Consider the following 70193-nt stretch of genomic DNA (forward strand, 5'->3'; position numbering starts at 1 on the left):
ATATATGTCAAAAGTTAAGCCTATTATGTCATTATGCAAATATTGAAAGAAGATAGGATAAACTTTTGATTTGCAAAGATTAAGTCTACGATATCATTATGCAAATATTGATGGAAAATAGAATGAATCTTTGAATATTCTGCAGTATTGATCTTTTCCTGATCCACTTCTATGTGAAAGTAATGTATGGCTCCGTAAGTTCTCTTATGTTGAGCATTTCAAATTAAATTAATCATAGGTTCTCTTGTGGTTAATTTAATTGAGTTTTATGGATACAAATTCATGTTTCATGTAATTTGTTAATGTCCAAGGAAATCCTTTTTTTTCTTGTGAAAGTAAGGTTGCTCTTGTTGTTCCTTTCGGGAATGACAGTTTATGGGGGAGAGTTCTTGATTGAACTTGTACTTAACTTTCAAATCTTTGTGGGGAGTACAGCTGTGGAATATTGTAAGAGCTTTCTTGTATCTTTATAAACTCCTTGATGAATACACTAAGTTTCGACTATCTGAAATCATCGAAACAAAGTTGATATGTTTTCTTTTAGTCATGAAGTATCTCTATGATAATTTCATTATGATCCCACAAGTTTACGTACCTTTGCCAATTTATATTGACAAAAAGGGGGATAATTAATGTGTAGATCACACTACAAATACATATGGTTTGCGGATCATTATGTAAGGGGGAGTGGTTTTCATTGTGAGATGAAGTATTGACTAAGGGGGAGTGATGCATATCACCGTAGTATTATTGTCAAAGTTGTGATACAATTGGACTTTGATGCTGTGTAATAATACTATGACACTGTATGACAATAATTGAGAACAATTGTTTTCTTATTGTTATGGCTACGGATCTTCGACAACTATGATCCTGAGTTGAACACGTTCAGAATCACTGGGGTACTTGGAAGTGACAAGGATTTTGAGTAATGTTGAAGAACCAAGGAAATCAAGCATTTGGATGAGAAGCTACAAGGTTTATTTATTTTGTAATCCATATGTATCGATAGTTTTGTCACTAAAATTGACAAAGGGGGAGATCGTTAGAGCATTGCTCGGTCGAACTTGCAATCTTTGCTATCTCAAGCTTGTTGTCAAGTTTAGTTTCCAAAACTATAGGTCTTGATTTCTAGTCTACTTATAGGTATTTCTCGGATTAGGATAGAATGTGTAGTTGAGCATTATACTTCATGGCGTTCATCGATTGAAGACGAAGAACTACTAAGGGGATCTTGTGGAACTTCATCAACAAAAGATATGTGGAGACTTAAACTCATCTATCACTCACAAGTCTATTTCTATTCTATCTCCTATTTGAGACAAAAGTCGTATAGCTATATAGACTTCGATTATACATATTTGATATTTCGAGCTGAGTTTAACTCGCTTACATATTTCTCGAAGCATGTGTTGGTAAGCTTTCACTTTAAACAAGTTCATCTTATATTCTTGACGAAAGTCAAAAGATGATCATGTGAAAATCTCCTGGTAACATCTTACATGATTTATGTGAGACAGTCATTTGATATAGACTCCGAATGTTTTGTATTGGTCATTTGAAAATTTCTTTAAAGCTAATAGTTTTTGTGAGACAGCTATTCCCATCTTCCAAGATCGTTTCAATGATTAAGATGAAGTTTAGAACGATTAACCATTGACTGAATATAGCACAGTATCCATACTTTTATGCTAACTGTTGCAAGTTATTCAATGTCCGGGAACCATAGTATACATACCCATATGTGTACTGGTTGGTTAGTTGAAAGTCCGGGAACTTGGTATGCATACCCGTATGCGTACCGGCGTAAAGTTCAAGTCTGGGAATTCAACTGAGTTTGGAGGTATGCGTACCCGTTCGCATACTGGCGCACCCAAAGTATGTATAGCCACTTAGGTATGCGTACCCGTTTGCATACTTGAGTGGGTTAAGTTCTAAAATCGGTTTGTTCATGAACTAATACATTTATATATTATGGAACACAATCTTTTGCAAACCATGGATATAATGTTCATGCATTGATTTATGTGAATCAAAATCGATTTTGCTTCAATTGTGTCTTGCATACTTCTATGAGAATATAAACAATTGAACAACTCCATAACTAGTTTCATTTGAGTCATTTGAACTATTTGTTATTAAGATGAACAAGGTTGATATGAAAGTGTTCATATGGCTAACTTCGGTTAACTCTTGTTGACCCAACTATGTGCACACATTCAGGTACGGTTACCCGTATATAAATGAAGTCACATTTCATTTGTGTATAACAAGCTAAGTTCGATCTAATGGTTGAAAGATATTGGCTTGCCTCTAATCAGGTTTTCATCTGACAGTGAATATCGGATGCTTTGTTACCAAGGTAACATTGATTGCAAATGTTGATTTGAAAACTAGATAAGGGAGAACTCTAGCAACTTGGAAACATAAACCCCACACCTCCTGTGTGATACTAGTTGCGACTAGAGTCGAATCTCCTTTAACCTAGGTTTTTCCTAGAACCATTATAACTTAAAGACTTCATTGGGATTCTAAAGACAGACCCAACTATTTTTATGCAGTTGCGTGTTATGATCTTACTTTGTTCTATCGTGTTGAGTAATATATATCTTCTCTAAGATTTTCTTGAGATTTAATCTCCGATAGGTGAGATAAACAGTAGTCACAAACATCTTCGTCTCATCGTTTGTGATTCCATAATATCTTGTTTCGCTTTCCATCCGATTAAGATTATTGTGAGGTAATTGATTTTATTAGGCTGTTTTTCTGGAATATAAGTCTAGTGTATCAATTGGTTCATGTTCACCTTGATTTATCAAAAGATGAAACAAAACTCGTAGGTATTTCTGTGGGAGAAAGATTTATCTATTCAATAGGCTTTTCTGTGTGAGGCAGATTTGTTTGTCAAGTCTTCGACTTTGGGTCGTAGCAACTCTTAGTTGTGGGTGAGATCATCTAAGGGAATCAAGTACGCAGAATCCGGCGTGGTTCAAGAGGCGTAAGGAACGCAACTTTACCTTAATCAGTGTGAGATTGGTTAGGGCTCAACTACATTCCAGTGCGAAGCTAATTGGTATTAGGCTAGAGTCTGTAGCGGATTAATACAGTGTGGTGTTTCAATTTGGACTGGGTTCCGGAGTTTTTCTGCATTTTTGCGGTTTCCTCGTTAACAAAATTTCTGGTGTGTTTGTTATTTTTCTTCCCCGCATTATATTTTTATGTAATTGAAATATCACAGGTTGTGCATAGTTCAATCAAATAGATAAGTCAACCTTTGGTTGTTGATATAAATTGATTGACACTTGGATATTGGTCTTTGGTACAATCCAAGTTATTTCTCATATTAATTCGGCTCACAGATTTCTATATGTTCGATTGCAGATTGATTTGAGAAATTGAGATATAACTCTTGGATGTATTTTCCTCGATTGAGTCTGACCGTCTAGTTGATTCTATTGGAAATATATTGGAGTTTGTCCATACAAATTGCCAAAACAAAATATTGGGTGTGGTTGTTAGACCCCCGGTTTTTCATGCTATACACAATATACTACCAACTTTGTATAATTGAGACCAAGAAAACTCCCGGAGCTACTTAGTTTCATCAGTATCCATGTGCCTTCGACTTCTAGAGTCACGCACACGAATAACAAGTCCTTTGGATCGTATTCTAAATAGCAAAGGAAGACTCTGTTTCGTAACCACTCTAATCAATCTTGCTAAAAGATTTAGATAAGTTTTTGACAAAATGCTCTTCCATTTAATCTAATAAGCTCTTTTGTCTGGTTAGATCAATCTAACTTTAACTACCGAAATAGTCAAGTATGGATTCGCGCTGAATCAATATAGATTTCAAAGAGATATATAGAGAATGCCGATCTCATGCAACTAATCAATCGAATAAATCTGAATCTAGTTGGATCCCAGCCGATCAAGGTTTGTGCACACAATTCACTAGATACGAAAACCAATAATAAATCTTATTCGTCTTCAAATCTTCTTTAATCTGCAATGACCTGCACAACACCATTTGAATCTCTTGTGATCAGTCACACACAGATCGAAGTCTATTAACAATGGATTATCACAATATTTCTACAAAAAGTTCTAAATATCCCGTCGATACTCTGATCTAGTTTGAGTGAATCTTATATTAGAAGAGAAGATTCTCAAGCATAAACAAACTAGGTGCAATCAAAGTTTCAACAACCGTTAGTCAATCAAATCAATCGAAAACTAATAACACTGCAATTATCTAGTTTCCCACCAACGGTACTCGTAGAGCTTCTTGATCCCACAGAAGTCTTTAAACGAGTGGTCGTAAGAGATTTCACCTAATTAAGATACTTTTCCTCTCTGAATAGACGGCTCCACCAGAAACAACAAGAAATGAAGTTTGTCTGTCTCTTAGGATAGTTTGCTGGAAATGCAAACTTAGGTATTTATAGACCGAGGATGTTTGGAAATCAAGGAATTTCCAAAACCGAAAATATTCTTAAGATATGCAATGAATGAAAAAATCGGTTTTCCTAATTCCAGTAAATGCTTCTCCAATATTTCCGAAATCTCTCAATATAAAATCTCCAATTAGTAAATGCACATTACTAATTTTTATTTTCTAGAGCTATACATTAATTGCTGGTAATTAATGCATATAAAATCAAAAACCTTAATTATAAGATTCTTAATTTATTTCGGCACAAGATCACCTTGAGTACTAAGGAATATCTTTTAACAATAAATGATAAAAGTTACTGCTCGTGTTCAAAGTATGTTGACATCTTTTCAATGCAAATCCTTATTTCATATTTAGAATTGGTTCACCTATTTTCCAAGACTACTATGTGATTGATAAAATACCAAATCACATACATGGGTTCAATCGGTTCTATCAATTACTAGGATCGGTTATACCTAATTATGGAAATACTTGTGATCAGTCACACCAGTCACTAGGATTTGTTACACCATTTACAAGGATCGGTTCCATCTACACATGGCATTACTTGTGATCGGTCACACCAGTTACCAGGACCGGTTACACAAATTACAAGGATCGATTACACACATACTCATGATCGGTCACACCAATTACTAGGGATCAGTCACACCAATTATAAGGATCGATCATACCATCACATGGTGATTACTTAGGATCGGCTACACCAATTAAAAAAAGCCGGTCATACCAAATCATAAGTCAGGCATTGTGATTAGTTATACCAAGATACATAATCTAAGTTAAGATCGGTTCTACCATCTCACACATATTGGTCATCCAAAAATTTGCAATGAATAACTGGACCAATAAGCCTAATAATTTCCCTGTCGATTCACGAAACAAGTTTATGAATGTACTTCCTTTAAAAAAATGTAAAACATTGTTTGTTAGGATGAAATCTTCACCATAACTCATTCACATAATCATAAACAATATATACAAGATTATGTCGATGTCATATCTACGAAGTTCAAAAGATAAGCATTATACTTCATAGTCTATTTCCTAATAATATGATCATACTATTATGATCATGTCACATCACTAGAGTATTATACAATATGTACAGTATATATAGCTTCGTAATCATGTTTTCAATATACACGACTTGAAAGATATATTAGGAATGAAACAAGTTCAAGTCAGTATTACTAACCTCAAGTGGAAGGATGATGTTGTCGTTGTAGTTCGCTAATTCTTCACATTCTTCAGGTTTTCGGAGTAATACTTTTATGCGTCAACTTTCCTAGACTTTCTAGTCTAACCTAAACGAAGTTGACTCTAGCTAGTATTTAATGAACCCTGTTATAGGGGCGGCTGATTCCATTAGAGGGGCGGCATTGAATAAGACAAAAATGGTCATTAGATGGTAATTCAAAGGAACCCTTATAAAAAAACTGAAAATGACTAATTGAACCTTACATAGTTTAGTGTTGATAATCTAGTTTAGTTTTGATAATCAAATTTCACTTATATTTACTCTAAAAAAAATCAAAATCATATTTTTAGAGTAAAAAAAAAGTTTAGAGGAGAAGAAAAAAAAAACTTTTGTGATATTTGTGAAATCCTAGATTTTGATTCACTCAACCAAAATGAGTGATTCCAGTGGCAAATTTGAGATAGGTGAATCTCTAAATTAGTTCCCATTAGCTTTTTGTCGTTCAAAATTATCTAAAGTACATAAAAAAATCGAAACTTTTAAAATTTCAGAAGAACTTACGGTTGGAATTTAGCTCGTTACCAACCGTAACTCGCAATTACGGTTCCAAAAGTATCAAATACCAACCGTAACTGGTTCAATTTGGGGAAAACCCAACAGTTACGGTTGGTAGAATGACAACATATAGCAACCGTAACAAATTACGGTTGGTAACTAATGAATCGAGATCAACCGTAACTAACCTACGATTGGTAAGGTTATTTGAGTTACAAGTCGTAACTCAAATACGGTTGATAGCAGTGATGCAATTACAAACCGTAAAAAGAAAATGAAACATCCAGGACAAATTAAGGTTCGTAACTTAAGTAACAAGACCAACCGTAAGTAATTTACGGTTGCAAAAAAAAATCGTAACTGAACATTTTATCTCAAAATCAAGAACTTACGGTTGGTATTTGAGTTAAATGAACCGTAACATCAACCAAATCTATAGTTACGGTTCCAATTGGAGTTATTACCAACCGTAACTCACATGCAACACAAAAATTTCAATTTTGATCCAAAATCCTAATTTTGATACAAAACTAACTTAAATCAAACACAATAAACTAAACCCTAACTGGGTTTTTCGAAATATAGTTTTCAACCAACGATTATCAATTTTTCAAATTGCCAAGAAGAGAAGAAGAAAAAAATCCAAAAAACTGTTTTGATTTTTCAGATTTCATTAGGTTAAAAATAGGGGAGGAAAATCCAGTCTTTTCAACCAAAAAAGCAAGGGTGAATTAGTCCATTTAAGGTGAAAAGGGTAATCTTGTCAATTTACACCCCCTAACCAACTAGAAGGTCATTGGAATCACACTTGCCTCCCCTCTAATGGAACATCCCGCCCCTATAACAGGGTTGTATTTAATCAAGTGATTCTGGATGAGTTTTGATACTAAAATATGACAACAAAACTTGAAATACCAACGCTTGGTGAGTTCAACCGAGCTATGCTCTAACATATGTCTACTGTTTTTGGGAATGTACTTATAAATGTGTGTATCATTTCCTCACATAAAAAGACACAAATTATACTATTGATAAGACCTTTTGGAAACATTTTTGGAAAATTGATTGCATATCCAGAATTAAGTTTTTTTGTTGGAAATTAGTTTCAAATGTCCTATCTCTAGGAAGAAAAATGTATTAGTATAGCAAAAATGACTACCTTGTTGCAGTCTTTGTGATGACATGCAATTAGAAGATGCAAATAATTTGTTTTTGAATTTTGGATTTGCTAAAACTATCTGGTACGTTCTTCCCTTTGTGAATATCATGAATCTGCATAATAAAAATAAATAATGTCGTTAGGATTTGGTTCAATAATTTTTTGACTGATGACACACTACACCAAATTCAAAGATTAGTAACTAGATTTTGCAATAGCTTTGTCCTTGTTGCGAGTTTCTGTTGCACATATTTTGTAACAATTCACCTTTGTTATAGAACTCGCAGTTGTCTTTTTTCTTACAATTCGCAACAGATTGGAGTTTTACGCGTGCGAATCGTGAGTTTGGCTGCCGACAATTTTAGCTGACTCACATCCCATTCAGACACTTGAAGAAGATGACTCAGTTCTCTATGTATTTTTAGGATTGCTTCTGATCTCTTGTTTACTTCTTGTGTACAGCGAAGAATGGGAATTTGCGTGTTAGAGAAGGCGTCATTCTAGGAAACAAAGCAATATTCCCTCACCTGATCGTAAGGATGTCCTGAATATTTTTACCATGTTTCACTTATGTCATTGATTTTTTTTTCCATCTAACATGTACGCTCAATGTTGTGCAGTACATGCAATCTGAAATGTTTTTCTTGCTCCTGCATTTGGCCAGAGACTTTTATTTGAGCAAATGTGAAGAACTTATCACTATTATTGACCTTCTTTCGAGACTGGTGTCCCTTAACACTGTAACATCTTTTACGTTAAGTTGATTGGTACATTACTAGATGTCATCAAATTTCTAGGCTGAAATCTCAGTTTCTTACTGGTTTGCACTTATTCAAAATTGTATTGGTCTGACTGGATCATGTATTCATTATTTCTGTTGAATGGGAATTCTAGAATATGATTCTTGTGTTTATTTTGTCTTTCGTGAAATGAAAATAAATGATAACTATTCAATTAATAGAAACGATTATGTTATTAATTGATTCGTTTCTCATCTATTGGAGGATGTAGTGGTTAAACATAACATAGTAAGTAGTAATGAATGGAAGCACTGCATCAGGCAAGGACAAACCAAATTAATTAAGCGTATGTGTTTATCTTAAAGTGTGTTAATGAAGCGTGGTTCCCTGTTGTTGTATCAGGCACAAATCACATTGAAGTGTATGTTTTAGTTTCTCTGCTTTTGAGGTTGAATTTTTGTAATTATATCTATTGTTTTAATCTAGACTGCTTTCTCTTTAATTATGGTTTGCATGTTATGCTGTAGATTTCTTATATGTATTATGTAATAAATCTGGAGATTTTTCTCATCAAACTTATAATACTCTTATTCTTACAGGCTGTATCTATTGCTTTGGTGAACATTGGTGGTTCATTACAAATTGAAGCAGCACTTATAAGAACGGGCTTGTCAAAAAGAGCATGAGGTATGCATGTATATCACATGTTTTTTTTTTTCATTTATTTTATCTTTATTTTGTTTGTGCTGTGATTATATTTTGGTATCTTGTGTTTGATTCTATTTAACACTGCAGGGTTGATGTGGTCAAGATATTTTGCACTTCGTCAGAAATTTTCCTTCTCATTAGCAGTGCAACAACGATGTTCATAAGTGTTTCTATCCTAACGAAGTTGTTAAAGTGGTAATATATCCATTATCCCGTTGCTTCATTTTCTTGAATCAGCTGTAACGTCATTTTTTCTTCTGTTCTTCATGTTTCTGCAGACACCATTAAGCTTCATGTTGTTTATTAGTAGTACTGAATTTTATGTATATTTTTTGGTAAACAATGGGATATTTTATTTAGTTAAATGATAATAATTTAGTGGAAAGGGACCAAGACAAACCTTTAATGAGGTTTAGAAGCTCAGTGCCTTAGTTCCCAAACCACCCTTCTCACTCGTTTAGCCACAACATATAATATGTATACCAATCCTACCTCCTTAAATCCTTCAGGACATATGCTTCGAAGAAGATTTTTATATCATCTCTATGTAAAATTTAACCCTTTATTCATAGGATAATCCTGCCTCCTTAAATCCTTCACGCCATTCTTCTGGTTCTTTTAATCAACAAAGGTCGCAAACTTTGGTTCAAGGAATAAGACTTATACATAAATGTGTTTCCACAACAATGCTTATGTCCACCATTGGTTATGTAATCCAAACTCTCATTTCAATCATTGAAACATTCTTAGAGGACGTTATATAATTGTTACACCATTTCTCGTCAAAGAAATTTTCAAGATGATTGAAACATATCATGACTTTCGTCACATGGTAAAGATAAACTTGATCGAAGCGAAAAGCTTACCAACACATATTTCGAGATATAAATAGGCGAGGTATACTCGGATCGAAATACCAAATGTGTATAATCCAAGTCTATATATATAGCATACGACTTCTTGTCTCAAAGAGTAGGAGATAGAGTAGATAGACTTTTGAGTGAAAGATAAGTTCAAGTCTTCACATATCTTTTTGTCGAGAAGTTCCACCGGTTCCTTGAGTAGTTCTTCTACTTGTATGATGAATCACCATGAAGTTCTTGAGCTCAACTACATTTTCTATCCTAGTCCGAGACTTAGCTACAATAGACTAGAAATCAAGATTTATAGTTTTGATCACTTACATTGACAAACATGCTTGAGATAGCAACGCATGCGAGTTCGACCGAGCAATGCTCTAACAATCTCCCCCTTTGTCAATTTTAGTGACAAAACTATCAATACATATGGAATACAAAAAAGATAAAGAAACTTTAGTAGCTCCTATTCCACATGTCTAATCTTCAACATTCCTCGAAATCTTCGTCACTTCCAAGTACTCCAATGATCCCAAAGGTTGTAAGTTTAGTATCACCGTTGTTGACGATCCGTAGCTATAACAATGAGAAAACATCGGTCTCGATCATTGTTATACAGTGTCATAGTATTATTACACAGTGTCAAAGTCCAATTGTATCACAACTTCAACAATAATACTATGGTGATATGTATCACTCCCCCTTAGTCAATACTCCATCTCACATGGAAACCACTCCCCCTTACACAATGATCCGAAAACCATATGTATTTGTAATGTGAACTACATATTAATTCTCCCCCTTTTTGTCAATAAAATTGGTAAAGGTACAAGAACGGGATCATAATGAAATTTCCGAAAGAGACATTTCATGACTAAAAGAAGAAAAATACATACCAACTAATTTAGATGCAATCATAAAGCCGAAGCTAAATGCATTCATCAAGGAGTTTAAAGATACAAGATAACCTCTCTAAAATTCCACAGCAGCACACCCCTCAAGATATGACCATTAAGCACAAGTTCAAAAGAACTCTCCCCCATTTGATATCATTCCCTAAAGAACAACAAGAGCGACCTTAATTTCGAAAGAAATGAAGGATTTTTATTGGAAACATAAAAACCATGAGAATGATTTCCCATATCCAAAAACTCAATTAAATTAATCACAAGTAAACCCATGATTAATTTAATCGGAATACGCAATCAAATTAAACACAAAAAGCGATCAATTCAATTGATTGTGCTCAACATAAGAGAACTTATGGAGACAAGAAAATACTCCACTAGATTAATTACAAGAGAACCTATAATTAATCTAATTGGAATACACAACCAAACTAATTACAAAAGTAATCAATTTAATTGTCATTTGTTTTGCTCGACATAAGAATACTTATGGAGCAATAACTAAATAATCAAACTAGATGAATAATTTAGTTCAATATGCTCGACATAACATATCTCATGGAACAACAACTAAGCTAAGAAAATCAATTTGGTTGTATAATGCTCAACATAAGATACATTACGGAGCCTCAAAGAAATACACAAAATATGGATCAGGGATGATCAATACTGCGGAATACACAAGGATTCATTCTATCTTCAATCACTATTTGCATAATGACAATTAATAGACATAATCCTTGAAAACAAAAGATTTTAACCTATCTTCCATCAAGATAATTGACAATATAGGCCTAACTTTTGTATTTGTCAAAATTCCATTCATTCTTTTACCAGTACGTGAATACCGATCACGGGCGACTTTACTTTTGACAAAGTATGGGACGAACATAGTTCACGGACTAAACACCAATATCCCATAACAATTTTCAATATAACAAATCATAAAGATTAATACTGCAAAACATCATCTTCCAGTTAGTTTTTAGAATTTAAACAAATAAATCTAAAAACATGAAGATGAAAACGTTGGACAAAACTATGTGTAAGCACAATATTTGCTATTCCAAACTCTAGTAATCCTTATCAAAACAAGACTAAATTCTCATAAGAAGTTTCCTAGGCATCAAGACAAACTCGTAATGCACATATAAGATGATTTGTCCTTAAAGAGTAGAATCAATCTTTTTTCTCCCGGATTTATACCAAGAATAGCTACCAAAGGTGTATAAAAATATTTTCAAAGAAGAACATACAAAGTCATTAACGACCATGCACCATAGTTTATATAAAATGATTGTGAACATTCAAGAATCCCATAATAATGCGTACTACTTCCTATTCTTGAACTTCCTTCTTTGTGATTCACCAACAACATTCTTGTAAAAGCTACAAATGAGCTTAGAATAGTACTACTCCACGAATCCAAGTGCCCAAGTCCAAGAGAAGTGGAATAAGTGCAATGAAACGGAGCAAAACACTCAAAAACAAGAGACGGGACAAATACCAATCTTAACTTTAATAATTATCACCTCCATTTTGAAGATACTTCAAAGAGGAAGAGAATGCAAAAAGAACAAGGTCATTTCGAGTTCGGACGAAGAAGATACGGCCAAAACATGTTTATCGAATATCGACGTCAAGTATGCATACGGGTTTGCAATCGAATTTTCAAGTCCGCGAACTTAAACCCCTGGATTTTGATTTTAAAAGATGTTATGCATACCTGGTAGGTGTACCATGAATTCCAAACATCCCGAACTACTATTTTCAAACCTAAACATTTAAGAACCTTAAACACAGATCAAGTTAGGTAGAAAAGAACGATAAGAAAGATACGTGAATCATTATAAGTTCTCTAAACAAATACAAGCACAAATATTGCTCAATTTTATAGACATACCTTTTTAGATGAATCCAATTGAATTCTACAGCCTTACCGAACATAATCTGTTCGCCCCAATTTTCGTGCTTCCCTCGCCGTATACAAAGCAGGGCATTCCTTGGTGAGTATGCACTTACAACACAATCAAGTTGTGTTGGGGTGAACAAGACACCTTTGGATTATCATGAAAGGGATCACTTTTAGATCCTTTCACATCGAATTCCATTTTTCCAAAAAACTTGTTAAGTTCCAATATCATGGATATTTCCTTCTCCACAGTCATGGAATTTTATGGAAGATCATTCCTTTTCACACTCAAAGCATCATTAGCTTTCTTTGGTACCCACTTCTGAGTGCGTTTAGGAACAACTGGAACCTTCTTCCCATTACTCTCTTCAAGTTTTCTTGGAAGAGAATTGGATTGACTATTCTTTTGCAACTTAGTCTTTCTCCAATTGGGAGCATCGGATCTTGTCTTAGTCTTTACGAAGTTATCCTTTTGATAACCATTACGATTGTGAAAAGGCTTCGTATAACGTTTATAGGCAAATATAGGTTTATCACAACAACGATTTCTTTGCCTAAAGGTTGGAAAGTTACAACCTGTAATGTTAAGGGGATTAGCCTTAGCATATGATTTTGGTTTCACAACTTCTTGTGATGCCCAAACAAGAACATAATGAAGTTTCTTATTCCTTATACGAAAACGACATCTCCTTTCCAGGTGACCTTTATTTCCGCAATAGTGGCAAACATAAGGAATGTTCTTACCTCGATCTGTATGTGCTGACTTTGGAGGTTGATATTCTTTGCTCTTTCGAACCTTAATTTCCGGTGAAGGTATTTCACTTTTTCCATCAGTGGAAACCTTTTGTTGAGAAGAATCACTAGCCTTGATAAATTTTACCTCTTTTCTAATAATTAGAGCATCTATTCCCTTATAGCCCAATCCTCGTGTATCACGATGATTTTTACTTTCTCCTAGCATAGTGTTTAATTTGCTTGAACTAGTATTGAACTTTTTCAAGTCATCTTCAAACATCTTGATTTTATCAAGAGAAGCAGCTAAATCATCTTCAAGGCGTTTTTCTCGAGCGAGACAAGCACTTTCTCTGTCATCAAAACTAATTTGTTGAGAGTTAAACCTTGCTTCAGATTCTGCAAGTTTTTCTTCCAACAAAAAGTACTTTTGATAAATATTATCACATTCAAGTGACTTCATATGCAGGTTTTCCTCAGAATCCTTGAGGATCGATTCGTTATAACGATTCGAAAAATAAACACCTGCGTAACATCTTCTCAATTTCTTGTTTTCTCGACAGAGAGGAGTCAGAAGAGGTGAGACATGAGAATTTGTAATCTTCTGCATCTTCCACGAATCCAAAAACTTAACATACTCTGAGACTTCCTCGTCAACATCTCTATCAATATCCGAATCACGTTCATCAGAAAGTTCATCCAACTGTTCTTCTTGGAGAGTTTCCCAATCAACAGTTTTTACATCAAGAGAATGTTTAGATATTGACTTAGATGTGATAGTTCTCTCAGGTAAATCCAATCTTTTAGAATCATCTGGTAATTTCTGAACTGGTACGTTATTAGAGATAGACTCGTCCATAATCAGATCACTACAAACACAGACTTATAAGGTCTTTAACGTATTTGCATGCTCTGACACCAATTGAAAAAGAGGGGGTCTAACAACACCACCTAATATTTCTCTTAGCAATCTGTATGGACTAACTCCGAAATACTTTCTAGAGAATCAACTAGACAATCAGATTCAATCTAGGTAAAAGTATCTCAAGGAGTTAATATCTCTCTCTTGTTTTGATTTACTCGAGCTAATAGAAATCAGTGAGTCTTTAATCAAACACAAGGAATAAATTGGATGGTACCAAAGACCAATATCCAAGGATCAATCAATATCAATCAACAACCGAAGGTCGGATTTCCAATTGATTGATTCAAACGCACAACCTGTATTATTTTAATTATAAAGATGAAACAATATAATGTGGAAATATAAATAACACAGACACCAGAAATTTTGTTAACGAGGAAACCGCAAATGCAGAAAAACCTCGGGACCTAGTCCAGATTGAACACACACTGTATTAAGCCGCTACAGACACTAGCCTACTCCAAGATAACTTCGGATTGGACTGTAGTTAAACCCAAATCAGTCTCCCACTAATACAAGGTACAATTGTACTCCCTACGCCTCTAATCTCAGCAGGATACTGCGCACTTGATTCCCTTAGCTGATCTCACCCACAACTAAAAGTTGCTACGACCCAAAACTACGATAAAAGTAGTATCGGTCTGGCTTCACAATGCCAATGAAGTCTTTAAGTCGTTAACCTGGTTTTAGAAGAAGAAAACCAAAAGTTAAAGGAGAATCGACTCTAGTATGCAAACTAGTATCACACTTGAGGTGTGGGGATTAGTTTTTCACAATACTAGATTTGTCCTTTATATAGTCTTTCAAATCAGGGTTTGCAATCAATGTTAGCTTAGTAACAAAGCATAATATTCACCGTTAGATGAAAACCTGATTTAGATTCAAGCTAATATATTTCAACCGTTAGATCGAAAACTTAGCTTGTTATATACACTTGACAATGCACGCTTCTAGGTTTGTTAACCGTACCCAAACATATGCACTTGTTGGTTCAACAATAGTTAACCAAATGGTTAGCCATATGAGCATTTCATATCAACCATGTTCTTCTTCACCATAACTAGTTCAAATGACTTCAATATGAACTAGTTAGAGAGTTGTTTAATTGAAAGGAAATCTCATGTACTACACAAGAAACAATTGAAGCAAAGATGATTTGATTCACTTGAATCGGTTCATGAACTTTTATAGCCACGGTTTGAAAACTGCATTCCTTAGTTTTTTTAAGTTTAAGTTCAGAAATCATCTTCAGATATATTACTTTCTCAAGTTCGCAGACTAGGTTCGTGAACTTAAGTTACCGGGCATAGTTTACAAACTCCAGCAGAAATTCTCGGGAATGAGAACTTCGCCGGTTCGCGGACTGGGTTCGCGGACTTAGCTTCACGCACATAGTTTCCCAACTCCAGCAGAAATTCTCGGGTTTGAGAACTTCGGCAGTTCACAGACTGAGTTCGCGGACTTGGCTCACGCCATTCTTCCGGTTCTCTTGATCAACAAAGTTCGCAAATTTTGGTTCAAGGAATATGATTTATACATAAATGTGTTTCCACAACAATGCTTATGTAATCTAAACTCTCATTTCAATCATTGAAACATTCTTAGAGGACGTTATATAGTTGTTACACCATTTCTCGTCAAAGCAATTTTCAAGATGATTGAAACATATCATGACTTTCGTCACATGGTAAAGATAAACTTGATCGAAGCGAAAAGCTTACCAACACATATTTCGAGATACAGATAGGTGAGGTATACTCGGCTCGAAATACCAAATGTGTATAATCCAAGTCTCTATATATAGTATACGACTTCGTGTCTCAAATAGTAGGAGATAGAGTAGATATACTTTTGAGTGACAGATAAGTTCAAGTCTTCACATACCTTTTCTCCGAGAAGTTCCACCGGTTCCTTGAGTAGTTATTCTACTTGTATGATGAGTCGCCATGAAGTCCTTGAGCTCAACTACACTTTCTATCCTAGTTCGAGACTTAGTTATAATATACTAAAAATCAAGACTTATAGTTTTGATCACTAACATTGACAAACATGCTTGAGATAGCAACGCATACGAGTTCGACCGAGCAATGCTCTAACAGCTTGGTTGAACCCACCAAGCATTGGTATGTCAAGTTTGGTTATCATATTTTAGTGATCCAAAGCTTATTTAAGAGTCGCTTGATTATGTACTAGAGTCAACTTCGTATAGGTTAGCTTGAAAGTATTAGGATATGAGACATTACAAGTATTGCGAAGACTTGAAGAAGTGAAGAAGTAAGGAGATACATCGAAAACATCATCCTTCCACTTGAGGTTAATGATATTTGACTTGAACCGTTTCATTCCCTAAACATATCTTTCAAGTCGTGCATATTGAAAACAAAACTACGAAACATGCATGATTATACTCTAGTTAGACATAATATTAAGGAATACAATACAAGGTTTATTGCTTAACCATTAAACTTTGTAGATAAGACATCGACATAATCGTTTGAATGCTATTGTGATTATGTATGGGTATGAGGTGAAGATTTCATCCTAGGAAACAATTCATGAACTTGTTTTGTGAATCGAAATAGAAACCGCCAGGAAATATTGGTATTGTTATTCATTGCATATCTTTTGAACTACCAATATGTGTGATTAGTATAGCCGCTCATGACTTGTTTATGTTCTTGGTAAAACTATTCACAAAGGCTTGACTTTTTTATTGATATGACTTTTATTAGTGAAACCGATCTTAAGTAATCATCTGAAATGGTATGATCGATTTTGTGTTATTGATATGACCAACTCTGGGTAGAGGGGAACCGATCCTAGTAAGAGGTGAAACCTATCACAAAGGGGAATCGATCCTTGTATGAAGTGCAACAAGTTCTTAGCAGAAAGGGGAACCGATCCTATGGACATGTGCAACATGTTTTTAGGAAAATGGGAACCGATCCTATGGACATGTGAAGCAAGTACAAGTTAGATACCATATATATGCGGGGAACCGATCCTAGTACCTAGTCAACTGAATTTTGGAAAGCTAGCGTGACTATGCACAGTACTCACATGGAGGTAGAACCGAAACTTGTTTTGGTAGAACCGTGAAACCCATGATTTGTGATTGAGTATTCTTGATCAATCACATAGTTCTTGAAAGTCAGATGAACCAATTCTAAACTTGTTTGGAAGTGTGGAAAATCGGTTTCAAGATTGTAAGTATGAAAGAGGATTTACAAAGTAAGGATGTCGACATACTTTGAACATGTGCAGTAACACCTTATCTATAATTTTCAAAGTTATTCCTTAATAGCTAAAGGAAGAAAATCCCAGATCGAATAAAATAAATTGAGAATATTTTATTTAAGGTTTTTAATTTTATTTTTAGGAAAATGAAAATTAGTAATGTGCATTTATTAGTTGGAGATTTTCCAAGAGATTTTCGGTCATTAATTTGGACAGAGCATTTCCAGGAATTATGGAAACCGAATCTGGGATATATTGCATATCTTGAGAATATTTTCGGTTTTGGAAATTCCTTGGTGTCCAAACTTCGTTGGTCTATAAATACGAAAGTTTTCATTTCTAGCAAACTAATCCTTCGTACAACAAGAACTATCTCAGTTGTGCTGGTACTGGTGAATCCGCCTATTCGGAGAGGAGAGTAACCTAATTGCGAAATCTCTTACGGCCGCTCAGTTTAAAGTCATCTTTGTGATTGAGAAGATCTATTAGTACCGTTAGTGGGAAACTAGATAATTGCGGTTTATATTTTGTTTTCGATTGATTTGATTGATTAACGGTGGTTGAACTTTAATTGCACCTAGTTTGTTTATGCTTGAGAATCTTCTATTATGATATAAGATTCACTCAAACTAGATCGAAGTTTCGACGGGGATCTTTAGACTGTTTTTAGATCTAAAGACGTCTTGTGATAATCCATTGTTAACAGACTCCGTTCTGTGCGTGATTGATCACAAGATATTCAAGTTGATTGTGTGCAGGTGTTTATTGAAGATCTAAGAAGATTTGAAGACAAAGAAGACTTTGAAGATTTCTGATTTGGGATTCATAATCTTTGATGTGCACAATACTTGTTTCGGTAAAAGAGGATCCAACTATAATCGGTTTATCCTTGTGGTAGATTATATTGATTAGTTGTATAGATCGACATCAATACAATTCTTTGTGATTGAAAGTATTGATTGCAAAATCTTCACAATTACTTTGGTAGTTGATAATAAGATATATCTAAGAACCCGACGAAGGAGTTTATTGAGATAAACCGAAGATCCTTTGTCGAACTCATATCACTTGGTTGAAAAGAGTTGATACCAAACAGATTTGTTGTTCCTTTACTATTTGGAATACGAACCAAAGGAATTGTTCCAAGTACGTGACTTATTACAGGTAGGAGGCGTGGGAATACAGACGGAACTAGGTGAACTATAGGTTTAGTTGCTTGGTCTCAACTATACGAAGTTGGTTTGATTTTGTATAACGGCTTAATCTTGAGAGTATTTAATTTTGGAAAGGGGAAATTAGGCTCAGGCCCAACCCATGGATAACCCATAATATGAGGCCCTTAATTAAAAAAAGTTTAAATCTAGGCCCCGAGTTTTTAAAAGACCTTGATACCCTTATGCATATTGTCAAGCCCATAATTAAATAAAATTTAAATCTAGGCCCAAAATTATTAAATCTAGGCCCGAAATTATTAAAATACAGTGCGAAGGTGTAAACAGAAGTTACACATGCATATGGCATGTGTAACCAGAAGTTACACATCCTTATGATATGTGTAATGCAAAGTTACACTTGTATATATATGCAAATAAATAGACATAAAAAAAAACACAAAAAAAAAGTTATTACTTTAATATTCATTTACAATAATTTCTTAGCATGTGTAACTAGAAGTTACACACGCATCTGTTTAGTGTAATTGAGAGTTACATATGTGTCTATCTAGTGTAACTGAGAGTTACACATGCATCTGACTTGTGTATTCAGCGTCAACTCCAGTTCCAGCGAGACCATTACCACGTTTAAGCAATTATATTTTATGAAGTTATCTGAAACCTGAAATATAACAACAAGCAATCAATATTTATACGATTAAAATGAACAGTACATACAACAATGTATATTTCAGTTTCACAAGCATCTGACTAGTGTAGCTAGTAGTTACACATGCATCTGAATTGTGTAACTGAGAGTTACACATGCATATAACATGTGCAACTAGGAGATACACATGCATCTGGCTTGTGTAACTTTCAGTTACACATGCATATAACTAGTGTAACTAAGAGTTACACATACATATTGATATGTGTACCCAAAATCAGTATGTGTAAGTAAAAGTTACACACCTAAGTAGAAACTACACATCTAATTTGCATGTGTAACTGGTATCTACACATCTAATTAGCATGTGTAACTAATAGTTACACATGCATCTCACTTGTGTAACTAAGAGTTACACATGTATCTAATCAGTCTAATAATCAGTATTATCCTACCATTCTGTAATCTGGAGATAATGCATCATTATTATACATTGTTTGAGGCATGTAATTGAGATTTAAAATGTGGTTTTCAAGAATTATCATCTCATATGAAGGACAAATGATTAAGTCAACAGGGTTGAGCTTTTACCTCTGAGGTGGCAACGACACACTATTCCCAGATATATGAATCCCATGCTTCTTATGAAACAATTCATCACCCTGAAAATTGCAGCACAATAGTCAGTACCAGACAATACAAGATCCCTAAAATTTTCAAAGTGAAAACCAAAACCAAAGTGACAATACAGGGTTTATCAGTTGACTTCTACTTCTCAGCACTGCTTTCTTTCATATATGTCAACACATATGATCCTGGTGATAAGGATGAATCAGAGCTTTCTAATTTCTCAGAAAAGTACAACAATTGAGCAATCAAACTCTTTTGTGATTCAAGAGTGTTTTCTGTTGTTTCATCTATAGCCACTTGGATAAACAAACTAACCAATGAAGCAGTTCTCATTCAATTTATCAATTCTGATATCACCAGTGTAATTTATCGACAATTACACGCATCTGTTTAGTGTAATTGAGAGTTACATGTGTCTATCTAGTGTAACTGAGAGTTACACATGCATCTGACTTGTGTATTCAGCGTCAACTCCAGTTCCAGCGAGACCATTACCACGTTTAAGCAATTATATTTTATGAAGTTATCTGAAACCTGAAATATAACAACAAGCAATCAATATTTATACGATTAAAATGTACAGTACATACAACAATGTATATTTCAGTTTCACAAGCATCTGACTAGTGTAGCTAGCAGTTACACATGCATCTGAATTGTGTAACTGAGAGTTACACATGCATATAACATGTGTAACTAGGAGATACACATGCATCTAGCTTGTGTAACTTTCAGTTACACATGCATATAACTAGTGTAACTAAGAGTTACACTTGCATATGGAATATGCCATTTAAAGTGGAACGTTATTCCTACTAACCTTGTTTTTCAGATTGACCAAGACTCGCAGATGGTTCTCAGTACCACCGGAAACAAGGTCATATCCCAATGCGTTCAAGGTCTTCAAGAGTTAACATGTCATAACATAAGAAAATAAACGTTAAGAGAGAGCATGGTACGTATTAGTTTTTAATTTTAAAGGAATATAACCATGTAAAAGCCTTACTTCCACAAACTGTGAGCAATTTTTGAGAACATGTTCTTGATATTAGTTCAACCTAATCGACCATCAATTGATCTAAAAAAAGGCTAGTGTCTTGTCAGTGCGCACAAAAAACGTCGAGACCTGCATAGACATCAATTGATCCAAAAAAGGCTACAACTATTCAGAAATTATTGTCATAAAAATATTAAGATGCCATAGTCTAAACATTCCAAAAAAAAACATGTGTATTCAGCTGGTATACATACAAAATGCATGTGTAATTGGGAGTTATATATGCATATGGCATGTGTAATTGTGAGTTACACATGCACCCGTAATACACAAACTACTTAAAAAGTGAAAACAAATAACACTTTTCTGATCAATTAAAGGAGATTAATCAGTTTGTCTTACTACAACATATGGGACATAAGTATCCAAAGTATTGATATCAGGAAGAATATGTATTAGCAGTTTAACACGGATATCAGTAAATGGAGAGATCTGTTTTGTGCAAGGCGTATGACATAAATGATAGAGAATAAATCGCGTTTTCGGTACAAGCAACAGAAGTAGGGAAACTTACTGTTTTCAGTGTACCCTTCCTATGAAGGAACCTTCCATCCTGAGAAAGGAACCAGGAAAGGAGCTTTAAGATACATAGCTCAAATAACACTGTTTTGCCGCTTCCAGTTGGCGCCAAAATGACCATGTTCATGTCAGAGAAGTAACAACCAGAAAAGCGCTCACTCTGCAACGAATTGAAATACCTGCATCCGCAAGAATAAGATAAACTATTATAACACCTTACTAGTTCAGATCAAGCAAACAACCGAAGCTGAAAAAGTATATAACAACGGCGTATCCTCACCTCAGGAGTGGCTACAGAATTATAGACTCAACAAAGTAAATTTGACACTCAGCAATTCCGCCGACCACCTAATCTGCCACTTATACCTATACCTCCAACATTCACACCTTAGCTCCAACTCCAACACCACCACCGGCTCCAAAGCATGCACCTATACCACCACCGGAACTTATTAACCATAGAAGATCCTTCATACAAATAATTTCACTAACATAAAGATAAAAAAAAATATTACTCAAGACGAACACGCTAACTGAAACAGTTGGGTTTCATGGTGCTTAGCAGGTACACATGTAATGGCTTGTGTAAACGGCAGTTACACATGCATATGACTTGTGTAATCTCCGGTTACACATCCATATGTCTTGTGTAATATCCCGTTACACATCCATATGCTTGTGTAATATCCAGTTACACATGCATATGCTTGTGTACTCAGAGCATATAAATTATCTACATGAGCGCTAGAAGCAGTGATATGACATAGAGCTACTCAATAAATAAGATAAAATGACACTTACAACATATGATGTATCTCAGCTGCAGCTTTCTCCTTCTCACCTGCAACATTACATCCAAGCCACAAATAGCACAACCACATCTCCATCTATAACTCACAGTAACATATTCATTCAAATCCAATGCTAGCCTGCATTTTTGCCTTACTCACCATCATATCTTCACTCCCTTCTTCTGTAAATTTCATTTACAACCAACCATATCACCACCACTAATTTACAATAAATAATACTAGGATAACAAATTCGATTTCATTGACAGAGATACATCAAACTATATAGAATTAGAAGTAAAGTACACAAGATTAAGCAATTCAATCAAAGTTTATAAAATTCATAACAAATACATGGGTAATAGAGATGATGATTCGCTGATTTCGAATATGAACACCAATATTCAGTCAAGTCTTAAGATAAACAGATCGATTGATATTCAGTAAGGAAACCTAGAAAAAAAATTGTAACATCTTTCAATATTTTCATCTTAAAAAGCTAAAACGATTAAACTGTAACAGATCTGAACTTTGATCATGAGTTCATAGATAAAATTCAGTGAAATCATAACTTCGAAGATTTCGAGAGAAAAAATTCAAAATTAATAACATATAACTTCAATTGAATTAAGAGATAATGAAAAATGAAGCTTATCTGCACGTCGATTTGATTTCGTAGATGAATCTTCAGATGCAGGATTAAAAAAATCATCTTCATCTTCCATATGATCTATCTTTTGATCATATGCAATCGATCTTTGACATAAGTGAAATAACAGAGGCATAGACGAAGAAGATGTGATAGATCGTCGTTGTTGCAGTCGAAGATTTGGATGAAGACGAAGAAGATTTGATGCAGTCGAAAATGAATCTCAGGAACCCTAGAAACCATTGTTCTACAACAGAGAGAGATAAAGATGAAAGAGAAAGAGAATAGAGAAATGAAAAGAAGCTTCTGGGATTCCCTTGTATAAATACTAAAGGGAAATGTTGCCATTATTAAAGTTCGGAATAATTAATTATGGGCCTGATCTAAAGATAATTTGATTTTTCGGGCCTAGTAATATCATTTTATGAAAGTGTGGAGTTGAGGGTGGAGGATCCATTTTGTGGGGCTTCTATATGTTTGAACCCATATAGTAGGGGGTTCTAGTATTTTTCACTTTTGGAAAAGGTCCCGGGGTTTTTATGCATTTGCGGTTTCCTCGTTAACAAAAATTTATTGTGTCATTTACTTTTATTTTCCGCAATTATAATTGTTGTTATTATAATTTAAAGTACATTATACAAACGTTAATTCCTATTTACTTGATAAGTAACCATATTGTGTTTGGTTAAGTCCGAACCTTTTTATCAAGTAAACATACTTCGTTGTTGTATTGTCTCAATCTCGTATCCATAGACGATCAAAAGAAGTGCGAACCGATTTGTTGTATTGTCTCGACTCAGTCCATAGACAATCGCTTTCGGAGAAAGAACTTATAGGTGGAAAAGTTTTAGATTGGGGTATATTTAAGTACCCTCGTCTTTTCAAGATGGTTCCCGTAGTTGGAACGAATGTGAGAGTTCTTTTTTCTTTAAATCACTTGTGAGAACCTTAGTGTGATACTGAATCTATAAATATATCCACATGACAATCCTTCATATGTTTTTTGTGATGTACTTCATACTTTTTTTTGTATATGTAGTTCATCATGGATACTATGGTGAATTAACTTAAAGAATATTTTCTTGATACTTTGGATTAATTTGATTTCCAAATGACTTGATTTTTTTATAGGGAACTTTAATATTGACATGGTTTTGGTTTTGACCAGTAAAGACCATTATTTTGTTTGATGTTGCGAAAAATTCGCAACGACATATTGCAGTTGCGAAATTCCAGTTCGCAACTGCTTACTGTTGTTGCGACCTTCTAATTTTGTGATTGTCTGAAACAGTTGCGACATATCAATGTTGCAACAGTCTTAACTGTTGCGATGGAAAATTTGCGACCTCTTAGGAGCCATAGAGAAAATTTGCAACATCGATTTTCGCAATAGTTCGAGACTGTCGCAACCCCGCTTGCACCTAATCACTAAAATGGTATAGTAACAATCTGAAAAAGCATATTCCAAAAGTTACTTACATTGTTTGGACTATTTGGAATTATATAAATGATATTTTTTCCAGACATGCTAAACTTGAGCCTTTGAATCCGATCAATAATACTTGTCAATAAACCAACTCAATACAACTCGATACAACTATAAGACTACCAGGATTTAGATGATTTGAATGCACTGTCAAATTCGATGTCTCTTATAAAGATTTTGATAACTCGATGTGTTTTGTTATTTCCCTTAATAACTAAACAAGAAGCACTTGTGAATTCGAAGCCGAGTCAGGATGGGCAGTCAACCCATTAGATGTAGAAGCAAAGGCATTCCAGCAAGCTCTCCTATGGAGCGAGGATTTGAAAATCACTTTATGATGTATTCTAAATGTCCACATGAATCTAATATCAGTGGTTAATGGATATATATCTTCTCAAACTTGTTGGAGAGTGTAAACCAGTGTTAAGAATGCCTAGAATTGTTTATTTTCCTTCGTAATGTAATGTTTGTTTTCAGTTTAAGAATAAAAATTTGTTGTTTTCTCGGGAAAATTTAGTGAATGAGAGTATAATATTTAGAGTCATAAGTTATACTACCGAGATAGCTGAGATATAGCCGATAATATCAGTTTCGATGTTATCCGAGATGCCAATATTGTTGATATTTCACCGTTATTCGTCGATATTCACCAATATTTCATCGAAATATCGTATTTCGGCCCTGACCGATATTCACTGATATCCAATATGGATTACATTGCTCTTGATAGGGCTGCCAACGTGTACCCGATTACCCGGAACCGAACCAGACCAGGTGTATCAGATCCGGGTCCAGGTCCCAAGATTAGACCCATTAGTAAAATCACTACCCGACGGGTAGACCCATTAAGAACCATTGAGCTTTCGGGTCCTAACGGGTATTACCCGTCGGGTAAGAGGTACCCAAATATTTGCTTTTTACTTGTTAACTTTACTCTGAGAGTATTTCGTATAGTTTCGCTTAAAATTTTTTCATTCGTCCTTTATTTTCTTACATTTAACCCTTATTATAACATTGACATAGATATAATAATAATTTCATATGAAGAATTATTAGATTCAAACTAACATAACAGATTAACAAAAATTATAGTTGATTTTAGAGGATCCGATAAATACCTGGACCCGACGAGTATTTAAGGATGTTATCGGGTCTCCGAGTCCATTAATTTAGGAACCGTATCCAAAACCATTAGGACTCGGAACCGACTAAAGTTACCGGTTTCGGTTTTGAGCCGATAGGACCGGTTCGCACCCTCTTGCTTCGTATATTAGGCGTTTTTTTTTTATCAAAAAAAAGGATGGTAAAATTGATTTTTATTTTGCAGTGCCCAACGAGCTCATTCGTTTACATCTCTTGTATTACTTACACCTTCATTACACCAAGGGGTCTTCTATAAAAGTTGCAGTGATCTCTTCATTTCCCAGCTTTACTTTTTTCCATTTTCCGCAGACAAGAAAAAAAAGAACACCCGATTTTCTCAAACCCTAGAATTTCATTATTCGAGTAGTATTTCAAGATTCTATTGTGGAGATTACACTAGAGAATATAAACTGAGTGCCGACTTAATCGGGTGTTGATTCCAAATCAGTATGCAAAAATTGGAGAAATCTAGTTTCTTCTCGTCATCCATCATTATTCAATATGCACTTTACATCATCATCAGCTTAATCATCATGATTCTGGTAAGTTGGGTTTCATTGCTAAAACTAAGCATGAAAATTTCACTACTATTTTGATTATAATGAGAATCATGATCAGTCCACAACACGTATTCAGAGAATCACAAGATTTAATTTCACCCTTTCGTTTAAGAATTGTTGGTTTAATCTGTCTTTCGTTTAAGTTTGATTCTACATTCATCCCATGGCAATGGAGACGCGCATTTTTTCCGGTGGAGCACTTTATTGGCTGAATGAAGAATTAAAAACGGTCACTACTTTCGATTTGGCTGAGGAGAAGTTTTGTCCACATCTTTCACCACCTCCTTTGTGGCCAGACAGTGATTGGGATTTTAGCACAATAGGAACTATGGATGGATTTTTGTTCTTTTCTGTGTTTCTAGATGACGAAGAAGACATGTGGCTATTAAAAAAGAAGAATGATGATCATGACATGAAAGAACAGCCAGAGGAACATCAATCAATGGTCTGGAGTAGACAGTTTAGGATCGGTACAAGCGAATTATTGGCCGTTACAAAGACTAAGGGTGTTTTAACTTACAATGGTAACTATCTCAGCATTTGCGACACAAAAGCTTTAACCTCAAAAAGCCTTGTGGATTTTGAGGAACAGATTGCTCTAGTAATTCCTCACAGGAACACCTTAGTTTCTTTAAAAGAGTTAGGGGAAGAAGATAATGGAGTCGATTGAAAATGAGGAAATAGAAAGCCATGTTCAGCCTTCAGTTGTTGGAGGATGAGATCCCTGCATACATACTTATCAACTGGTCAGGTAATCTTCGTTGAGTTTCATTTTGAATTTGGATAAACTAGCATTTGTTACATTTGTGTGAAACTGGTCAGTATCAAAACTACTGTTATTTTTTCTTTAAATCATGTATCGAATTTTGTCTTAGTGCTTTTTACTTTCTTGTTTTTGTTAGATCTGCATGTTATTAATGATTAGTGACTTGAACTTACTTCAATGGGAGAATGTGATGTTACTTTAGTGATTTTTTTCGTTTATGGGAGTCGAGATAAGCAAATGCATGCACAATTGCGGAAAACAGGTGCTTTCTCAGTAGTATAAGGGGACCTATTTCTCTCTTACTTCTTACCATTATCTGGTGCATAATTTTAAGGATGCAAATTTGTAGTTTTTCATATTTTTGTCTAATGTTTATGAACAAAGTAACCCCATCCTGCATATTCAATGGATTTATGATTCTCAACTCTTCTAACACTTGTATCACTAAAGTTTGTTACCATTCATCTGTCAAATTTCACAAGAACATTAGAATAAACTTGGCAGAGTTCTGTGTGATGAGTAAAGGTACCTTGCATACTACTACCGGGATTTAAAACAATGATTTCTTTTGCAGGCTTTAACATAAGTATCTTACACTTTTCATGCCTACTTCTACCATAGTATGAATTCTCCAATAGTTGAACTTTGATTCAGTCAGCCACCACTTAGCTCAGTTGCATTTGCTATATTTCTTCCACAAATACTAGCTTATTTGATCTTATTTACCAATTGTCATTTAGTGACTGCACAAGATTTTGTTCCCTGTATGAATTTTGGTGTTTGCATTTTTGGCAGGGTTTTAAACCCCTTTAATACAAACACTTTTGCAAGTGTGGTCTTTTCCCATTTATGTTGAAAACCAGTTTCAAAAGGTTTTGAGAATTTTGCAGTATAATTAATCATCTGGTAAAATTTTCAACACTAAATTAAACCTAAGGAAAATAAGTACCATGGTAGATTATTGAAGGGTTCGCTTGGACAGTCATTAAAAGAGGAACCTGCTCCTATGATGACTCCTTGAGCAAATAAACTACCACGGTAGATTTTCTATGGTACTCAGACTGAGTATTAGCATACCGTACTGCTTCCAACAACTCTTATTATATTGATGTCTCATACCTTATCTTTTGAAAACCATTTTATTTCCTCCATCTTTAATGGAGAGAGAAATTCGAGTGAAAGGTCAATGTCGTTGTAAAACCATCTACTGTGTTATTTGGCTCTTGAAAAGATTGTTTAGTTCACTTTGTTAATTTGTCCAGATGAGTTCAGTTGTTAGTTTCGATTCTTAAGCTCCTCCTAACAAATACTTACTACCGATTTGCTATTAGTATCTTTGTAGCATAATTGGTCGAGAAGTGCTAGTTGTTGCACAGGTGAATTTGGTTTGCACACTTTGCTAGGCTGCAAGGAAACAGAATTTGTCTTTGTTCTAGCAAAATTGCGGGGAGTTGCTATGTTTTCAGCATGTATCAAAAGGACGTCTTTATGTGACCAGAGTATGTATATCTTCTGGCTCTGAGTCTCGTGGCACTGGCATAAGCATTCAGAAGTGGAGACATTTACATTCATTGAGAGGTAGGGAAAGTCACAGCTTATAGTAACCCTTGTGCCTAACTTGTCATAGTTCATGATATCAAATACAATGTATAAGTACAGTCGTGGGTTTTTCATAATAGGAATTTAGATTAACATTGTTTACAAGGAAGAACCAGCAAAAAGCTGGAACCAGTTTTTCTTTTTTTTAGAGTACTTTTTTTAAATATTCGCAGTGACAATGGAGCATATATAGTATGCTGTGCCAGAGTATGAGCTACTTCGTTAGCCTTTTGTTGAGATCGAACTGAACTGATTGAGCATATATTGGATGTCTTGAATCGTACGTCTTCACTACCACAACCAAAATAATTGGTTAGTGTTCAAACAATGCTACTTGTCTGCAAGGTTATTTTGGGTCAATGTGGCTAGAACTTAAAAAAGGTTTAGTTCCTGAATTCACTGCCGCTTACTTCTTTGTCCTAGTTCTTTGAGAAATACTGCCGATTTGCTTTATGTCTGATATGTATGGTAATTGCGTACAAAAGCCACAAGTGTTCTTAATGCAGCATTAAAACTTTTTCCTTACCCACAGATTCTATTTTGGTCATCTAGCAGATAAAATTATATCTATGATCTGCTAAGAAGTAGCCTAAATTCTGACAAAATAGATTTAGGATATTTCTTGAAAAGGTTGCAGCATTTGTATAACTTTGCTTTATTCTGCTCTTACAATAGTGATTATTGACTAGGCAGATAATTAGTCGATACGGTTTAGTATTTGCAATATAGCTTGAGGTATATTGCTCTTCCAACAAAGATCATTGAGTAAAATTTGAAAAAATGTTTGAAAATTTAAAATCTTCCTAAACTGGTTTGAAGTGCGGTGACTAAACTGTTTTGAGGTCTGGTGAATCCCTAATGTGATAAATGAAGAGTCATTGTGCTTCAAAAACATGGAAACTGATAATTGAATCTCAAAACTGCACTTTCGTGTGAAATCCTGATTCTTTATAGTGCAAATTTATGATGTTCGGCTACTTTGAAGATCAAAGAACAAAACTAGCTTATTGCACCAAAAGGTCCCAAGCTCGTAGTTCCCATTGTAGAGCTGACAATATATATTTTTTCCCTGAGACCTGTCAGTGAACTTGATTCTGCTGAGGTAAAGCTTCAGAAAGCTTATAAAAGTTGAAGTTGGCGAAATCTGGCAGACTGTGCAATTGTGGTGGTGGAGCTTAGGTATGCAATCAGCATCACTATTTCATAATCTATTTTTTTTTTCAGATGGTAATATATATTTTTTCCCTGAGACCTGTCAGTGAACTTGATTCTGCTGAGGTAAAGCTTCAGAAAGCTTATAAAAGTTGAAGTTGGCGAAATCTGGCAGACTGTGCAATTGTGGTGGTGGAGCTTAGGTATGCAATCAGCATCACTATTTCATAATCTATTTTTTTTTTCAGATGGTAATTTTGCATTTTAGGATTTTTGATGCTAATCTTATTTGGTTTTCTCTAAATGTTATAGGTGGAAAGTTGGACTTTGGTGCTCTCAACCGGAGTTCGGCCCTTCAACATTGAAAAACCAGAAACAGTTGTTTCACGATGGGTACTGGCTAGGACAAGAGATGCCAAGGTACTCACTTGACTAACCATACATAGTTGCAAAGGGTTCGCTTTCTGATTTTGGGACCAATTTTTTGACAAAAAAAGTCCCCATTTGAACACTTTTGGTTGTATTTTCTTTTCCTTTTAGTGGAGGGCTCGGTTGTTGAAATAGTGGTTGTATGTTTACATTCTTGAAATGTTGAAATAGTGTTTTCCATTTCTATTAAATAGTGATGCTCATTGCATACTCTCCTTCATTGAATGTTGCAGCTTACATTCTTGCCCTTTTGCAAGTCATGCTTTTGTTCCTTTTCGATATAATCCAAAGTTAAAATCAGTTCTGGTCAAAGAATCACATATGATATGACGGTCTTATTATGCACGTGGGCAAAGGTTTATCCGAGGTTAAATGTAGAAAAATTATCCTTGCAACACTGGCTTGAAGCTGTAATTTCAGGGAACAAAAATTAGCCTTGCAACATTGGCTTGAACAAAGAGCAGTCAACCATTCTTCTACTGGTAGATACGAGTATTTCTTTCAAAGCTGTCACCTAAAAGCTAGCTTTAGTTGTCTTTTGTTTCTCCTCATGATTTCTTCTTTACAGATTTTGAAGGTCCGATGCTGGAGATGGCACACAAGTAAGCATGAATGATGCCCAATGAACAATAATTCGCAACGTAATGACATCAAATACCTTGGATCGGTAAGTCTCCTTGAAATTCATAGATTTTTCTTCTTCATAACTCTCAAGTGGGAACAAAAAAATTAAAGATTGAAGCCGTGTGAGTCATTTTTCTTTCAGATATCGCTCTCTGCAGATAGAGAAGGAATCTTATGAAGTAGTTGTCGTAATTGGGAAGCTTGTTTATAGACAAAGTGGGATGTGTTGACACTGTTGAGGGTTATACGTGGATATTCATTCTCAGCGTGTCAAGATCATTGTACATAGGGTAGCCGAAGGAGAGCAATGATACCCAACTTGTACAGCTAAGGAAGCGCATAGAGGAGGTTGTTCAAGAACTGGTAATGGGCCCAAAGCAGACCCCAAATATCAGGAGAGCACTTCTGCAGGACATTGGGAACCTATCTTGCTTCTTTCGTCAGTGATAGAGTAATGACTTTTTGATACCCATCCTCCAAGCTTTTCTAAGTGGCATAGATGATCAGTTTCAGGCAGTCTCCTATGGGAAAATTGTGTTTGTATGTTTCTTCGTCGGTCAAAGAAGTGTGGAAGAGTACCTATTACCGTATATTAAACAGGCTTTAAGTGATGCAACAGAGGCTGTGATTGCTGTGCCGAAGCAGTTTTTTGCGTAAAAGGATATTGCTTGAGATGATAGAACGTGCTTTTCCATTTCTATGTTATCCCAGTCGGTGGGTAAGAAGGTTAGCTGTAACTTCCGTTGCAGCTAGCAGTAATTGCTTAGGTGCAGTCAACTCATATGTTTATCTAGCACCAGTCATACATACTCTCCTTCGTCGGCAACTAGCGTCTTTAGCTTCAGAAAAGTCTCCCATATCATGTCCCAAGCCACCAGTGTACCAAGTCCTGGAAAATGCTTGGAGTTCAGATATGTTAGAACATCAAAGAAAGATATGGTACAAATCATTGTCACAATCAAAACAATGGCAAACTGCAGAACTGAACAACAGTTAGGCGGAGGAATTGAATCCAGGGAGGAAGTGACCTGGTATGCAACCTGATTTACAGGCTCAGAAACCTATCAGCAGCTCTACGCAGCAACTAGGGTTTCCTGCTTCGATGATAACACTAGTAGAGGATACTTTTGAGAGTTCTAAATGGATATTTGTTCTCAGCACGTCAAGGTCATTGTGCGTGAGGCAGAAGAAGAAAGCTGTGATTCAACACACTAGTTTTCTTGCTGGTGACATCACAACGGCTGCTGGAGAATTGATTGCGCACAATGGTGTCCCCGAGGTGCATAATAGATAGATAGGCTCAGCAACGGTTAGTCTGGTGCCACTTCCATGATCCTTCTTTACCAATGCACCGGCTTTGTTAGTTACTTTTTTTTACTTGGTGAATTTATTGTTATCACCCAGCACTAAGTTTAGGTTTGAAATTTGAATTCTTCACAACTAGGCCTAACTAGGCCTGGTCAACAATATGCATCACAGGAATTCCCCTTTAATATGTGAAAACTATATTAAAGCTGTAGACATCACTTGTTGGTGCATAAAATCCCTGGCATAGCAAAAAAAAAGCAAAGGGACGGACGATTGGTCCGATTTTTTTTCTTTTTCTTTTGCAGCTTCTCTGTTAGAAATAGAATGGACAGAATTCATACATATACACTAGCAGAATGGTCGCCCCAACTTGTAAAAAATATCAATGAAAATCAATGTAATTGTTTGAGTTTGCACCTTGGCTTGTATTTAGAAAACGTCTCCCTTATGATGGACATCAATAGTCTTGTATTTAAATATAACTACCGTAGTATTAAATAACAGTGTATATCCATTATCCACACAAAAAAAAACTGTTTGTTATATTGTAACGATATTTTTTATTCTAAATAAACGGCGCTTGTCTACGGACCGAAAAAACAAACCAGGTAAAAACTGCCTCTCACAGTTTTTTTTTTTTTTATTTGTGGGTCACAGTGGGCCCCGCTTCTCGGAAGACGTGTATAGGATGATTTGTGAGGGCAATTTTTTTTGTGTAGTTTTTCTCTCGGTCTGCCGAAACTTTTTGCTAAACAGCGTTTCTCTACAGACCATGAAAACAAACCAGGTAAAAACCGACTCTCAAAGTAATTTTTTTTATTTGTGGGTCCCAGTGGACCCCACCCTTCGGGAGAGGTGTAGGGGTGGTTTGTGAGGGGGGTTTTATTTTATTTTTTTGTGTAGTTTTTCTCTCGGTCTGCCGAGAATTTTTTTGCTAAACATCCCTTCTTTACAAACCGGGTAAAAACAGCCTCTCATAATTTTTTTTTTTTATTTGTGGATCCCAGTGAACCCCGTACCTCGGTAGCCGTTCGGTTAAGCTATAAAAACCAAAGCGGCCTTTGCAATTCGGTCAATGTGGGACTAAGTTTAGTGTTCCCAAGTCCAACAGTTCAAACCTTTCTTATGCTTCTCGGCGTTATCGCCATCTAAAAAATAAAATAACATTTGATCTTTTGCCTTTTTCCTTTCCTTAAAATTAACTGTTCCTCCCATTCTATCAGTTTGCCTCTGCTGTGTCACCCCACATTTCTATTGCTTACACGAAGAACAACACTGTGATTCTGAAGCTGATTCGAGCTTCTAAGAACAATTACTCAATTTGTACAATATAAACCTATCAATCACATTATAATTCCTCCTCAATTTAGTTACTTCACATCCCAGATTTCTGTTTATCCAGTTTGTTGAAACTATCTTTCTACTGGTAAGCAAATTAGAGTTTTAATTAATGTGTATGATATGTTCGATATAATGTATTGTAATCGGAATGGTTTTCATTAAGTTCCCCAAAAATATTCTTAGTACCTCACTGTTAGAAATTGGGTGAATTTCTTTGCCAGTTCTTGTTTGAAGAAATGCCTAAAAGATTATTTAGTCAATGAGCCTACATGGTTGGTTCTGTGTTTGGAAATGAAACAGTAGAATTAAATGAAATATGGATTATATAGTCATTGGGAAGGGTACAATGTCAGTACTTAATCCACCTTATCTTTTTTGCTACTTATACAGCTTCAAGGAGTGATATGGATAGTGTCCGACAACTAAAAGTTCAACGATATGAGGATTTCGTTGATCGTCGCTTGAAGCCAGATCTTGTGCGAGCTATTGCTGAACGGTATACCGCCATTCTCACTTGGGAATCTGCACCTCTCTTTTTCGGGATCTGAAGTAAGATTTGGTGCAGGGTGTTACTAATAAACTGAGTGCCAGTGATTTGTGGCAGTAGAAGCTAAATGTATGTTACCTATTGCAGGGATAAATTCTTCGAATCACAGAAGGTTTTGTATCCTTTTGACCTATTCATTCAATTTTCTTGTATGTGCTTACAGTAGTTTGCTTTCCCTCTTTAGAAGAGGAAGTCATCACCTTCACTAAATTCGTCTCTTTTTTCCTTTTTCCTATTCATTTTCCATATTGTGTTATTCTTCCTCAGTCTTATCTAAGTTGTCTTCCGGCCTCCAAGAGTAGCTATTTGGTTGTTTCCATTTATGATTTCTGGCTTAGTGAAGAGTCAGAGATGAATAAATTACCTAATTATTAATCTTTCTACTTCCTGGTCCATTGTCTTTCAAGCCACCTGGGACATTTGTTTGGTATTTATGTGCACACAGAAGAAAAAAATTCATCAAGCACAGCAGGATAGAAGTTTGATAATATGGACCAATGCAAGTTGCTTTTCTGTTAATTCTTGACTCCAGATTTCATTTTCCAGCTCAGACTTACGGAAGAGGGTAGAGACTTTGGAGAAAAATGCAGTTACGAGCCTGCGTACGTTGGTCAATCTTGATTCCGAGGTGTACACGCAAGCTGATGTGTAAGTTTTGACGTACCCCTCTTTTTAAGCATGCTGCAGTTTATTTTCATATAATAAATGGCGTGATGACAGAAAATTTAGTTGATCATTTTGTCTGTTAACCATTACAACCTGTATCTGCAAATATATATCATCTGGTCCAATTTGAAGCACTTCAGAATATTACCTCATTCATATATGTCTGCACTCTATACTTCGTGGTTGATTAGGGATGTTTATTGCAGATTGTTGCACTAAAAAAAAAACATTTCTGTATTGCATGTTTGACAGCTTTAACAGAAAGGACCATATGAGTTTTACTGGTCATAAGTTACACTCTATGTTATTGAATGATATGTTTTTCTTTCAGTCTCATGCTTAAAGGAATGTATGCTTAATTTCGCGCCACGTGGAGTTGTTGTGTCAGTCTGTCACTTGTTGTTGATGCTTCTGATTGATGGTATAACTTGAATTTGCTCAAATAATTTTGGTTATTGTTTGCCTTGTCTTGTGCAAACTAACAGGCTGGATACTAGACATATATTTGTGGATGTTGGTCTTGGATTTCACGTAGAGTTCACCTGGCCTGAAGCCCTGGAGTTCATATCACTAAAGGAAGCAAGATTAGCCAAGTATGTACTTCTGTTGTTATTATATATTTATTTTGATTCTCTCGGCTTGGTGTTGCATGGATTATCCAACAAATGGAAGTAGATATAAACAGACAATAATAATTGATTCTCCACTCTTGATGACACAAAGTACACCACCATCTCAGAGTTTTCATTTGTGCTAGGGTAGCATTTTTAGACACTCTGCTGATTATATATGCTAAAAAAAAGATAAATAGACTGATTTCTCAAATTTCCAATGTCATCTTTGAGAACCTAATGGTGTTTTTTTTAGAAATAACTCCTATTGCGGAGTATCCTAAGCTAGACTATGTGTACTCTAGTCTAGATTATGATGTTTGGGGATCTGGTAAAGCATTACTCTAGTCTAGATTATATGATGTTCGGGGATCTGGTAAAGCATTAATGAAAGCTAGACTTGGGTTGTTCCTTCAACCACTTTCTCTTCCCCAGTGACCTGACAGTCCTAATTTCAACACTACAGTAGTATGTCAATTTGACATAAAAGAGGTGATAGTACTCGTATACCACCTCCTACAGAATTATTACCCTCCCCTGAGTCAAAAAATGAGAATAATGAATGTTAAGACATCCGATGGGAGTAGCATGTTTTTGACCTTTATCGGTATTACTTCTGCTTTACTCTCAGCTTAATTTTACTACAAGAACAGAGATCTCATTTTTACTTTGTTGTCAGACATTTCATTTTACTGATTACAAAAAATTTAAACAACACGCCCTGAGGCCTAGGCATGTATGATGAGAACACCATCACCACTCTCTAAAGACCCACTGCTTAGATAGGCATGTATGATGGAAAGTCCCTAATAAACACCTGAAATCAAAAAGGAGAAAGTTCACATAAACCGCACATTGTTGGTTCGAATAATACAAACTAGTCTAAATAGATGTTAATAAAGTCCAACGAGAATGTAAAAAATATTTTTACCTTCAGTAATGACACCACATTTTGCCAAGATTCTGAGCTGATAGATGAATGAAGCGGAGTGGATGCATCATGGAAGACCAAAATTGGCTGCAAAGACAATAAAGGAAGATTCAGTTATCCCCTTGCTTACTTTAAAAAACCAGAAACTGCAGAAGTAATAGGACGTTCTAAGTTAGTATCGTTTTCACATAACAGATATGTACGTAGAGGAGGTGTACTATGCTGACGTAGACAAGTTAGTTGAAGGGCAGAAACTTATAAAGCACCATTAGGCAGCGTTTCAACTCACCAACGGTAGGAAATTTGAGCTTTTAGTAATGTCAAAATAGCTTTTATATCGTTCGGTTGCATATTGAGGATTTAGCTTAAAATAGATCTAAATCAGAATTAAAAATAAACATATGTCGTGATCAAGCAGTTCACATCTAATCAGGATAAAATTTAGGTTACCATTTGGATATCACTTGAGTATTTGCTAAACAGAAAGCTACACCCATTCATGAAGAGAAGGTAAAATGCTACTCACATGGGCACCATACTCCGGAAGAACTTTAACAGTACCGTGTTCGCCATAGGCGGCAGCACATTGTAACGGTTTTCATTCGTAACATCCATATTAATACCTTTTGAAAGTAACAAGGGTATGGTATGACATATTTATGTCCTGCATCAGGAAAAACAGCATGACCTCATAATGCTACTCTAAAATATCTGAATAACACATCTGAAAAGTTATCAGATCTGCTGGAGCGCAACCCACCTTTCTGAGCGGCCTGATGCAAAGGACTACAATTTGAATCATCTGGTATGTCAGGATTGGCGGCCATTTTAAGAAAATATTCCTTAGCAACCAAGCGCCTTTGCTTCCCAGGATAGGGGAGTTTCACCTGCGAAACAGTGTATAATTAATTACATACACTCGTGCTTACTGATTTTTAAGAATATCAACACGAACATGGAACTTTAAAAATCATCATATGGAGCCATTTACTCAGATTTACTCAGTTTTGTGGTTATCAACTTTAAATTTATTTTGCACTAAAGCTTCAGAAGCCATAATCAACAAAACTGGTCAGATGGCACACACTCAAGTGGACTGTTCATACCACCAATGTACATTAACCCACTTACTATCCAATCTAAAAATAATCTCAAGAAAAACAAAGATAGAATAAAACAAAACAAACATTGTTGAAGACCATTTTAAAACAAAGATAGAATAAAACAAAACAAACATTGTAATAGCCATTCTAGAAAACCGCTAAACATGACAAATACATCAGCTGAAAAACCTGAAAATTTCTTTGAACTACCCTATTCCATTCCTAAATCATGATTTGACAGATGTACATTTCAAGTATGAATGTAAATATTCCCTGCATTTCCCAAATGATCCAAATTGCACAGCATTTAATCATTCAATACTTATATATGGAAGGTGTACGTGTTATTACATCACCTTCAATTTAACAGCTGTCGATTAAATTATAATTCATTTACTCACTCAAGTTTATAATGCTTATGGTTAGGTTAAAGAAAAGATAGTCTCCGAGTACCATTTTACTGCCAGCCAGTACTCCTTCCTACGGAATGCACTTGTGCTCCTTTGTTTTGCCTCAAGAAAGTCTCCTTCGTTTTGTGAATCATCTGTAAATGTAATGAAGATGAAGATTTAATACAATAGGTTTGCTTGAAAAGCTTTTGTAAAATACACATTTATCAGATCCATTGCATGAAAGCATGAAACTGATGCACGAGAACAGAAACAAATGAAACGATAGTTGATTTATAGTAGGCCACTCCAGTGAAAAGATAGTGAATACATTTTGGTCGCAAACTATTCAAAACCTCATATGAAATATATGTATTATGTTTACCTTTTTGCGAAGGCTTTGTTATTCCATTTATGCTCCAGCCAACAAATGATCGAACGCAAGAAGTCCCCGAAAAAAAAAATCTCGACACCTCTAACCGTGAACAGCTGCGACTTTTATGGGCTTAGTCCATGCTGTGACAAAAAAAGGTTAACTTTCATAAGCAAGACGACCATAAGTGACATCAATGTATCATTTATAGAGTACCACCGCTTCTTTACATGATAAAAAGCGCGATAATGAACTAAACAGAGGATCGAGAAAGTTACATTATAGCGCAAAAACGCAGTAATCAAGACAACCATCTGATCGTTTGTCACAAATTGGGCCCGTCGAGCTACATAAAGTCAAATGAGACACTCATCAAGTGCCACTATAAAAACTTTTATCCACCATTTCATGTCAGATTTCAGCAGATGATGTCCATTAAATGAATAAAGACCAAAAGTATAAATAGCTCACTAGATTTGTAACATTTGGAACTGCACCAGCTTCAACCAGAAGCTTAATGATCTGTGTTGCCCCCCTTCCTATATGTGTAATGATGCAGGGGCAGCGCATTATTTAACCTTTGGAACTGCACCAGCTTCAACCAGTTTCTTCATGATTTCCATTACCCTCACTTCAGCTGCAAGAAGCAGAACGTTACCCCATTAGGTCCACCTTTCAGATCAGCAACTGCCTACAGAGATAAAAATAATTTAAAAGTTAAAAGTCGAATTGGATAAATTTCCAAACCCAAAAATGGTATTATATTAAACATACTATTAAGGCACCAGAAAACCACAAGCAGACACCAAACAATCATTAGATATGCATGTATGATGAAAATACCATCACCACTTGTACACACTCCCTAAAGATCCACTCAAAATAATTGGATCCAGGATAAACATGGAAAGTTCCTAATTTGCATCAAAAATCAAGAAAAGGAAACTCAGTCTGAATCATACAAGCTAGTCTAAAAAAACGTAAAGGCCAACTAAGAATGTAGAAAATTATGTCTACCCTCGGTAATTGCGGAGCTCATTACCAAGATAGGGAATCAATAGATGCCTGAAGTGATCATGGATGACCAAATTAGGCTGCAGCAAAAACACAGAAGGTAGATTCAGTGATCTCCTTGCCTAGAGAAAAAAAGGAGAAACTGTGAAGCAAAATGAATGATTCTATTTTAATATTGCTTTCATGTGACAAGAATCTACGTAGAGAGGAAGTCCATTATGGTCACACTAGCATCCTAACAAATAAGCTGAAAGGCAGTGTTAGTCGTATATAACTGATATATATATATATATATAAGTTGAACAATTCAAATGCGGAAACGTGTTTTTAATTCATACCTTGTTATCGTTCCAAATGCGGATGAATTAGAACCGATGGATCACTTGCGTTTCACGTTCTTGAACCTTCAAACTCGGCGGTGAGTAGATGCCACAAAAATGAGCACAAACTATATTTCCACAAACTAAATACCTTGTAGAAACTCAATTTTCTCTCCAAAGGACACTAAGGGATTTGGGTAATTCTTCACAACTAATGTTTGAATACTAGAAGACTTTCTCACTAACTTGAATGCTCACTTAGAACTCTCTACCTTAATCTCCATACTTGGTTTATCTCTTGCTAAACTCACTACTATTGAGTTATAGTGTTTTCTTCTACTTCTTATTATGTTTCAACAAATGAAACTAGAAGGCCATTTATACTTGAACTCCAAGTATCCTCTCTTGGCAAGTGTCAAGGAAGAACCAAACACTTGGAACAAGTTCTAACACTCTTTTAACATGGAGTAAACACATGGAGTAAGTGATTAAACACTTGTCAGCATCATGCAAATACATGGTGGAAAAAAAAACACATGTTTCACCATGGCTTGGTTAGTTGGAGAAGGATTTTTCCTTTGACAAAATCAAGCATATGACTTTATTTAACCACCTAAGAGCAACCACAGTCATGAGACGGACCAAATACCAAAAGCCAGACTAAAAGCCAAAAAAATTTGGTATTCTGGGTGTTCAAGCGCAATGGGGGACGACCAAAATTTGGTGAAGCATAACTTATACGAACGCTTGGTGCAGACGGAACTTATACTCACGTTTCTTGACCGAGCGTTCTTTAAAATATGTGTCTGAATGAAACGGAGTTATTACGTGCGCCTGATTGAGGCGTAGGTATAGTTCACGCCTAACATGGGACGGCGATGGGAAGTGCGTCTACTGGGACGGAGAAGTTATGTGCGTCTGATACATACGGAGATAGAAAGTGCGTATGACTCGGGCGGACATAGAAGGTGCGTCTGGGTAGGGCGGATATGTAAGGTGCGTATGTGTTGGGCGGACATAGAAAGTGCGTCTAGTTCAGGCGTAGATGGATTGTGCGTCTGTGTCGGGCGTTTATTATAAATCCTTCTGAGTGGGGCGCTTATAGAAGAAGCGTCTGAGTGGGGCGTTTATAGAAGCAGCGTCTGAGTGGAGCGTGCATAGAATATCCGTCTGAGTGGGGCGTTTTTAGAAAGACCGTCTGGATATATACGTTATTATCTCTTCTCCTCCTCTTTTTACATAACCTATGTTTAAAGAAGAAAAAAAAAACGACGACGAAACCTAAGTAAAAATCTAGGGCAAATTTTCTTCCTAAATCTCATGTGATGGCCATTAATCTATGTTCTTGTGAAAGAAACGAGTAATCTAATTCGTTAATTGGGTGCGGGGAAATTTGATTGAAGATTAAAGGTATGGTTTTTATTCCTAAGTAATTAGGTTAATTATGCGTAATTTTCTTGATTTGTTTTTGGGTGGAATTTGATTTCTTTAAGCATAACAGATGTTGATTTGTTCATTTTCTGCTGATTTGCTAACTCAGTTGTTGCAAATCTGTTAAAATGGAGGGTATCGTTGTACTGCTGAAAAAACAATCACTAACTTGTATTTATATCGTGCTCAGATGTTGAGCAGAATAACGTCGAGATTTGCACAAGGAAAAAAGATGAATAATAAGAAACGCAAAGGTAAAGGTCCAATGGAGCCTGAAATAGACCCTAATGTTGGAGATTTGGAGGTTCCAGATACCGGGTTCGATGAAGATAGCGAAGATGAAACAACACTGTCAGTGGTATCCCTAGACAACTACAATTGCCTGGAAGATAGTGACAAACACGCTTCTACAGATATTACATATTCAAGCGATCCAAAATTCAGGTACCAACATCGTGGTTCACTCTTCTCGGTCATTGTTTATTATAAGGAGATAACAAAACATAGTCCAAAAATTAAATACATTATCGACAAGGAAGGATGGGGACGTTTATTAGCCATGGAAATAGGAGAAGCATCACACCCAGTGATTGATTATCTTGTTGAGCGTTGGTGGGATACAACGCATACTTTTCACTTCCCTTTTGGTGAAATGGGATTCACGCCGCTTGATTGGGTAATGTTGACAGGATTGAGTATTGGAATTGGGGATGAGGTTCCGTATAACCCAGGCAAGTACAAATTTGATTATGTCCGTGAGCATATTTTTCCAGAAATAGAAGAACCCTTTGATTATGAAGATCCCCCAATTTCTGGAAAAAAAAACCCCGCCACAGTGGATTTCAGATGCAATCACAATTAAATTTTTGACTACATATTTCAAAGAAGATATCTTGGTTGCAGCTAATTTGGATGACAAACTTGCAGAAAAAGTGGCGAGGGCCTTTTTTATGTATGTTTTGGGAAATTTTTTCTTTTCCAATGCAAAGAACTACATTGATGCGGCTTGGTTAGCTGCTTTTGAGGATCTAAATGCAGTTGATATGTATGACTGGGGTGGTCCTGCTTTTGCGAAATTGTATGTGGCACTCAACGCCTCTGGTAGGGGACAGAAGTCATTAAGTGGGCCGTTCCAAATATTAGAGGTAAATTATTATTTATTTTTATTTCATTTAAATGTATATTTTTTGGCAGTTGATTTATTTGGTTGGTTATGATGGAGTAGTTTTGGGGATATGAATATCTGGGCATATGTAGACCGTGCGACCCAACTAGTGAAGAAAAATGGCCAAGAACTTCCCGGTGGAAAGCAAAGAAAAAGACTATTGATATTGTTCACTGTAGGAATGCGCTTAATCAGTTGACTGCGGACATCGTGACATGGAAACCGTGGGAATCCGCCATTTGTGTTCTTGACTCTGATGTTGGTCGCAAGGCTTTGGAGCTTTCAAACAAAAGGGTTATATTTACTTGGATTGGCAAGGTCAGTTATATGGTTCTATATTATAGAAGACCTATATAAGTAGGAAGTAGAGAGGTCATACATAAGTGTCTGACCTTGTGTCTGACATAAGTGTCTGACCTTGTGTCTGACCTATATGAACACAACACGAGTTATTGGTTCTACTTCCGAATTAGTACTTTGTTTTTATATGAACATTATTACTTCAAAGTTATCATTTTATCCTAAGTTGAAGAACTTATTTTCTCTGATTACTGGTAATTTTACAGAATATGTGGTACCTAGGAGAACGATCTTGGAGGAAAAATCATCCTACTTTTGGAATTCCTAGAAATCCACCATTTAAAATTGGCGAGGTCAGTCATGAGAAAGAAAAACATGTGAAAGAAGCTGGATGGGTAGATGCAAATATGTTTGTGAAAGCTGTTTCATATAATATGTATCTTCGATATTGGCGACATGTAACTAACTTCCATCAATTCGTGACCAAAGTCGATTGGGTAGTTGAACTACATGGGATTGATGGTAACCGTGTTAAACACCTTACTCAACGACCTGCTCAGCATGTACCTATTCCACCACCACAACAATTATCATACGTAAGTACATCCCGTCATTATATTAAAATATATGGTAATCTCATTTCTTCGTTAATTTTTTTTAAATCGACAACCTGAAGCTTATAATCTGGTTCAAGAACATGCCGATTTTAATCGTGCGTTTCGCGAGTTTATATTATATGAAACAGAAGACGGGATGATACTTTTAAAGGCAAAAGATGAAGTAATACGAGGACTTTTATCTCGTAACAAATACCTAGAGGATCAGATGCAATCCCGTATGCAACAAACACCGCGTCCTCCTATTGGATTCGGCAGTTTTTCTGAAACTATCCCACCAGCGGTGTGGACTCCAGTGAGTCAAGCATCAACAATGTCGTCTGTTAACCCCCTTCCGAGAATGACGTTTATCCCACCAAGGAAAACGCCATCGCATACTCCTACAGATTAAGCGCAAACTTTGTTTAATGAATTAGATGCATACTCCTACAGATGACGTTTCTAACTTTGTCACTTTCAATCTGCAATATCTGTTTGGGTACTTTTTAGCCTCCACTTTGGGTACTTTTTAGCATGTTGATTAAATTTGGGTACTTTTTAGCCTCCACTTTGGGTACTTTGCGATATCTGTGCCTCCGTTTTCAGTGAATCTACAATATCTATTCTTATCTCTATATAGAGTCACTTTTTAGCCTCCATTTTCATTATGACTTGTTGATTTCTTTTCAGCCTCCGTTTGGGTACTTGTAGTTTAATTAGTGTTATTTCTTTTTAAGCCTCCATTTTCAATCTGACCTATTATCAGTGTCGCTTCTTTTTAGCTTTAGTCTTAGTTTTTACAGTGTCAATTCTTTTCACTCGCATTTTCAATCTGCAATGCCATAAGTGTCTATCATCTGTCTATAAAACCAATACTACATATCTCGGTGAATACAAACCAACACTGCAAATATTCTTCTTCTTCGAACTCTCCCAATCACTTCTCAAACTATACATTCCAATGGAATACTGTGACAATAACGCTGAATCTTCTTCTTCTTCTTCGGACTCCGAATTTTCTTCTACTACTTCTTCTGCGATCTCTGATAACAGTTTTTACTCATCAGATGAAGATGCGGTTGCATTGACCCGAAATAACCTAGCAGTTAGTTTGGGAACTGCCATTACAAGTATGACATGGTCTCATACTCGTATAAAAATACCAAGAAATCGTGAAGCCGGAGATATACTTCTATGGAATGACTACTTTTCTGACAACCCCACCTACCCAGCTAACATATTTCGTAGGAGATTCAGAATGCGGCGAGAATTTTTCAACCGAATATTGGCAGATGTGGTGTCTAGATATCCTTACTTTGCTCAAAAAAGAGATGCTTGTGGCATTCTTGGATTATCCCCTCATCAGAAAGTAACTGCAGCAATCCGAATGTTAGCTTATGGATGTGCAGCAGATGCAATAGATGAGTATTTACGCATTGGAGAAACCACCGTTTTAGAAGCAACCCGTCGGTTTTGTAAGACGATTGTGGTACTGTATGGGAAAGAATATTTACGCTCACCAACTGCGGGTGATGTTGAACTGTTGCTGAAAGAAAACAAAGACAGGGGATTTCCTGGGATGCTGGGGAGCGTGGATTGTATGCATTGGAAATGGGATAGATGTTCGTCAGCAGAATCAGGGGTATACACCGCGTATAAAGGGAGTGAAAGTATTGTGCTAGAAGCAGTGGTGTCACATGATCTCTGGTTTTGGCATGCGTTTTTTGGTATGCCCGGCTCCTGCAATGATATTAATGTAATGAATCGTTCTTATATTTTTCCAAAACTTATCAACGGGAAAACACCGCCGGTGAACTTTGAAATAAACGGGCATGCATATGATATGGGATATTATCTCGGTTATGGCATTTATCCACAGATTGCTACTATTGTGATGGCCATTAAACAACCAGATACACCGGAAAAATATAAATTTTCATCGATGCAAGAGGGTGCACGGAAAGATGTAAAGCGTGGATTTGGTGTACTGCAACAACAATTTTCCATTGTCAAACAACCTGCACGAATGTGGAACCCGGATGTGCTTGCCTATATAATGAAAACGGTTATTATTTTACATAATATGATAGTGTAGGATGAGCGTCTTCCCGGCGATTGGCCACATGAATATGACTCACGCAACAGGTCGGCACCGGTGAATATATCGAGGGTAGGTACTGAGGAACTTTCCAGAATGAGAGATGCACATCGGCGTCATGCTATACACAATAAAGAAACACATTTTCGCTTGCGTCAAGATTTAATCGAACACATATGGTCAAATTTTAGAGATAATTATTAAGTTGGGATGGAAATATATTGTATCGTATTTCTTAATTTGAAAATATGTTGTAACGTTGCTTACTAATGTACTATTTATCATATAAATATTAAAATTCACTAAAATTCACTAGTTTTTTTTATTAATGGTAAATATTAAGGTTCAACTAATCCGGTAATGCTTTAAGATTGGTTTCTTTTGCGTTGTAGTATTTCCATCTTTCGAAGTTCGAAGTACTCTCTTGTTACAGGGTCCAATGCAGAGACATCCTTCAACATTATGGCTCAGTCATCGTCCGCTTCTTTCTTTAAATCGAGTTTTTCTTGCCTAGCTTGTTTCGCCGCAAACTTTGCCGCAGACTTAGCTTGTATTGCTTCAAACTCAGCTTGTCTCTGTCCCATCTTCATTAGTGATTGTGCTTTGTAATGAGCATTGAAACTTTGTTGCTCCTTAATTATATCCTCTAGCATTTCCTCCTGGGCATTGGATTTTGCTCTCCCTGTTTTCTTTAGTTGTTTCGATGCTTTCTTCCCCAACTGACGCTTACGTGTGTTCTCTATATCTCCAATATCTAGATCATCACTGGACTCGCCTGGAATTGTTTCCTCAATATTAGCATTTTCCTCACCACTCTGAGAATCTTCCATTTGTTGGGCTGAATCAAACACAAACGTCGACCGTCCTGAATATTTGATACTATCTTTTAGAATTTCGTAGCACTCTTCGTGCTTAAATTTTTTGTTACCATTACTTTCTTTGAATCTCTTTCTTATCTCTTCAACCTGTTATTGTTTTGAATACTCATCAGTTCATTTACATGTATATAATAATTAAGGGTGCAAAAATTGACGATTACTTACCTTCAAGACTTCATTCCAGCCACTATGATATTCACCATCAACTTCCAACACTTTTGCAGAATAAAGTGAAACCTCTCTACTTATTCCCTGAAATCGACTCTGGATAGAAGTCCAAGTACGTTTCGGTTTACAAGGCAGGGCTTCTTCAAGCTTAGCTTTGATCCGACTCCATAATAATCTTTCTGGTTGATCGGTTCCGGTAGCAGAATCTTGAGATATGGCTAAATAGATTCTACATATCATTGTATCTTCTTCTGTTGTAAAATTGGGACCGCGTGGTGCCATACTTCTATATTTCTTGAAATAGAAATGATAAATGATAAGATAATAATGGATGCAGAAATAAGTTAGTACTATCAAATGCTATATATAGATATACGAAAGAGCCGTTGCAATGTATCAAACGGTCGGAAAATCAGTTCCAAAATATAACCGTTGGCGCACGTCTGGGTGTACGCCTGGTAACAGACGCTCGTAATACATGCGCCCAAATCAGGCGTAAATTAAAGTTGCGTCTGCTAACAAACGCTCACAATACGTGCGCCCATTCCAGACGCTCATAATACATGCGCATCACACAGACGCTCATAATACATGCGCCTCACACAGGCGCACGTAATACATGCGCCCAAATCAGGCGTTTTTAATAACTGCGCCCCATTGGGACGTACATTCTAATTACGCCTGCTATGGGGCGTATGTTTTATCTCCGTATGGCCCGGCGGTGTTTATAAATACGCCTAATTCAAACGCTCTGTATACATCCGCCCCAATATCATACGTTCTTTATACATACGCCCGATGTGAAGCGCCCACTATACTTCCATCTCGATTCATACGCTCGTAATAACCCCGTCCCACTATTGATCATTTTAGTCTGGGTTGGCGACCACATTTGGTCACAAACCCTAATTCTCTGGACTAATTATGGCTTTACTCCTCACCACTGCGGCACTTTCTGGGACCAAATTTGGGTTTAGTACCCAAATTTGGTCGTGACTGTGGTTGCTCTAAGACGGACTTTGGGCATGCACACACACAATGGGTGCCCAATTTCTAACATCTCCCACTCACACATATTGTGTGTAGCACCAACATGCTTCCCAATCATAGTCCTAAGAGAAAAACGTTAATATTGGTAAATAGTTTTTGCGACCGCCGAGATACCTTCATTTTGGGAGCTCCATACTAGAACCTCATTACGAGTCAGCATGGAGACATCAACCCTTCACAACGAATGTTCTTATCTCATTACCTCAGATAATTTGACTACACCTGACACAATACTCTTAATCCCTCTAGTAAGCAGTATTGCGCCCATGTACATTTTTATCAATTGTACTCATGATTTTCGAAAAATGAAAAACGTTGGCCAGCTATGAGTCACAATTCATGGTGTATCATCAAAGTTTCTTCCAAGAAATTCATATCGTTCCAATTCAAGTTAACAACTTTCCTAGACATGTATCATCATACGGGAAGTTGCATCGTATTAAAAAACATGCTAAAGTAGCATCATTAAGTATCCTCTTCATGACATAAACTCAAGTCAAAGGGGTAAATGAATTGGATAATAATCCAGTGGATCACACAACAATGAAGCAGGGAATCACTCATCGCTCTCACAATCGGTCGACTTAGCACATACATCACAAAGTGTATGCTATGGAGTTTCTCCCGCTCAAATGGGCATGTCCATCATAAAAAGCATACGCCATACAGATCTTAGTCTAGTCGCTATTTAAGCGCCTAACTTAACTTTCTGTTCCAACAGTCATTCACATAGTAACTGTTCAGAAAACCACATCTGGCTGTATAACAGGCTTCATTAAATGATGGTTACATTTAATGATCGATCTCTTTGTGAGATCTCATCTTAAACTTATTAAGGTGACTTCTAGTTGTAAAGAAAAGTTTTCCATTAAAAGCACGTGGTTTTCCTGAAAAACATATATTCCGGAAAATGTATCTTCTTTGTCTCATCTTGCTCGCTATACTAAGCGCCAAGGCGAATCACCTGTGTGAGTCGGACGATTCTTGCCTGCTGATAATTTTAATATCCGTGTACACATCAAAAGTATATGATTTCTATGAAAACATATTCATTTAAGAAAACATTAATACTTATAATAATAATAATGTCATTATCACATGTTCTACATATCAAATCCTGTTTAATCTCATGTTCTCTACGTGAGATTGAAAAGCAATTCTCGTAATGGGCTTGGTCAAAGGGTCAACCAACATTCTATTTGTGGAGATATGTCTAAGAACAACCTTTCTTCGTGCAACCATATCGCGTATAAAGTGGAATCTCCTACCAATGTGTTAGGTTTTTCCATGGTATTTGGGATATTTCACATATGCTAGAGCTGATGTGTTATCACTGTGAAGCAACACCGCTTCTTTTGCGTGTTCCGAGACACCAAGTCTCTTAAGAAATCTCCTTAACCAGACAGCTTCTTGGGCGGCTGCCGTAAGTGCAACATACTCTGCTTCCATCGTAGACAGAGCAACACACTTTTGTTTCTGACTACACCAAGTGATTGCACCACCTCCAAGTTTAAAAACGTATATTGAAGTGGATTTAAACTCATCTTTATCGTTGCTCCAATCGGCATCGCTAAATCCTCTGAGTCTAATGTCTTCACCATGGTAACAAAGAGGGAGATTAGCAGTCCCTTTAGATAATGAAATATCCTTTTAATTGCTTTCCAGTGATCTGTTCCAGGGTTACTTTGGTAGCGACTTTCCATCCCTACTGCAAAACTTATGTCGGGTCTAGTACACAATATAACGTACATAAGACTCCCAACTACAGATGCATATGGTACGTTGGACATGTATTTCTTTTCTTCTTCATTCTTCGGGCTTTGATCGTTACTTAGGACGCATGCTTTGTCCATAGGAGTGTCAATGGGTTTGCAATCATGCATTCGGAAACGCTCAAGTATCTTTTTTATGTAAGTCTCTTGAAACAAACTAAGAGTCTTTCTTGAGCGGTCTCGCGTGATCTTAACACCTAATACATAATTAGCTTCACCCATGTCTGTCATTTCAAAATTAGAGGACAACCACTTCTTAGTGGCGACAATTCCTTCTAGATCATTACCTGCTAATAGAATGTCATCAACATATAAGTCTAGGATAAGAATGCTTTCCTGGGATCGTTTGATGTACACACAATAATCTTCCTCAATCATTTCATAACCAGTAGAGGTGATAGATTGATGGAAACGCATATATCATTGTCTAGACGATTGTTTAAGGCCATAAATGGAACGTTTGAGACGAAAAACTTTGCGCTCTTGTCCTTTGACCTCAAAACCCGTCGGTTGAGACATGTAAATCTCTTCGTCTAGTTTCCCATTAAGGAATGCAGTTTTAACATCCATCTGGAACAATTCTAAATCCAAATATGTAACAATAGAAAGCAATAGGCGAATTGAGGGAAACCTTACCACAGGAGAGAAGGTTTCCTTATAGTCAATACCCTATTGTTGGGTATATCCTTTTACCACTAGAAGAGCTTTGTATTTTTCGATTGAACCATCCTCCCTGCGTTTAATTTTAAAGACCCATTTGTTTCCAATGGCCTTTCGCCCAGGCGGAAGACCAACCAACTCCACAACATCATTCTTATCCATTGATTTAATTTCCTCTTGCATTGCAAAAATCCATTTATTGCAATCAGCTGAATAGATGGATTCTCTAAAAGAAGTAGGCTCATCTTCAATACCCGCATCATACATTAATATTCCCCCTTCAATGTCAAAGTGACGACGGGGTACTTTTCCATGCTCACTTTTGCGTGGTTGAGAAACTAATTCCCTACCTTTGCCCGAAGATGGTAAGATATCTTCACTCTCTTCTATTTCAAAGAGTTCCAAGTTTTTGTTGATGTCACTGATTCGAGGGAAATCATTTTCAATGAAAACAATATCTATGGACTCTATCTCAGTCATCCCTCCACTTGGATGTTCACCATACATCACATAGCCTTTTGAGCAATCAGAATATCTTATAAAGACAAGCTTTCTTGCTCTAGGACCTAGCTTTCCATACACATGAGAAGCGTTGTGAACATATCCAGCTGAACCCCACGGGCGAAAATTTCCTAAATTAGGTTTTTCGCCTTTCCAAAGTTCATATGGTGTAGAAGGAACCGACTGAGTTGGGACACGGTTCAGAATGTTTTCAGTTAATAGAGTTTGCACAGCTCCTTCAACTACATCTCCTTCTGCTGGTTCTACATAACCATCTTTCACAATATCCCATACTTCTTGATATGTAAAAATATTCTCCATCTGTAACCTCCAATGTTCAAAGTTTTTCCCTTCAAACACTGGCACCTTGATTGAACTTAAACTCGTCATCTTCTTAAACTTAACTTCTCATACCCACAACCCTAGAATCTGATACCAGTGCTCTGATACCAGATGTAGAAAATATGATATCAAAGACTTAATGAAAGAATACAAAACTAAACTCAAACAAACTTATCTTAATTGATATCTTTCGATTCATGGATCAACAGCCTATTTATATGATTAACAAACTTGACTCTCAAGTAAAAAGACTTTCCTAACATAATCGGCTCTAACAAAGAAACTTCTAGACAATTCTTACGTAAACAAACTCTTAAAACTTGTAACACTTGCAACCCAAGTAAACTTCTAAATATCGGGTCTAGTATTAGGGTTTCATAATGGACGTTTAGGATTAGTTTTATATAATGGTATAAAATATGCGGGTTTTTTGGGCGGGTATGGGCGGGTAGTAGCTTAAACCAACCTCGCACCCACAGACAACGGTTTTTTTTTCCATAACCAACCCCGCACCCACAACGGGCGGGTATGGACTAAAAAAACACGGGTTTAGCGGGTACGGACGGGTTTGGGTTTGGTGGACGGGTCTTGTGCAGCCCTAAGCATAAGGTACATTCAGTGATCCACTTGCTTGAAAAAAAACAGAAACTGTGGAAGTAAAAGGAACGGTTCTAAGTTATCTTTTTCACGTAACAGATATGCACGTAGAGAGGAGGTGTAAGCTTTTATTCATATCAAAATAGTTTAGTATATACATTCAATCGCATATAGAGAATTTAGCTTAAAATAGATCTAAATCAGAATTAAAAATAAAAACATGTCGTGATCAAGCAGTTCGCATCTAATAAGAATAAAATTTAGGTCACCATTTAGAGATCACTTGAGCATTTGCTAAACAGAAAGCTACACATTGGCACATTGGCGAGAAGGTAAATGCTACTCACATTGGCACCATGCCCCGGAGACCTTTAACAGTATCATGTTCACCATAGGTGGCAGCAGACTGTAACGGTGAGCCAAGTTCATTTGTAATATCCATATCAATATATTAGGAAATAATATAGGAGACTATAATTAGGAGATATAATTTAGGTTAGTTTGAGTTATATTAGGAATTATCTTGAGAGCCAAGTCTTGTGCCTTGAGAGCCCAGTCTTGTGATTGTATAAATAGGTAGAGAATTAATGAGAAAGAGATACCAAGATTATTATCAATGTAGTCTTTTATGCTTCCACGTTTATGCTCTCCTCTCTCTTGCTCGATCCTTAACATGGTATCAGAGCAAGGTGAGAGGGAGAGAGGATAGGAAGAGAAGTTAGATGTTTTGGTATAGAGTTTTCAAGTCGTAAGAAAACAAAAAAAAAAAAAAAAAACACACACACACACAAAAATCTGATAATTGAGAAGAAGACGTATGATCTGCCGTAACCCTATTTTATACCAGTCGATCCGTGTTTGTGTGATTCCTAGCCAAGACGGATCATCGTGATGGTTGGATTTAGAAGTTGAGACAAACAAGGAAACGGAGCTGTTGGTTGAATTTGTGAAAGTTTGGGCAGTATTATTCTCAAGCAAGATATCTTGATTGTTGATGCTGTTTTCGCTAAAAGAAACGTATACTGCTGTCGGTCATTGTGTCAGTGATAGAAGGTGGACTTGCAGCTGGTTTGTTGTGAGCTCGTGAGCCCGTATGAAGAATTGGATTAAGACATACTCTCGAAGTTGAGAAGCTAAGGATGACACGGGAGTCTTGGTACAAGTTTAAAGTGTTCAGCGGCCAAGCAAGGATGATCAAAACATAGATACTCGGTTACTATTAGGGATCACAGGAGAATGGAGTTGGAACTCGACATTGATGAATGGGTTTGCTGTCGATCACGGATCGGATGGTGGTGATCGGTATTGGTTGATATGGAGCGAGTTTGATGCCAAAATTAACACCGGCAAACTTGGTGGTTGCTGTTGAAATACCCATGAATAACGTCGTCCTTAAACCTAGAAGAAAGCAGATGGTTTCCGAGAATCTACTGATGAACGACGACGTTTGAAGACATTAGAAATACAGATGGTAAAAAAAAAAAAAAAATCAAGGAAGAGCTGTTGCCATTGAATTATGAGAAGATTGAGCAGAGATTTCCCCACCGAGAAAATCAGGGAAGAGTATAATGCGGTGGTTACTACTGTTGATTGAATTGGTGAAGTTTGGAGCAAAAAATTAGATGATGCTCTAAAAAAAAAGAAAAAAAAAAAGAAAAAAAAAAAGAAAAATCACAGTACGTGATGTTTAGGGTTTGTGAGGAAGTGTTATTGAAAGTCAGTAACAGTACAAAATTGTTAGAGAAGAGATGTTACAAAGAAGAATCGTTACAGAAGCGTAACAGAAGCAAGTGTGACAGTTCTGTCAGAGGTGTTACTGAAAGTCAGTAACAGTTACATAATTGTTAGAGAAGAGATGTTACAAAGAAGAATCGTTATAGAAGCGTAACAGAAGCAAGTGTGACAGTTCTGTCAGAGGTATTGCAGAAAGCTGTTAAACATGTTGGAAGAAGTGAAGTGTGGTTGAAGAGTTTGTGGTAGAAACTTGGAGATCCTACAAAGTGTGGCAGACTTTGTAAAGACGACAAGATTGTGAGAGAATCTTGAAGAACAAAGAAGTGTGAAGGTTTCGCAAAAATAGCGTGACTGGAACAAGAAAAGAAGAAACAACATTCATGTTGTGAAGAAAGAAAAAAAAAAGAGAGAGAAGAAAACAATCACCAAGAGGTGATGAGAAAAGAACAACAATAATAGGCTGAAATCCTATGAGTTGTCGAAGAGGACCGAAATGTCCCTAAACTACGAAGAGGACCGTAATGTCCCTAAACTTCCGAAGAGGACCGAAACGTCCTTAAACTACGAAGGGGACCGAAACGTCCTTAAACTACGAAGAGGACCGTAATGTCCAAAAACTATGATTGGGACCGTAATGTCCTAAAACTTCCGAAGGGGACCGTAATGTCCTAAAACTACGAAGATGGGACCGTAATGTCCTAAAACTACAAAGATGGGACTGTAACGTCCTTAAACTTCCGAAGAGGACCGAGATGTCCTAAAACTACGAAAATGGGACCGTAATGTCCTTAAACTTCCGAAAATGGGACCGTAATGTCCTTAAACTATGAAGGGGACCGAAACGTCCTTAAACTACAGTCTGAAGATTTTTTTTTTCGCAAAAGCGTTGAAAAAAAAATAAGAAGAAAGAAGAAAACCGAAGTTAAATTTCTTTTGTCCAAGATGGGCATTCGTGATCTACATGCTCCATCTTGAGGGAGGGTATTAGGAAATAATATAGGAGACTATAATTAGGAGATATAATTTAGGTTAGTTTGAGTTATATTAGGAATTATTTTGAGAGCCAAGTCTTGTGCCTTGAGAGCCAAGTCTTGTGATTGTATAAATAGCTAGAGAATTAATGAGAAAGAGATACCAAGATTATTATCAATGTAGTCTATTGCTTCCGCGCGTTTATGCTCTCCTCTCTCATGCTCGATCCTTAACACAATACCTTTTGTAAATAACAAGGGTGTGACATATTGATTTCCTGCAACGAACAACAGCAGGATCTCACCTCATTAGGCTACTCTATAATGTCTAAATAACACATCTGGAAAGTTACCAGATCTGCTGGAGCGCAACCTACCTTTCGGAGCGGCCTGATGCAGAGGACTACAATGTGAATCATCTGGTATTTCAGGATCAGCACCCATTTCAAGAAGATATTCCATAGCAACCAAGCGCCCTTCTATAGCTTCTCAAGATAGGGGAGTTTCACCTGCGAAACACATTACTGCAAAGTGTATAATTAATTACATACCCTCGTACTTACTGATTTTTAAGAACATCGACGCGAAACTTTAAAAATCATTGTATGGAGCCATTTACTCAGTTTTAAACTTATCAATTTTAAATTCAATTTGTACTAAAGCTTCAGAAGCCATAATCAACAAAACTGGTCACACGCTCGTGTGGACTTATTCATACCATCAATGTACATTAACCCACATACAATCCAATCTATGAAATACCCTCAAGAAAAGCAAAGACAGAATAAAACAAAACAAACATAGTTGAAGACCATTCTAAAATTTTAATAGCCATTCTAGAAAACCCCTAAACATGACCAATACATCCATCGAAAAACCTAAAAATTTCAATTCCAACTAGTCCATTTGAGGGGTTTCAGTTCCCCTGAAATTAGTAAATGAAAAACATGCAAAACACTTGTTGAACTGTCCCAAATTATGTGAATTGATTGAATGCGTTCATATTTTTAATGGTTAATTATGATGTTAAGAACCCATCATTGGAAAAAAGAAAAGACACAAGACACCTGAAAATAAATAGACTAAGAACCCAAAAACCGTCGAGATCAATGTTGCATTTTAAAGAATATGCGAAGACAATGTGGAAATTCTGTATATCTGTGGTTTCCCACTAAGTAACAACTTTAAGACATCAAAAACGATGGAGATGTACAATTTAGTTTTGTATGAGATTGAGCTTAGGTGAAAATGATTTGAGAGGAACAGAGAAGCTTTTTGTCTAGTGTAAAACTGTGCGGTGAAAACTTACAAAATTAAAAGATGCCACTGTTCTGACACTTGAGCTTAGATTTATATAACTAGATATGGAACCAATGAATGTATAGGAATATGTATTTACATGCTGACAAAGAGAAAAATGAACATTTGTATCCTATAACCGTTCCTAAAACATGATTTGACAGATGTACATTTGTAGTATGAATGTAAATATTCTCTGGATTTCCCAAACAATCCAAATTGTACCGCATATAATTATATGAATGCTTTAAATTCAATGTATTATACATGGAAAGTGTACGTGTTCTTATGTCAACTTCAATTTAACAGCTATCGATAAAATTATGATTCATTCACTCACCTAATTATATAAAGTTTATGGTTAAGTTACACAAAAGATACCTCTGAGTACCATTTTACTGCCAGCCAGTACTCCTTCCTATCGAATGCACTTGTGCCCCTTGATTTTGCCTAAAAAGTTCACCTTCGTTTTATGAATCATCTGTCAATATAACGAAGATGAAGATTTAATACAATAGAATTGCTTGAAAAGCTTCTATAACTACACATTTATGAGCTCCATTGCATGAAAGCTTGAAACTGCTGCACCCAAACAAAAATTGATGGTAGGCCACTCCAGGGAAAAGATAGTGAATTCATTTTGGTCACAAACTATTCAAAACCTCAAATGAAAAATACGTATTATATTCACCTTTTTTTTTCTTTCAAACTTTGCGTGCTTCATTATTCCATTTATGCTCCAGTCAACAAATGATCGAATGCAAGAAGTCACCGGAAAAAGAATCCCAACACCTCTCCGATTACCTTTAACAGATGCCAATTATATTGGCTTTAGTTCATGCTGTGGAAAAAAAGGTTGACTTTCGTAAACAAGACGACCATAAGTGACATTGATGTACCCTTTATAGTGTACCACTGCTTCTTTGCAAAATAAAAAAAGCGAAAAGAAACTAAACAGAGGATCGAGTAAGTTGTGACTTTATAGCAAAAACGCAGTAATCAAGACAAACCATCTGACCATTCGTCACAAAATGGCCCATGTAGCTTCATCAACCACCACTATAAAAACTTTCGTGCACCATTTCATGTCAAATACAACAGATAATGTCCACTAAATGAAGATATACCAAAAGCATAATTAGCTTACTAGATTTGTAACATTTGGACCCGCACCAGCTTCAACCAGTAGCTTGATGATCTGTGCTGCCCCCCTTCCTATATTTGCACTGGCTTCAACCAGTTCCTTAATGATTTATGTTGCCCCCACTTTAGCTGCAAGTAGCTGAGCTTTTACTCTATTTGGTCCGCCATTCGGATCAGCAACTTCCTACAGAGATGGAAAATGATTTAAAAGTTAAAGTTACATTGGGTAAATTTCGACACCCAAAAAATGGTATTATAATAAACATAATTTTGAGGCACCCTGCACAAACAATCCATGGATATGCATGTATGATAAAATACCATCACTGCTTGTAGACACTCCCTAAGAATCCACTCAAAAGAAATGGAACTAAGATAAACAGGGAAAGTTCCTCATTTGCATCAAAAATCAAGAAAAAGGAACTTAGCCTGAATGGATAAAAAAAGAGAAAATATACAAAAACTGTACATAAATCGAAAAGTAATAGTCCAAATCATACAAGCAAAATATGTCTACCGTTGGTAATTGCAGAGAGCATTGCAAAGATATGAACCAATATATGCCAGATCTGGAGTAAATGTATCATGGGATACCAAATTAGGCTGCAAAGAAAACACAGAAGGTAGATTCAGTGATCCCCTTGCTTAGAGAAAAACAACGGAGAAACTGTGAAGCAAAAGGAATGGTTCTATTTTATTATTGCTTTCATGTGACAAGAATGTAGGTGGGGAGGAGGTGTATTATGATCACACTAGCATTCTAACAAATAATGCTGAAAGGCAGAAACTTATGAAACAACATTAAGCAGAGATACAACTCAACAACGATAGGAGATGTAAGCTTGTAGTTATATCAAAGGAGTTTACAGCACAATCTATTGTGTTTATAAGATTTAGCTACAAATAGATCTAATTTAGAATAAAAAATAAACATATACGGTGACCATGTAGTTCACATCTGATGCAGCATCCTGATACCTTTCCTAATTTTGGCCTTTTTTTTAGATTTCCTTTTCTTTTATGAATTCCTTTTTTTAGATGCTCGATTTTTAGGAAAGTTAGGTTATTATAAATAAGGGATTGTAAGATAGTTTTTATCATTGAGTTTTAAGAGATAGTAAACTAGAGTTTTTCTCTAAAGCCTTGCATTGATTTGATTCTGTCATCAATTCGAGAGCCTTGCATCGAATCTGATTCAATTCTTCGATTCAAGAAGTCAGGTCTCTGGAAATTTCAACCTAAATTTCTAGATTGAGCTGAGTTACCGTTGATACGCTGCGCCAGGTTGGTATCAAAGACACCTACGTTCCTTGTTTGTTAACACGATGCCAAGACCTCGTCGTGCACCATTGCGTACTGAAGCAGAAATCACCCGAGATGCTATTGTTGAGCTACAAGCCCAGATGGCCACGATCACTGCCACTCTCCAAGCCCTTGCTGTTCAACAACCACCACCAGTTCGAGAAAATATTGATCATGAAAATAATAATAACAGTAACGATGGTGACAACGAAGAAAATCTGTTTTCAGAAATAGATAACCCCTTTGCAAATATTCGCACCAACCGTCCCCTGACACAAGACAACGTCCAAATTGCAGCAGCGGATAATCATTGGGTAACAGGATTCAAAACCGAGATACCTGAGTTTCATGGAAATTCTTCGGCTGAAGAACTGCTCGATTGGATAGTCACGGTGGAAGAAATTCTGGAGTTCAAACGAGCTCCAATGGATCGATGTGTTCCTGTTTTAACGATGCGTTTTCGTGGAAGAGCAGCTGCATGGTGGACACAATTGAAGACAACTCGTGCACGTCTCGGAAAACCAAAGATCATGTCATGGGATAAACTTACATCGAAACTTAAGAAAACATTCTTGCCTTACAATTATGACCAGCTTATGTTTCAGCGTATCCATACCATCCGCCAAGGCACTCGATCTGTGGCTGATTACTCTACTGAATTTTTTTTACTTCTCAATCGAGTTGATATACAAGACTCTGAGCGTCAACTAGTATCACGGTTTACGACAGGATTACGAAAACAGATTCAACACACAATCAAGCTTTAACTATTGAGGCACAAACTAAATTATCCTTTTCATCATGGTCTACTGTTCGTTCTTCTCGACCAAATCACAATACGACTGCGACGGATGACGTTGTTTCTGTCAAATGAGACACACCCATTGTTCCAGCTCTTGACAATCGGCAAACTCGACCAAACTCAATTCGTTGCTTTTCTTGTAGAGATATAGGTCATCGACAATCTAACTGCCCTACTAAAAACAGAAGGGGCCTCCTCCTTGACACTGCCGGTAATGACGTTGAAGTAATTTACGATGAGGAAGCTGCGGAGCCACAAGATGAAGTGGAGGTTCTTACAGCTGATAGTGGACCAGCATTAATGTTACGACGTATGTGTTTAGCTCCGCGTGGAACGGATATCAACCCTCAACGACATAGTCTTTTTCATTCAAAGTGTACTATTGGAGGCAAGGTGTGCAAATTCATAATTGATTCTGGAAGTAGCGAAAACGTCATTGCTGAGGAAGTTGTAAACAAGCTTCAATTATCAACAGAACTACATCCTAACCCCTACAAGTTGGCATGGATGGATCGCAAAACCGATGTACTCATAACTCGACGAGCACTGATTTCTTTTTCGGTGGGTGATTCATATAAGGATCAGATTCATTGTGATGTTGCCCCAATGGATGCTTGCCATCTACTCTTAGGACGCCCTTGGTTATTTTATCTTCGAGTACAACACGATGGCTATCGTAATACCTACAGTTTTCGTTTCAATAATCGCAATTTCACTCTACAGCCTTCTTTGCCCGAGAAACAACATACACCATCAGCTCCAGTCCTTTTCTTGCAACAAAAGGCTTTTGAACAAACACTTCGAGAAGAGGGATATGTTCTAATATTGATCAATTCGGTTGTCAGAGAGCCTTTACCATCACCTCCAGAACATTTTCAAAGACTATTGGAAGAGTTTCGGGATGTTTTTCCCAATGAGTTACCACCCGGCCTTCCTCCCCTTAGAGACATTCAACACCGTATTGATCTAATTCCAGATGCTATTCTTCCTAATCGAGCTCATTATCGTATGAGTCCGAGTGAGCATGAAGAACTTAGACGTCAAGTTGAGGATCTTGTATTGAAGGGATATTTACGTGAAAGTCTGAGTCCGTGTGCAGTCCCAGCTTTGCTTATACCAAAGAAGGATAGATCTTGGAGGATGTGTGTCGATAGCCGTGCTATAAATAAAATTACAGTACGTTATAGATTTCCCATTCCCCGTCTCGACGATCTATTAGATCAAATAGGAGCTGCAACGATTTTCTCTAAACTGGATCTTCGAAGTGGTTATCATCAGATACGAATCCGTCCAGGAGATGAATGGAAGAAGGCTTTTAAAACTCGAGAAGGACTTTTTGAATGGCTTGTCATGCCCTTTGGCTTGTCCAATGCACCAAGCACCTTCATGCGCGTTATGAATCAATCTCTTCGGCCCTTCATAGGTAAGTTTGTAGTCGTTTATTTTGATGATTCTCATATTTAGTAATTCCTTAATAGAACATCTTGCACACTTGATATAAGTACTTCTTGTTCTCCGTCGAGATCAACTATTTGCCACACTAAAGAAGTGTGAGTTCGGCTCTCCTGAGGTTCACTTACTATGATACATCGTCTCAGCAGAAGGGCTAGCCGTCGACCCAGGAAAAGTAGAAGCAATCAAATCTTGGCCTACTCCTACTACTTTATCTGAAACTCGAAGTTTTCATGGTCTAGCATCTTTTTATCGAAGATTTGTGCCGCAATTTAGCAGTTTGATGGCACCTATCACTGATTGTATTCGTCATGATAGTGTCTTCACTTGGACTACCGAAGCAACTACAGCTTTTGAGATCATTAAAACAAAATTGTTATCAGCACCTATACTAGCTCTTACAGATTTTACTCAAGTTTTTGAGCTACATAGTGATGCTTCTAAGTTGGGCATTGGTGCTGTCTTGAGCCAACACAACAGGCCTATCGCCTTCTTCAGTGAAAAGCTGGCTGGAGCTCGTCTACGTTATAGTACTTACGATGTGGAATTTTATGCAGTGGTTCAAGCAATCAAACACTGGAGACATTATCTTTTCCATAAAGAATTTGTTCTCTACACAGATCATGATGCTTTAAAACACCTGAATAGTCAAGATAAAGTTTCAGCTCGTCATGCATCATGGATATCTTACTTGCAACAATTTACGTTCGTTAACAAACACACGTCAGGTGTTTCCAATCGAGTTGCTGATGTACTTAGTCGTCGCCATTCTTTGCTGAGTGTTCTTCATGTCTCAGTTCTGGGATTTTCCACCTTTGCTGATTTGTATGAGTCTGATGATTTCTTTGGTCGAGTTCTTCTTGACGTTCAGAATGGTCTTTCTCGAGATTTCACTATGCATGATGGCTTTCTTTTTCGAGACAGTCGTCTTTGCATTCCAGACTGCAGCCTCCGTCTTAAACTTGTTGCTGAAACACATAATGAAGGTCACATTGGTCACGACCGGACGTTGCATTTACTTTCTCAATCTTATTTTTGGCCTTCATTGAGACGTGATGTTGAGCGTTTTGTCGAACGATGTACAGTGTGTCAGACATCAAAAGGTCATGCCACGAATGCCGGTCTCTACCTTCATCTTCCTATTCCAACACAACCATGGACAGACATCATTATGGACTTTGTGATGGGTCTTCCTCGTACACAAAAGGGTTTCGATTCAATCTTTGTCATTTTTGATCGTTTCTCCAAGATGGTACACTTCATTCCATGTAAAAAGACAACAGATGCAGTCCAAGTCGCAATACTTTTCTTTCGTGAGGTTTACAGACTCCATGGTTTGCCAACTTCCATCGTTTCTGATCGGGATTCTCGGTTCTTAGGTCATTTTTGGAGGTCTTTATGGAAATTACTAGGAACCATCCTTGACATGAGCTCCGCTTATCATCCTCAAACGGACGGTCAAACAGAAGTGACCAATAGATCTTTGGGGAATTTGCTTCCCTGTCTTGTGGGTGATTCTATTAAAACTTGGGATTCAAAACTTCCTCAAGCAGAGTTTGCTCATAATCATTCACTAAATAGAAGTTCGGGGTTCAGTCCATTTCAGGTCGTTTATGGTCTTCTCCCTCGTGGTCCTTTGGATTTATCAACTCTTCCAGACCGTACACGTCTTCATGGTGTAGCTGATGATTTTGTAGACAACATTCATAAGGTTCATACGCAGGTTATTGCCAATCTCGAATCATCATCCTCAAAGTACAAAGCTACGTCTGATTCTCGTCGCCGTCGTGTTCTCTTCAAAGAAGGTGATCAAGTTTGGGTATTTCTCACTAAAGATCGAATGCCGGCTCATGCTTATAATAAACTCAAGGCAAAGAAAATAGGTCCACTCACGGTCGTGGAACGAATTAATGACAATGCTTATCGCCTACAACTTCCAGCGAACATCAACACTTCGGATGTCTTCAATGTTCGTTAGTTATCACGTTTTGTTCCACCAGACCCAGTTCCAGATTCGTGGTCGAATCCTTCTAACCCGGCAGGACCTGATGCAGCATCCTGATACCTTTCCTAATTTTGGCCTTTTTTTTAGATTTCCTTTTCTTTTATGAATTCCTTTTTTTAGATGCTCGATTTTTAGGAAAGTTAGATTATTATAATAAGGGATTGTAAGATAGTTTTTATCATTGAGTTTTAAGAGATAGTAAACTAGAGTTCTTCTCTAAAGCCTTGCATTGATTTGATTCTGTCATCAATTCGAGAGCCTTGCATCGAATCTGATTCAATTCTTCGATTCAAGAAGTCAGGTCTCTGGAAATTTCAACCTAAATTTCTAGATTGAGCTGAGTTACCGTTGATACGCTGCGCCAACATCTAACAGGACAAAAATACAGGTTACCATTAAGAGGCTATTACTTAATCAGTATTCGTCAAAAAGTAAATGCTACTCACATTGGCACCACGATCCTGAAGAACTTTTAACAGTTTTGTGTTCACTAGCAGCGGCGGCATAATCTAGCGGTGAGCCAAAATCATCTATAATTTCCATATTAACACCTTTTTAAAGTAACAAGCGTATGACACCTTTATGCCCTGCATCACCATTAAAAAAAAAAACATCAGGACCTCATTTAGGCTATTGTAAAATGTCCAAATAACACATTTGAAAAGTCACCAGATCAGTCGGAACGCAACCTACCTTTCATGGTGACAAGATGCAAAGACTTTTATTTGAATTTCGAATCATCTAGTATTTCGAGATTGGCACCCATTTCAAAGAAGATATGCCACAGCGGCCAAGTGCCCTTCTTTGGTTGCATAGGATGGGGGATGGGAGCTTCACCTGCAAAACACGTCACGACGGAGTGTATAATTGCACACCCTCCTGGTTACAGATTTTTTAGAATATGAACTTTGACTTCAATTAGTTTTAGAAGTCATTTCTAATGTAATGTGGTCATACATACGCACTGTTAGAATAAACTTACATTAAGCCACCGAGCAATGTGTTAACCTTAGACCTACTATTCAATCTAAAATTCCCACCTCATTTTCATTAGTCATAAACACGAAGGAAAAAAAAAAACCCACACCAAGTTAAAAAAAGAACCTGGCCATTTACTCAGATTTGATCATTTTTAAGCTTATCAACTTTATTTCCATTTGCTCATGATCAAGAAGGATAATATCCTTTTATTTTAATTCCCATACTTGCTTCTTATTATATTTCTTGTAATAAACAAGTGTGCAAATTTATTTGTCCTGTTATCGTTCTCTGATTCCCTGCGAAACAACATTAGTTTATATATAAATTTTCTTATGAGGTCTTATTTTTCCTTCCTAAGTAAAGGTCTTCTTTTGCCTGAATTTATCTTTTATTTCTGTGCAACGAGATCGCAGGCGGTCATTACACCTAAATGTAAAGACTCATTGATCTCGCCTTATCATATTCTTGTATTATTACCTCTGCAGGTTTCTTATGTGCGTAAATATGACAAGCCTCAATACTCCCATAAGTAAAAAACCTTATGACATTTACGTCTTTTGACACAATTCAGCTCCCTAAAGGAGGGTGCCGTCCTTATATTTACCCTGGTTGCCCCTTCAAGGAAGCTTACCTCTACCGGGTTAAGGTTGGCTCCTCTCATCCGGTAATACAACAACAAGTTGATTTCGCAGCCTCTTATCCCTCCACCGATAAGGTTTATGGTTACGAGACTGCACCCAAAGTGGGGTTTCTTCGGACCGAGTGCATCATAGTCAGGACTTGTCAAGAATTGCAAGGTACGCTCCAGACTCCCCGGAAACTCTTGACTCAACCGTGTACCTCGACATCCATGTTCAAACTTGTTCATTGAATTGAATATTACATCCATGTTCAAAAATATGAACTCGCATTCGTCCTTTTCATATGTGCAATTTACATCGCAAGTATTTATGGATAATACTTCTTCAAATATAACCTATTCCAAGGAAGATCTAACTTGCGTCCTACATCTCTTCTTTCAGGATCCCTCAACTCATAAGCTCCATTACCAACTAGTCTTTTTATTATATATGGTCCGTCCCACTTCTTTTCCAACTTCCCATCTCCTCCTTTCTGATAAACCAGTATTTCCCGCAACACCAATTCTCCTGGTTGAAATTCCGTTATCTTAAACTCGTTTGTTGTATTCTCGAGCTAATCTTCTTTGATAATTTTCCATATGTTGCAGTGCGACCTCTCTAGATTTCTCCAGATCATCAAGTTTTGTTAAAAAATAAATCCGCACTTAGATTCTTCTCCCAAGATTCTTTCTTTGTTGTAGGGATAATGACCTCTGTTGGTAACACTGCTTTTACCCCATATGTCAAACAGAAAGGTGACATTCATGTTGCTTCTCTCCTTGTTGTTCTGTATGCCCATGCTACATTATGTACTTGATCGCACCAACCTTTATTGTATCCTTCCAACTTCTTCTTCAATGTGTGTGCAATTGTTTTAATGGTTGCTTCTACCTGTCCATTACTCTGTGGATATAGAGGGGTAGACTTTCCATTTTGAATTTTGAATGCATTGAATAACATCACTATATTCTCGCCCTCAAATTTCTTTCCATTATCAGATACTAACTGTGCAGGGATGCCAAATCTACATATGATATTCTCAAAAATAAACGTGAATATGTCTTTATCACGAACATGTTGAACTGCTTTTACTTCTTCCCACTTTGTGAAATAGTCTGTTGCGATGATTAAATATTTTCTTTGTCCTGTACCTAGTATAAATGGGCCCACAATATCAATTCCCCATTTTCCAAATGGACATGCATTTGCTGACGTATTTAGCATTGCTCCGGGCGCGTGTATTTTCTTCCCATAACGTTGACACTCTTCGCATCGCCTTGATACTTGTTTTGCATCTTCATGCATGTACGACCAATAATATCCTTGTATCTTCGCTCTGTATGCGAGAGATCTTCCTCCGCTATGGTTTCCAGCATCCCCATAATGTAATTCCTTTAAGATTTCCATTCCTTCTTTTCGCGTAAAACATCTAAGCGAAGGTCCAAGAAATGATATTCTATACAGAATACCATCCCTTAATTCATAATTCGTTGCACGACTTTTTAACTTGTGTGCTTCTAACCTTTTTCTTGGTACTTCTCCCTTGTCTAGATATAAATGAAGCTCAGTTCTCCAATCTTTGTCTTCGTTCACTTGTTCTTCTTCCTTGTCTTCTACCATCATCACATCTGCTTCTGTTTCTTCTTCTTTTTTAATAGATGGTAAAAAGAGCGTTTGTATCTTTATATCTCGTGCGACTGGATCTACTAACATGGAAGGTATGAAATCCAATGCATCTGCGAACCTGTTATCCTTTCTGCCTATGTGTCTCCAACTTATTTTTGGAATTCACTCTGCTAACTCCATGACCAACTTTTTGTATTTTTGCAAAGATGGTTCATTTGTACTATATTTACCTTCTATGTGAAGAATTACCAACTGTGAGTCACTAGTTATTCGTGCATCTTCTATCTCCATTACGATAGCCAACTTCAATGCATGTACAACTGCCTCATACTCAGTTTCGTTATTTGTGGATGCGAATTCCAACCTGAATAAGTAAGCCATTCGCACTCCTGTTGGTGAAATTAAGAAAATACCAATTCCATTTCCTTCTCCATTAGACAATCCGTCTACTAGTATCTCCCATCTATTTGAATTACGATATGTCAATAAATCTTTAAGACTCCCATGTTCTTCATCTACATCCATCATATTCATCTTCTTCCAATGGAAATTATGCAAGAAACTCTGCAATAACCTATGACTTAGGTAAAGATAATACCTCATAACTAATCTCAGAATTCCCCACTTGAGCATTCCATCTTTCAATTCTCCCTGATCTTTTTGAATTCTTCATTGCAGGCTCAATTGGCACCTTTGTGAACACCTTAATCTTATGAGCCTGGAAGTATATGCGAAGTTTGAAAGATGTATAAACCAGCGCGAGAATTAATTTTTCAATCTTGAAATAGTTTTTCTCTGCAGAATTGAACGTTTTACTTATATAATATATAGGATTTTCTACTCCTTGATCTGAACGTAATAAAACAACACTTAATGCATACGGTGTTGATGCCAAATATAATAGCAGATCTTCTCCTGGCTTAGCTTTCTGCATAGTGGATAAATTCATTAAGTAATCTTTTATATTCTGCAGTGCCTTGTCACATTCCTCTGTCCACTCAAATTTTGTTCCTTTCTTTAATATATTGAAAAAAGTGTTTGCACTTATCAGAAGAACGAGAAATAAATCTCCCCAGCGAAGCTATCAATCCATTTAATTTCTGAACATCTTTTACCGTCGCGGGAGGTGGAATATCTCGCACTTCTTTTACTTTTTCAGGATCAACTTCAATTCCTTCCTTTGATACTATGTAACCCAAAAAAATTCCCGATAACACTCCGAAGACACATTTTTCTGGGTTTACTTTTATATTGAACTTTTGCATCTGTTCGAATATTTCCTTCAAGTTATCTACATGATCCTATGCTTCTTTACTCTTCACCAGCATATCATCCACATAGACTTCCAATGTTGTATGTATCCACTTCGCAAACACTTTCTCTGCCATTCTCTGATACGTCGCACCCGCATTTTTCAGTCCAAATGGCATTTTCGTATAATAGTATAATCCTCTTGGTACGGAAAAGGCAGTATGTTCTTGTTCTTCTTCAGCCAAAGGAATTTGATTATAACCTTTATATCCATCCAACAACGAGAGTCTGTCATTTCCTGATGCTGATTCTACCATCTGCGGGATGTCTGGCAAAGGAAAACTGTCTTTCGGGCATGCTTTATTTAAGTCACTAAAGTCTATACAAATCCTGATCCCCTTATTTTTCTTTGGCACCACGACCATATTTGTTATCCATTCCAGATATTTTGCTGGTCTTATAATCTCTGCCTCCAACATTTTTTGTAACTATGCTTCTATTTGAGGATGATATGTTGTTGCGATCTTTCTTATTCATTGCTTAAATGGCTTTGCGATATTTTTATTATCCAATTTATGGCATGAAACAATCGGATCTATTCCTGGCATCTCCTCCATACTCCATGCGAAGATGTCACTATACTCTCGCAAAATATTTATTGTTCTTTCTTCTTCTTCTTTATCCATTTTGGTTCCTATTTTTAGTATTTTTGGTTTTTCTTCTGTTCCCACATTTATTTCTTTTGTTGGTTCTACTGCAGTGAAATTCGCTCTTGGTTCTCCCATTGGTGTTGACTCCTTAATCTCTTGAATTGGTTCATCTTCCTTATCTGGTACCTTGCTTGGTATTCCTTTTCCTTCCTTCGCTCTAACCATGTATATCTGAAATTCTTCTTCCTTCTTTAACTCCTTCGCTTTTCTCCAACGATCCTTTCGCTTATTTGCACGTCCTTCATAATTTCTTACATCTACTTGATGGCAGATCTTCGCACTCGTAACATCTCTTTTAATTTCTCCTATTCCACTTGGAATTGGGAATCTAATGTATTGATGTAGTATTGACGCTACATCCTTTATCGCGTGCACCCATGGTCTCCCCAATAACATGTTATATGGTGATTCTATATCAACCACACATAATGTTATCTTCGTTTCTATTTCTCCCAACAGTATTCGCATCGTTATCTCTCCTTTTGGTTTTGTCACTGTTTTATTAAATCCATGTATATTGTAAGTTGGACATGTCATATCTGCATCTTTGTATCCCATGGCTTTGAACGCACGATAAAATAAGATATCAACAACACTTCCTGTATCCATCAACGTTCTGTTAATCGCCCATTCTTCTGATTTCTTTGTCCTTTCACCATTTTTGCTTCCTTCAGCCGTTACTGTAATCACCAACGGATCTGTTCGTTTTAAATTTTATTTTGGAATTTCATCTGCTGCAAACGTTATCTCCGTTTTCTCCCATTTCTTTAGTGGAGATTCCTTTTCTACTGTTGTCACCTTCTTTCCTTTGTAATCTCGTTTGTATATTCTTCCTGTTATTCCTGTTTGAAAATCCGTCTCGGAGATTGACGTTTTAGTTATAGAATTACATTGTATATTCCTACCTCTTCCCCGTATCGTCATGATTCTTTCTTTCTCTATAGATTCTTCACTTTTCATCTTTATCTTCTCCAAAATTTCCAGATCTAATTTTCCAAAATTCTATAAACTAACCAACAGGATTTATCACCCCAAGCTCTTTCTAGCGCCAAAATTTAGTTGCAGGAAATCCTACAACCACATCCATACAAGAATCTAAACAATACTCTAAGAAATCATAATGAAAATCATTCGTTTATTCATTAAAATCTTAAGTTGGATATAAGATAATACAAAGACTTAACTTGCAATCCAAAAAAAAAACTTTCTCTCTCCTAATTTCTTGTCTAACACAGTCTAAGAGATCTCTCTCCTTACATGATAGTCCTTCCCTTTATATAGCATATTACATAGTGGATGACAGCTAATAGATTTCCCTTTACACTTCGCACAGATCTTCACACTGTACTCGTGACTGTGCTGACATCATCAGATTCATCACCTCAATTTTACTATGTGCGATAGTCTTCGCTTATACTAGATGGTTATTATTTCGCATACATGACGAATGTGCGATATTTCACTCCTACAACTTCTGTGAATAGCTTGAGCTCATTCATATTACCATACACATCATAAATATCATCAATCGCAATCACAAAAATACTGCTCCGCACACCTTTTTCCCACAATTCCCAAACCTAGGCTCATGGTAGAACCCTACATGGCCCATGAAAGCTTCTACCAAACGGTTCCTTATAAAGTGACATGCTGTTGTAAGATCCGACTCCCTCCACCACCTTTAATTTCCAGAAAAAAGACACGTCGATTACTTTAACATTCCAAGAGTGCATTGATCAACAGGAAAATTAGGAAGATGATTATCTGTCTTGTTTTGGGGTTACTGAAGGAATGTTTCCGAGTGGCAAGTGTTAAAAGTTTCCAAGTGGCAAGTGTTACGAGACTTAAGATGTAGTCTATTAGACCACCTAACACTACAAAACAAGTGGTTTCTAGGGACGGTCATTTTTTCAAAACCGTCCCTAGAGATGGTTATTTGGGACGTTTATGGTCTGACCGTCCCTATAGGTCACGGGATAATTAATTTAAGGCTATTTTTAGACCGTCCCTAAAAGAAAGTATGACAAAAAAATATTAGTGACGGTAGAATAGGGGACGGACACAAAACTGTCACAAATGCTTTTTGGGACGGTTTTAGGGCTTCTTGGGACGCTTTTTGACCGTCCCAAAAGGCCTTGTATTTTGTAGTGTAACTTCATATGGAACCAAGAAATCCCTCCAGAAGTATCTACGTTCCACAACTATATTCCCAACTTAAGAAAATTGAAATCAGCACCTGAAATCATTATGGAGGTTAAATGGCCATGCTAATATGAGACGTATCTGTGTTTCAGTCCGTGTACCTAACTAAAATAAGTTGCAATAAACTGCCAGATTTGAAATAAAGTAAAAAATAAACCCGAGACTACTTTTTTTTTCTTCCGCACCTGAGCCCCCAAACCTGAGACTTTTCCTAATTAAATGTGACAGGGTGAGAATTTTTTTTCTTCTCTTTTTCTATTTGCTGTTGTGGCGCTTGTTTGAACGGACTCAGCCAGTTGGATAATCCAACATGCATGTGCATGTCATCCCAACAACAAGCCCAAGGGCGGAGCCACATGGAAAGGTGGGTGGGCAATTGCACCCTCTGAAATGTGAGCTCCTAAGCCCAATTATACCTAATTTATCCCATTTTTAGCCATTTTTGATCATTCTAATTCTTTTGCACCTCCTTAAATATGTGTGGATTGGTAACTTGCCCGCCCATTTTTCGAATCCTGGCTCCGCCCCTGAACAAGCCCTAGACCTGGCAATTAGGGTCGAAACCCGCGGGTCAACCCTAACTCGGACCGCGTAAACCCGGATCGCAATAACCCGCTACCTAAACGATCCGGGTTAGGGTTGATGTTTCCAGGACCCCTGGTAAACGGGTTGGCCCGCTCTAACCCTCGGGTTACCCGCCAACCCGTCAGATTTCACTGATTCCCTTCGAGTAGTCGATTTGCAGGGTTCAAGGAAGAAATTAAAACAATAAAAATGATTTCCAATGAATAAAATTGATCAATGTTAACATTTTCCATCGATTTCCAACGAATCAACCTAATAAATATCAATGTTATTATGTTTTATGATTATCTCCTCTAGTCTTTACCAATTATTAATCTGAAATTTTAGTTTCCAAACTACCAGAATCTAAAATAGCTATAATCTAACCTTTGAAAAACTAAAACCACACGATCCAAACAGACTCTATAAACTTTAAGCAAGTTAATGAATAGAATCGAGACAAAGGCATTAACAATTTAACATGTCAAAAAACATATCAAAAAATAAATTTAGATCTTATACAGAAGGATCACGGGGATGATGGTGTAACGATTTGGTAATAGTTGTGGAAGTTCACATGGTAGCTGCGTCATTGATGGAGTGAAACTGATACGCAGCATATGATGATGTTGATCGTGTACTTGTAGCAGAATCCAGGCTAAATAAGAAGAATATTGAGAGGTGGAAGATGGTTATGCAACTACCGTCGTAGACACAGATAAAGGAGGGAGGTAGTAGAAGAAGAGAT

The 70193-nt window shown here is 36.7% G+C and overlaps 2 protein-coding genes and 1 long non-coding RNA gene across 4 annotated transcripts; all 3 read left to right on the forward strand.

Moving 5' to 3' along the window:
- The first annotated feature begins 29581 nt into the window (after positions 1-29581).
- Positions 29582-32369, forward strand: LOC113334914. Its single transcript, XR_003353043.1, has 5 exons — positions 29582-29596; positions 29882-29989; positions 30232-30480; positions 30567-30665; positions 30765-32369. It is a non-coding gene; the product is annotated as an uncharacterized LOC113334914 (long non-coding RNA).
- A 660-nt stretch (positions 32370-33029) lies between these two features.
- Positions 33030-37825, forward strand: LOC113334425 (protein UXT homolog). Of its 2 annotated transcripts, XM_026580682.1 has the most exons (5): positions 33030-33356; positions 33662-33935; positions 34365-34466; positions 34970-35077; positions 37556-37825. In XM_026580682.1, exons 2-5 carry the CDS (start codon positions 33886-33888, stop codon positions 37569-37571), a joined length of 276 nt encoding a protein of 91 aa, XP_026436467.1. In that variant the 5' UTR covers positions 33030-33356; positions 33662-33885; the 3' UTR covers positions 37572-37825. The 2 variants fall into 2 exon arrangements, with proteins under 2 accessions (XP_026436467.1, XP_026436466.1); XM_026580681.1 differs by lacking the exon at positions 37556-37825 and having other exon boundaries at positions 33662-33930; positions 34970-35309.
- A 5853-nt stretch (positions 37826-43678) lies between these two features.
- On the forward strand, positions 43679-44812 carry LOC113334695. The gene is made up of 2 exons (XM_026580888.1): positions 43679-44246; positions 44352-44812. The coding sequence occupies exons 1-2, from the start codon at positions 43679-43681 to the stop codon at positions 44810-44812; spliced, it is 1029 nt and encodes a 342-aa protein (XP_026436673.1).
- The last annotated feature ends 25381 nt before the right edge of the window (positions 44813-70193 follow it).

Source organism: Papaver somniferum, unplaced genomic scaffold (assembly GCF_003573695.1).
Source record: "Papaver somniferum cultivar HN1 unplaced genomic scaffold, ASM357369v1 unplaced-scaffold_137, whole genome shotgun sequence".
NCBI lineage: Eukaryota > Viridiplantae > Streptophyta > Magnoliopsida > Ranunculales > Papaveraceae > Papaver > Papaver somniferum.

Bases quoted from the DNA above. Each gene is read 5' to 3' on its own strand.
- LOC113334695 (XM_026580888.1), top strand. From the start codon at position 43,679: ATGGAATACTGTGACAATAACGCTGAATCTTCTTCTTCTTCTTCGGAC. The intron at 44,247-44,351 runs GTGATGTTGAAC...GTTCGTCAGCAG, and splicing joins TTTACGCTCACCAACTGCGG to AATCAGGGGTATACACCGCG.
- LOC113334425 (XM_026580681.1), top strand. From the start codon at position 33,890: ATGTTACCTATTGCAGGGATAAATTCTTCGAATCACAGAAG. The intron at 33,931-34,364 runs GTTTTGTATCCT...TTCATTTTCCAG, and splicing joins AATTCTTCGAATCACAGAAG to CTCAGACTTACGGAAGAGGG. The intron at 34,467-34,969 runs GTAAGTTTTGAC...GCAAACTAACAG, and splicing joins GTGTACACGCAAGCTGATGT to GCTGGATACTAGACATATAT.